Here is a 60,948-nt window from a genome sequence, read left to right on the forward strand (position 1 = left end):
AACCCACAGATGCCAAAGGGCACAGCCAGACTCAGGTCAAAGTTCATGCCACAGGAACAACTCCAAACAAAAGGCTCCAGAGGGTATAAAAACCCACTCTCTACATGTGTTCGCTCTCTTTTCTTCCAGAGCCATCTTTCTGTCTGGCTCTCCTCTTTAATAAACTGCAGCCTTCTTTCTAAAGCAGTCGCCATGTTGTTTACTCCCAGCTTGGACTGAACCACAATGAAGACTTTTCCTTCAACACTACAAATCATGTCACATTTACCAATAGTTTGCTAAGCTATTTCCTTTGGTATTGTCAGATTCGTCATCCCTGTTTGTGTATCTGTTACATTAAGGTTGCTCTCACTACTGTATGATTGTTCCAATCAACCAGAGATGTCTTTAGGGTATAATAAAAAAAGTCAAGATGGCAGCCACAAAAAAAAAAACACAGGCGGAGCTTCAATTGCACTATTGCAGCTGCTGTTTTGACTTTTTTCACCATATCCTATGGACATCCCTGAGGATCTGCTCCCTTTTACAAAGCAGACTTGGGATCTCAGGATCTTTAAGGAGATCCTGTCCCTCTTCTTTTCATCACCATAGGTGCATCACGCCTGCCCCACTAAGACAAGCATTCAAGGAGACCTTAAAACTACACTTCTCTATCTGTCTTTCCAGATAACTTTCTGAGCTGTTTAATTGATAGTTGACTTCTGTCTTTCAACAGTACTTTTTAAATCTACAGTATAAGAGATTTATCTCAGAGTCATATGTACCAATTTGATGTATTTGTGACTTTGTGTGTAATCCAGTTACACACAATCCTCTCAAATAATAATAATAATAATAATAATAATAATAATAATAATAATAATAATAATAATAATAATAATAATAACAACAACAACAACAACAACAACAACAACAACAACAACAACAACAACAAGAAGAAGAAGAAGAAGAAGAAGAAGAAGAAGAAGAAGAAGAAGAAGAAGAAGAAGAAGAAGAAGAAGAAGAAGAAGAAGAAGAAGAAGAAGTTGGAAGGGACCTTGGAGGTCATCTAGTCAAACCCCCTGCTTTTGTGGCCTTACAAAAGCATTGTAAAGTGGTATTAGTACTTCACTTGATCTTGATTCTATCCCTCTGTTAAAGCAGCCTAGCACTGTGTTGGCTTTTTTGGCAGCTGCAGCACACTGCTGTCTCATATTGAAGTGATTGTCTATAGGTAAAGGTAAAGGTTCCCCTGCACACGCGTGCTAGTCGTTTCCGACTCTAGGGGCCGGTGCTCATCTCCGTTTCAAAGCCGAAGAGCCAGCGCTTGTCCGAGGACGTCTCCGTGGTCATGTGGCCGGCATGACTAGACGCCAAAGGCGCACGGAACGCTGTTACCTTCCCACCGGAGTGGTCCCTATTTTTCTACTTGCATTTTTTACGTGCTTTCGAACTGCTAGGTTGGCAGAAGCTGGGACGAGTAACAGGCGCTCACTCTGCTACGCGGCACTCGGGATTCGACCCGCCAAACTGCCGACCTTCTGATCGACAAGCTCAGCATCCTAACCCACTGAGCCACCGCGTCCCTGTGATTGTCTATGGCAGTCCATAAATGCATTAAGTAATAACTGTCTAAATAATAAGAGTCCTAACATTCAATAGGAATTTATTCCCAAATAAATGAGTTACTGTAAATGTATCTGATTTCCACATTAATTATATAATTAAATATGAAAGTATATTTTCTTACGGTAGTTTTAATACTTTAAAGATGGGGAGGGAGGTATAACTTCCATGACCCTAGTCACACGGAGACTGCAAAAACCTTAGGTTGCATCACCAATGAGAGTTGCTACTGGATTTTGTTTTTCATGCGACAGAAGGCAAAATTATTAAAAACATATGGAATAATATTAACCCTCCTTAATCAAATTAAGTGTTTAATTTGTCCCAGCCTTCTTCAGCTTCCATTCAAAAGCCAAGCACAATCCTCATTCTTTAAAAAGTGGTGTGTTTTGCTCTCCAATATGACATTTCTCCCAGCTAATTCATTTTATTTTTTAAATTGTGCTTAGTGTTAGACAGACGTACATTTGAAAACTATGATGGATTTCAAAGTACGATCACATGTTTGTAATATATAGTGAATTCCTTGTTGTTTTCTTAATGCCTTAAGTGCTTGCAGCGATGTGTTAAATATGGACATCACACCAAAGACAGTGTCACGGCCAAATATCAGCTGTCTAAATCAGGGATCTTCAAACTTGGTAACTTTAAGACTTGTAGACTTCAACTCCCAGAATTCCTCAGCCAACCCTGGCTGGCTGAGGAATTCTGGGAGTTGAAGTCCACAAGTCTGAAAGTTGCCAAGTTTGAAGACCCCTGGTCTAAATGAACAAGCACAATCAGGTTTATATTACCGACTATGTCGGTGTTTCTCAACCGTGGCAGCTTTACGATATGTGGACTTCAGCTCCCAGAATTCCCCAGCCAGCCTGTGAGAACTACAACTCCCAGAATCTTGGCTGGGTAATCTTGGGAGTTGAAGTCTTTCTATCTTAAAGCTGCCATGGCTAAGAGACACTGGTCTGTGTGCTTTCACTTTTCATTAAGCCTGCATCATCCATTCTATCCATAAGCTATAGTGATCCAATTGCAGGATAGCTGAAAAAGGCTGGGGGGGATGGGCTAGAAAGGTTTTTTTTCCCCCAGAAATAAAATGTAGCAGCACATAAATCAGTACTGGAGGGGCTACCACAGAGAAGACGGGGTTGACCGATTCTCCCAAGCACCTGAGGGCAGCATGTGAAGCAATGGATGGAAACTAATCAAGGAGCGAAGCAATCTACAAATAAGGAGAAATTTCCTGATAGCGAGAACAATTAACCAGTGGAACAGCTTGCCTTCAGAATTTGTGAGTGCTCCGTCACTGACGGTTTTCCAGAAGGGATTTGACAGCCATTTGTCCAGAATGGAGTATGGTCTCCTCCAAGGTCCCTCCCAAACCTATTATTCTAATTTCTATGGCTATGCCAGGGGTAGGCAACCTCGGCTCTTTTATGACTCACGGACTTCAACTCCCAGAATTCCTGAGTCAGCTATGCAAGGCTGACTCAGGAATTCTGGGAGTTGAAGTCCGTGAGTCATAAAAGAGCCGAGGTTGCCTACTACACGCAACCAGTTTAAAAGAAAGGCATGGAATTCATTGAGATCGTTCACACTCCACGAATTCATCTGCAATGCCCAAGCTCTCTTAATGTCATTGCAGGGTGGGAGGACAGGATCAGAACTAGATTTAGTGGCAACACCCATCATGGAGAGGGCTGGGCCAATGTGTTTTATTGCCTAAGGCAAAATCCCTCAAATGGATCATTACATTTCCATTTGAATCTTGCTTGATATCAGAAAATGAGACAGCATAAAACCAAGGCCTGCAAGCAGGGTGAACAGTTCACAGTTATGTCTCCTAACATCTCACACTCAGCATCAGCATCATCATCATCAATAATAATAATCAATAATAATAATAATAATAATAATAATAATAATAATAATAATAATAATAATAATAATAATAATAATAACAGCAACAACAATAACAATAATTTGGAAGGGACCTTGGAGGTCATCTAGTCCAACCCCCTGCTCAGACAGGAAACCCTATACCATTTCAGACAAATGGCTGTCCAGTCTCTTCTTAAAAACTTCCAGTGTTGGAGCATTCACCACTTCTGGAGGCAGGTTGTTCCACTGGTTAATTGTTCTAACTGTCAGGAAGTTTCTCCTTAGTTCTAAGAGGTTGCTTCTCTCCTTGACTAGTTTCCATCCATTGCTTCTTGTCCTGCTTTCAAGTGCTTTGGAGAGTAGCTTGACTCCCTCTTCTTTGGGGCAGCCCCTGAGATATTGGAACACTGCTATCATGTCACCCCTCACCCTTCTCTTCATTAAACTACACATACCCAATTCCAGCAACCGTTCCCTATATGTTTTAGCCTCCAGTCCCCCAATCATCTTTGTTGCTCTTCTCTGTACTCTTTCTAGAGTCTCGACATCTTTTTTACATCGTGGTGACCAAAACTGGATGCAGTATTCCAGGTGTGGCCTTACCAAGGCATTGTAAAGTGGTATTAGTACTTCACGTGATCTTGATTCTATCCCTCTGTTAATGCAGCCTAGCACTGTGTTGGTTCTTTTGCTCGAAGCAACAGCCTCCCTCTGCCTAATGGCAGGGTCAACCCTGGATGCTGGCTCTCCTCTCTTGTGCCTTACTAGTTCTGAAGAGCACCAGCTGACCCTGGCACTGCCAGTCTCAAAGCATTTCTCTGCGTCCGATGTCTTCTAGAAGTACTTACGGTATGGATCTCAGCAGCCAACAATCTCAACCTGGAAGAGATCAGAGCTGCTAGCAGTGCAAATGTATCTGCCACTTTTTACCAAGTAAATAAATAGGAACATGGGGAGTGGGAAGCAGCAGGGGATGCAAACATGTCAATCACTGTGTGATAAGAATAGAAGTGTCATTAAGTGGAAGATCTTATTTTTACTTTCTGCAACTGAGCAAGGAGAAATATCAAGCAGGTGCAGAAGGAGGAATACTGAATGACAGAGTTGGAAGGGACCTCGGCGGTCTTCTAGTCCAACCCCTTGCTCTAGCAGGAGACCCTATACCAGAGGTCCCCAACATTTTGGGGCACCAGGGACCGTGGAGAAAGGTTTTTCCATGGAATGAAGAGTGCGTGGTTTTGTGTGCTGCCTGCATCCCACAGATGGGACTTTGTTTGTTTGTGTGGACTGGTTGTTGGCATGCCATGGCCCAGTACCAGTCCACGGACCAGGGGTTGGGGACCCCTGCCCTATACCATTCCAGACAAATGGCTTTCCAGTCTCTTCTTAAAAACCTCTAGTGACGTAACACCTACAACTTCCGGAAGCAAGACGTTCCACTGATTAATTATTATCACTGTCAAGAAATTTCTCCTTAGTCCTACATTGGATTTCTCTTTGATAAGTTTCCATCTGGAGAATATGTTGACTCCCTCTTCTCTGTGACAGACCCTCAAATGCAAGAAGACTGCTATTGTATCAACCCTAGTCCTTCTCTTCATTAGACTAGACCACGGGTTCCCAACCAGGGGTATTCACAAGCCCAGGGGGTGCGAGACGATATTCCAGGGGTTGTGAAAACTTGGATTTTCAAAATTATAGTGTATATGCATAACCTGTTGCCGTTATTTCAAACTTTTGTAAGGGGTGCGAGAATATATCAGAAGTGGCTGAGGAATTCTGGGAGTTGAAGTCCACAAGTCATAACTGGGCCAGGTTTGAAGACCCCTGACTTATTCTATACTAGTGAGTTTGGTTTTTCTTACCTCTAATACCTTACTTTTCTCACCACTGAATTGCATTTTGTTGGATAGGGGCTAGTGTTCAATCTGTCAAGAGCAGCAGGAGGAAGATAAACCAGTCTCAACTTCTAATTAGACCACTGAATAGATTATGCCTCACCTATTGAGGGCAAGAGAAGAAGGGGATGACAGAGAATGAGGTGGCTGGATGGAGTCACTGAAGCAGTAGGCGTGAGCTTAAATGGACTCCAGAAGATGGTAGAGGACAGGAAGGCCTGGAGAAACATTGTCCATGGGGTCACGAGGGGCCGGACTCGACTTCACAACTAACAACAACAACAACATGTCACTATGATGTGCTAAAATAAGGCTGGCAGCCCAAGACTATCTTTGAAATTCAGGGGCAAAATGGCTTCTTTGAGAAGGAAAAGGAGGAATGGATAGCAGCAGTAAATGCCCTTTACTAGTTGCATAACGTGGTTCTTCTGAATTAATTCCCATTACAGGAAGTCCTTCTTTACCGAACACAATTCGACCAGCAAATTGGTCATTCAACAAAGTGGTCATTAAGTGACCATTAAGTAAGCCTATGCGTACCGTCTTAATTCCGCTTTCCTTTGCTTTACAGCTCTCCAAAGGTTAGGGTTAGGCTAAAATTATATTTCATCACTGTTGTAACTGCAAAAAGTTGCTAAACGAGGCAGATGCTAAATGAGGACTATCTATGTACAACAATCCTGTGATACAGGTGAGAGAAAATTACTGTCCAAAGTTACGCAGTGATTTTTGTGACCATGTATGGACTTGGCACTAGATCAGGGGTCTTCAAAGTTGGCCCTTTTATGACTTCTGGACTTCAACTCCCACAATTCCTCAGCCAGCGTGCCTGGCTAAGGAATTCTGGGAGTTGAAGTCCACAGGTCATAAAAGGGCCAACTTTGAAGACCCCTGCACTAAATCTTCCAGTTCAAACTTCAGCTATGACAGTGGCCTGGTTTGTTTTTACTGAAACATGGAAGTAACCAGGATACACAAAGCATCCCTTGTAGGGACCACAGATGCCCTGGAAAGCATGAGGTCCAGCCTCCCGACTGATATAGTAGTTCCAAGAACAAAGTTCATTGTGTGTTATTTCAATCATCTTTGCAACGAACCCGTAGCCAAGCTTGGTTTCATTCTTGATATATTGTACGTGGTTTAATCTCCAGGACATGATGTCAGAAAAGCAATTCTTGAAAAGGAAGCCTTTTGTTTACCTCACGAATCACCCCAGGAAATGCAAGGCAACTGCATCATTTGAAAATCAGCTCAGGGGTCTTCCATTTTAAAAAGAAGAAAACAAAAAATCGGGCATAGAGCAAAAGAGTTGTTGCCATCCAGCCAATCTCCTTAAACTCCAGGTCATTCATTTAACACCCACACTCTCCCTCAAGCTTTCCACATGTTGTGTATTGAGTACACAATGGCACATTCACAACTGATCTCAAGAAATCCACTCTTCTCTGCACTCAAGGCTGTGATTGCCTTGTTCCAAGTCAACTCATTCAATATGTACACCCCACTCAGCTGGAGTACACCTGCCCTTAAAAAAAATAAAAATAAACCATCAATTACAGTAAATGGCAACAGCCTGAGAAGAGCTTAGAAGTCATTTAACTTTTGACTTCGTCCAAAGTCATTTCCCAACTTGTTCTTTTGGCCAACTGCACCCTTTTCTAATCTGACACTCTTCCGGTGCATTCAGACAACAGCCATTCACAACTGTAAGGTAAAGGTAAAGGTTCCCCCGCACATGCGTGCTAGTCGTTTCCGACTCTAGGGGCCGGTGCTCATCTCCGTTTCAAAGCCAAAGAGCCAGCGCTTGTCCGAGGACGTCTCCGTGGTCATGTGGCCGGCATGACTAGACGCCAAAGGCGCACGGAACGCTGCTACCTTTCCACCGTAGTGGTCCCTATTTTTCTACTTGCATTTTTAACGTGCTTTCGAACTGCTAGGTTGGCAGAAGCTGGGATGAGTAACAGGCGCTCACTCTGCTATGCGGCACTCGGGATTCGACCCGCCAAACTGCCAACCTTCTGATCAACAAGCTCAGTGTTCTAACCCACTGAGCCACCGCATCCCCTTTTCACAACTGTACTGAGCCACAGTTTAGAAAACTATGACTTGTTGATTAACAACAACAAAGCTGGATTAATTCATTCTACTGGCATAAACCATGATTTAGGCTCTTCAGTGAATGGCTATGCATAAGGCAGTAAGCCAAAAGCAACAGTCACATTGTTATTACTCAACATCCCATTGCTGCCTGGCTGCAGCTATTTTCACATACACACACACACACACACACACACACACACAAACAGAGCCACACCACTGCACTTCCCACCCCTGTATATTACAGTATAATTCCTCCCTATCGCTATTTTCCACATCTGTCAGTTTGACATGTTGGTGGAAAAGGAAAATAACTGCTATTAGCACTGCTGTAAACCTGTTAACGCATATTTTACAGACAAGTGTGAACTCTCTCAAACGTGCAGGATTTTTTTTAAAAAAAAAATCATAGCAACCACTCAGTGCAATACTTTTCAGCTCAGGCATGTCAAATGTGGAGAAGTCAAATGTATCTATATCTCTTAAGAATGATAGAAATGCAAACATGTACGTACACTAGTAGTGGACCTAGCTGAAAGGAAAGGAAAGGAAAGGAAAGGAAAGGAAAGGAAAGGAAAGGAAAGGAAAGGAAAGGAAAGGAAAGGAAAGGAAAGGAAAGGAAAGGAAAGGAAAGGAAAGGAAAGGAAAGGAAAGGAAAGGAAAGGAAAGGAAAGGAAAGGAAAGGAAAGGAAAGGAAAGGAGGAAAGGAAAGAAGGAAAGGAAAGGAAAGAAGGAAAGGAAAGGAAAGGAAAGGAAAGGAAAGGAAAGGAAAGGAAAGGAAAGGAAAGGAAAGGAAAGGAAAGGAAAGGAAAGGAAAGGAAAGGAAAGGAAAGGAAAGGAAAGGAAAGGAATAATGATCAACTGGGGCATGGGGTTGTCCAGTATTTAATAATGAGTCTATACTTTTAGCCTTGCAGAGTGCTTCCCTTATGAAGTACAAATTCTAAAGGATCAGTGACAAGCCAATCAGCTAACCTGTTTCATCCGTTCTGATTAATGAGAATCAGAATTTATCTCCTTGTTCTTTTGTTAGCGATAAATGCCAATCTTCATTTCTGCCAGAAACAGAACACCATCAACTTCTCACCCAGATCTCCATCATAATTGGTTCAGCCTGTGCAACTCATAGTGTTCCTAGTCAAGTCCAGAACTACCATATGTCTAGTGACCATTTAAAGTTATAACATTACTGGAAAAAAAGTGACTTATGACCAGTTTTCACCCTTACAACTGTTGCAGAAGTCCCATGGTCATGTGATCAAAATTCAGGCACTTGGCAACTGCCATGTACTTATGACAGTTGTCCCGGGTTCATGTGATCCTAATTTGTAACCTTCCCAACTGGCTTCCAACAAGCAAAATTGTAGGGAGGGGAGTCAGATTCGCTTAATGTCTGCATGATTCATTGAACAACTGCAGGGATTTGCTTAACAATTGTCACAAGGAAGGTCTTAACGTGGGCTAAAGCTCACTTAACAACTGTCGTGCTGAGCAAAGGAAATTTTGGCATCAGCCGTGGTCGTAAGTCAAGGACCGTCTGCAAGAGGTGGGCTAGCTCTGAATTTAAATGATTTCTTATGGGGAGGTATTAAACAACAAGAGTAAGACATTTCTTCTTTCAGCCACATTGCAATATTCTGCTCAATGAGGATCTTTTATTCATTTAAAGGGCCCTTCGGTCTTTATTTAGCCACAGCTCTTCCAAACGCACAGCAGGGAGCATGCATGCAACCTTTACAATCAATGCAGACCGGAGAACAAATGGGCAGAAATCCAGATTTAAAGGGTAAATGCAATGCAGAATGATGGTGGGTGTGTGTGTAGCAGCTGTCGGGAACTCATTAAAGCACTTTCAACTATTTGTCATAGCTGATATGTGATGCCAGGAAAAGATGAGTTTCGTTTAAGGTATTCTTTACAGGTGCCAGGCGCATACTCCCATCACACTGTGAATCACATATTGCCATTTAAACCCAGTGTCAAGCTTCGAAGAATTCGTACGCTGTTTCATCCAGTACTGCTTCTTAGCTAGCCAACAGGCTCAGGAGGAGGGGAAAGGTGAATGGAATGCAGACTTCAGATATCGAGCTGACGGTCCATGAGAACCAAGGTCTCTCGAAAGTTGTTTACCGAGAACTAGAGACATTCTCCCATAACAAGTGTCTAACACTTAATTGGATAATGTGACCTGCATGATTAGGGGGAAAGGAAACCTCCATGCTTTTAATGTACTGTTTTAGAGGCCAATTAACTAGAGCTGGTTTTCCTTTCATCCATGCCGAAATGATGTACTCAATAAAGTTTTGCATTGGAGATTGGATCGTCTCGGCTGTGCTTACTTCATTGGGTTCGTCATTGGGAACGTTGACACCCAGATTTGTGCACGGTTTTGGCGGATGCTAAAAACTCAAATACTTTGGCCACCTAATGAGAAGGAAGGACTCTCTGGAGAAGAGCCTAATGCTGGGAACAATTGAGGGCAAGAGAAGGAGGGGATGACAGAGAACAAGGTGGCTGGATGGAGTCACTGAAGTAGTAGGCGTGAGCTTAAATGGACTCCAGAAGATGGTAGAGGGCAGGAAGGCCTGGAGGAACATTGTCCATAGGGTCGCGATGGGTCGGACACGACTTCGCAGCTAACAACAAAAACCCATGGATCGGAACGGGAGAATTGGATGCAGTGACCTGACCCTGCCTGCTTCACTCCAGCCGCCCAGCTCCAGCCGAACCACCATGGTGGCAAGGCCAGGGTGAAGCGGGCAAGGCCAGGCATCTGTGCCAATTGTCCTAAACCCTCACAGATGGCATTAGACATCTACTAACTGAATACAAGTCTGGATGGATGGGGTCAATCATGGATTTAATTTAGGAGGAGAAAATGTTGCCAGAAGACAATTCTTCTTATTCTGTCCCCATCCCATAGACATAAAGAAACTGAAAGTGAATAATTATTTAAGGGTGGCCAGGTTTTGCATTTCGATGGAGAAATCGTTACGACATAGCTAATAATTTCTCCTTCCCTCCTAAGAGGGCATTTTTATAATATTACCAATAGAAGAGAATATGTGTAGTTAGGGATTGAACTGTGGGAGCCTTGGTGCTCTCTGAGCTTGGTTGTTTTCTTGCAGACGTTTCGTTCCCCAACTAGGGGACATCATCAGTGCTAGAAGGGAGTTTAGCCCCTAGTTGGGGAATGAAACGTCTGCAAGAAAACAACCAAGCTCAGAGAGCACCAAGGGGGGGGGGGTTACTTGAGATGATACTCTTTGGGGGATTATCCTTTAAGTCTTAGGAGATACTTCATGGGAGTCAGCATGCCTGGCTGAGGAATTCTGGGAGTTGAAGTCCACGAGTCACAAAAGAACCAAGTTTGAAGACCCCTGCTCTAGAGCTTAATCAAACACAAGGAAGCAAATATACTTTGTTTTCCAGCAGACAATTCTCTATTTGATGAATTTCACTCCATCTCACCAAGTATTTTATAAGATTCTTCACGTTTGTGAATTCTCGCCTATCCTAGAAATCTTACCTGAACAATGACTGTCATTGTGCCGAAGTGCTCTGAGTTTTGGAAAAAATGTATATAGAAATCCAGAACAAAGCCTTAATAAAAGCGTACGGCTTCCGAATGGCAGAAATAATTCTCTTTGAACAAGTCAACTTAATCCATGTTTTGTATCGCTAATTTAGGTCAAGCCAAATCTTTGCAAGGGAAGGGTTGATTGCTTTTGATGTCCCCGTATTTCTATATTCCAGGCCACAGCAAGGCCATTGATTCTCCTTAATTGAGTAAAAGGCTTGCTGTCGCCACCCTGCCCTTCTTCATCTTATCAAATCCCTGTTGGCATTCGAGTGGCTATGTAAAAACAGAAATGCAATCATAATACCCAGCAGATCCCAAAGCCTTCCATTAAAGGGTTCCAGTGGTATAGAGTGCTACAGGGAGGGGGGGACATAATTAAATCAGAGAAGAATTAAAACTGCTGTGTGTTTCTGTTCACTCAGGGAATGAAGTAATTATGCCTAATAAAACAATCTGGTTGACAAGAGTAGACGGTCAAGGCTACCTTTTCTGTGCTTCCTATTAAGTCAGTAAGGATACGCTTGCTTCCCGATCCTATGAGCCTTTGTGATTTGGGGGCTTTGGGGCAAATCTAAGAGATAGTAAAGGTCCTTATCCAAGGGAAATTCAAGTTGAAATGTCAATGGAGGAGAGGTCCAAGGGATGGAAAAGGAAAAAGCAAAGAAGCAAGAATGACAGCTATGGCCTTGTAGCAGCTATGACAAATAAACTTTGTCCCCCCCAATAGGCATAAGAGGTTTAGATGAGGAGATTAATGGGAGAGAATTAAGAAGCTCTGTATGTGAAGTCCTTTCTCTTATGGACCGCAGATTCCTGATCTCTGTAAAAGTCATTGCCCAGGTTTAAATATTGGCGTTCTTCTTCAAACATTTTGTTGGACAAATTTTTATGAAAGTTTTACAAAGAACAGAAAAACAAGCAAGCTCAGAAGCACCAAGGACCCCACAGTTCCCCCACTCTTCCTCCTTCTCTCCTCCTGCCCCCCAGCCACAAACCACACTCCCTTCTAGCACTGAGGATGTTACCTAGTTTGGGTAATGAAATGTCTGCAAGAAAACAAGCAAGCTCAGAGAGGGCCAAGTGTTGTGATTCAGGGTCAGCCTGTGGGTTCAGCAGTTGGGTCGGATGACTCAGAGGAGGAGGGGGGTGTTGAAGAGCTTGCTGATGAGAGCCCTCAGCCAGGCCCCTCCCACCTGGTCACGACAGAGACCCAGCTGTGTGAGCCTGACAGCGTGGATGAAGATGACCCACAGCTGGCCCTGTTCAAGGACGCCCGACGCAGGAGGCAGTCAATCAGGAGTAAACAGAGGAAGGCAATGGGGCACCTCGGAAGGAGGCAGAGAGAAGCCACGCCCTGAACTGTATAAAAGGGGAATGCGTGGGAGGGCTGGTTTGCTGAAGGCAACCGCTTGAATAGTTCCTGTTTCATAGCTCCTGTTTCATGGTTCGTGTCTTGTTTTGCTCTGTTTTATGTTAATAAATTTGGCAGGCTTAATTCCAGCCTCTTGCCATTTGTAAAGGGGTTGTCCCTGCCTTTTCTGCAAGGCCGGTAGCAGGCTGGTACAGAACACCAAGGATCCCACAGTTCTCCTCCTCCTCCTCCTCCTTCAGCACCCCCTCAAAGAAGTTACTCAACTCCGCACCCTCCATCATCTCCACCAGCCATTCTTCTGTTGTAGGACTCCTCCAATATCTTTGACTCAACCGAGCCTTGAAGGTTTCTGCCATCTGAATCTCATCTCCCAAATGGCTTTCCAAAACCGCAAACACCATTCTAGGTTAGAAGATGTATTGAGTGACTTTGGGTCTGTCACCGTAATGGAGGCAGTCCTTGGCTTACAACCACATCTGAGCCCAACATTTCCACTGCTAAGCAAGACGGTTGTTAAGTGAGTCTTGCTCCATTTTACGGCCTTTCTTGCCACGGTTGTTCAGGGAATCACAGCTGTTGTTAAGTTCGTAAACATGGTTTGCTAAGTGAAATCTGGCTTCCCCCGTTGACTCTGCTTATCAGAAGGTTGGAAAAGTCGATCACATGACGTCAGGACACTGCAACCGTCATGAATGTGAGTCAGCTGTCAAACATGCAAATTTCGGTCACGTGACCCAGGGGACGCTGCAATAGTTGTAAGGGTGAAAAATAATCATAAGTCACTTTTTTCAGTGCCATTGTAACTTTGTACAGTTATTCAACAGATGGTTGTAAATTGAGGACTTACTTACCCGTGTTTTCCCAAAAATAAGACCGGGTCTTATTATTATGATTATTATTATTTTGCCTCCAAAAGAGGCACCAGGTGTTATTTTGGGGGGTGCCTTTTATACTCACCTTTGGCACCAGCAGCCCCATCCAGCAGGTCCACTTCTTCTGTGCCGAAGGAGCAGCTTCATTCTGCAGCTGCATTCCGGCTTGCATTTTGCAGACAGGCCTTTCTGGAAGGCCTCTGCAGCCACGTATTCAATCCATAGCTCGGTTCTCAGCTGCAGAGGTCTTGCAGAACCCAGCTATGGATTGAATCCGTACCTCAGTTCTCGGCTGCAGTGGCCTTCCGGAAAGGCCTCTGTCTGAGAAATGCAGGCCTGGCTGCAGAAGACGCCACAAAGAGAGGCCTGGCTGCCAGGTAAGTGGGCGCGCGGTGCGCACTTAGCTTGATTTTCAGGTGTGTGCCTCACCCAAAACTAGGGCTTATTTTTGGGGTAGGGCTTATATTAGGCCCATCCCCAAAAAATCAAGCTAGGGCTTATTTTCGGGGTAGGCCTTACTTTCGGGGGGGAAACAGGGTGTACGTCAGACTTCAAATCCCATCATCCCAATCAGTTTGGCCGTGCTGGCTGAGGATGATGGCGGCTGCGGGTTGGTGCGTGTTGAAGATGCCAAAAGAGGGGTAAAAAGTGAGATCTGCATCCTGGCTGGTTCGTTTGTGCTGTTGTGCCTTCTGCACAAGGCATTCTGTTCATTACCTTTCTCATTATCCAAATAGGCAAGCTGATTGTCCCTTTGTTCCTTCTGCACAGGTTGCAGTTCTGAGTCCATCTCTGCACAGCTGGCCCTGGAGGGCTGCCAGTCACTCCACCCACACGTGGTCTTCCTTTTTCCTTTATTGTCATGATTAGAAGACATTTTCATGCCATTAGGAAGACGGCCTCTGCCAATGGCAGAGGAAACGGCTGTCCACTTAAGTATCTAACCTACTAGCAAAATATGAAATGGAACAGCACGTAAAGTTTTTTTTTTAAAGTTAGGATCGATCAGCGAGTACCTAAAAATAAGACAGATGCCTTGTAACAATTTAAAGAAGTCCTACGTGGGCATCGCCACGATGGAAAAATAAATAACACCAATGTCTTGATTTTTACAACATATGTCATCTTCTCCAACTTTGTTCCCCAAATAAATAGAGACTAATGTTGCTGATTCTGGATGTTGTAAAGAACATACAATAATGGGGTTGAAAGGGACCTTGGAGGTCTTCTAGTCCAACCCCCTGCTCATGCAGGAGATCCTATACCATTTCAGACAAATGGCTGTCCAGTCGCTTCTTGAAAACAACTTCTTCACGACATTGTGGGTACTCCAATACTAGAGATTTTTAAGAACAGATTGGACAACCATTTGTCTGGAATGGTATAGGGTTTCCTGCTCAGAAGACCTTCAGGGTCCCTTCCAACTCTGTTATTCTGTTATTCATTCTAGGAATATTCATATAAATGAATATGTCTTGTCCAGTGGTGGGATTCAGACAGTTCACACCACTTCGACAGAACCAGTAGCTAATTTTTTGTTGGCCCAGGCCCAGAATGGACTTCCGGAAGCGGCATCCACACAGAGAACCAGTTGTTGACATATTTGAATCCCACCACTGGTCTGGTCTAACAGACAGAAAGTCTAAATGCATCTTGAAAAAACTCCATGATGGAGCACTCAGAACTTCCAGAGTAAGCCATTCCATTGACTATTTGTTCTCAGTGCCAGGAAAGTTCTCCATAGTTCTAGGTGGGATCATTCCTTAATGATCTTTCATTACTTCTTGTTCTGCTCTCACATGGACTGAAGAATAGGTTGACCCCCCCTCTTCTCTGTGACATCACCTCTAATACTGGAAGGCTGTTATCAGGTCATCCTTAAAGGTAAAGGTAAATGTAAAGGTAAAGGTTCACTTGCACATGCGTGCTAGTCGTTCCCGACTCTAGGGGCCGGTGCTCATCTCCGTTTCAAAGCCGAAGAGCCAGCACTTGTCCGAGGACGTCTCCGTGGTCATGTGGCAGGCATGACTAGACGCCAAAGGCGCACGGAACGCTGTTACCTTCCCACCGTGGTGGTCCCTTTTTTTCGACTTGCATTTTTACGTGCTTTCGAACTGCTAGGTTGGCAGAAGAGGTCATCCTTAGACTTTCTCTTTGTTAGACTAGAACAGCGGTCTTCAAACCTGGCCCTTTTATGATTTGTGGACTTCAACTCCCAGAATTCCTCGGCCAGCATCATTATTCATCATTCAGTTTAGTCTCCAGATCCCTTGTCATGTTTGTTGCTGTTATCTTCTAGGGTTTCAACATCTTTTTTGTATTGTGGTGATCAGAACTGGAGGCAGTATTCCAAGTGTGGTCTCACCAGTGAGGTATAAAGTGGTCCTACACATCCAGGCGATGCTGACAGCAGAGCTAATGTCTTCTAGACCGCAATCTAACTAACTGAGATCTGCTTCAAGTCCCAGCATTCCACAGGATCACAGGAATGGGTCAGAAGGAATGGGTTTTACCCCTTCTCCAAAATCTCCTAACTATCATTCCATCAAACTATTAAGAAGTGCTATCTGAGCATTCACACAATCCTTTTCTCACCTATTCTTTTTCTTTCTAGTTTTATCTCTTCGTTGATTTGTAATTCACACTTGGGGGTGGGTGGGTGAATTCCATTCACAGCTCTGATAAGAATACTTTAAAAAAAAGCATGCCTAGTCAGAGTTCCATCCTTCTTTACAAGAGAGGAACAAAGCTAAAAAAAATGTTTTATTTTAAATGAGCTCTCCAGCCAAAATGTCATATGTCAGACATTTGGAGTGTACAAAAACATGCAGATTCTTGCTCCTTCAATAATACAATTGTTGGAATGGACAAGAAATGGGTGGTAAAATCACTAAAGTGGCAAACCTTCATTGGCTCACTTCAAAAATGGGTTCTGCTAATGAAAATTCCTCCTTTATTTTTTAAGAAAAAAAAATCAACCCATATTTTCTATTCATGAATATGGCCCCAGAACTACCTTCAGTGGTTTAATTAGGAGCGTGGCAAGATCTGTTCCATCTCTAGGCCATCAAGTCTTGCCCTGCTACTGGTGCTCTCAAAACTGACATTCTGAAGGTATCATTCATTGGTTTAAATTATTAAGTTCAATTTTGAAAACTCCAGCACCACCAATATTGATCATAAGGACATCTCCCCAAATATTTCTAGCAGATTTGTTCCAAAAATTAAGTATGAGCTAGAACAGGGGTCTTCAGACTTGGCCCTTTTATGAGTTGTGGACTTCAACTCCCAGAATCCTGGGAGTTGAAGTCCACAACTCATAAAAGGGCCAGGTTTGAAGACCCCCTGAGCTAGAAGCTCAGATAGGTCTTTGAAGCAAACTGTCTACACTACAGAATGGGACAACTCGCCTCGGCCAACTCGCCTTGGCTGACTCGGCCTGGTCATCTCACCACAGGACAAATCGCCACAGCTGACTCTCCATGGGACAATTTGCTTTGGAACAATTCAGCACAGGAAAACTCAAGAGAGGGACAAGTAAAAATTGTAGCTTACCCCAGCCTTGAGGACTTCTAACTTGAGAAGGTTAAAACCTAAAGCGAGACAACGCCCACTGCAATTCCACTTGTCCCTCTCTTGAGTTATCTTGCGTTGAATTGTCCCGCAGTTAGTTGTCCCATGGTAACTCATCTGGAGTGAGTCAACTACAGCAACTCAGCCAGGGCAAGACAGTTGTGGGAGAATCGGCCCGGGTGAATTGCCTATGGAAAATTGTCCTAGATTCAACTGTCTATGGGGGCTAAGTTTGCTAAATAAGATGACTAATTGGAATCTAATTGCAATCCAAGGTGATGTGGCAGCACAAACAATTATCTGAAAATAAACATGGGTGGTGGGTGGTGGTTGCTAAGTAGTTCATGCTTAATTTTAAAAATAGAGTTAAAGCATCTGACTGACCAATGTCAGAAAGAGATTGTTAAATCTAAATCTCATGCAAAATGCAGTATAATGAATCTTTAAAAAAAACCAGTTTACTAACAAATTAAAACCTATGAGGATCTGTAGCCATAGAATTATTATTATTGTTATTGTTATTGTTATAAAACTTTTATTCATACAACATGAAACTCAGTCAACTGAACACTCAAATTGACTGGCACTAATGGTTGACATGGGCTGCTGCCAGCATCCTAGGTATCAACCAGGAATCTCCTTAAAATGTAAGATGTTCCAAGTAGCGCAGTTTTTTATAGCTTTGCTGGAGTTATTGCAGAAAGCTGCAATTTCTTGATGTATTTTGCAAAGTTTTTGGACATAGTTCCCAGTGCCCCAATGACAATGGGTATCACTGTTACACGTTTCATCCATAATCGCGCAGTTTCGATGGTCAGGTCGCAGTATTTCGTAATTTTTCCAGTTCTTTTTCTTCGACTCTGGCATGTCCTGGTACAGTGATATCAATCAGCTGTACACTTCAGTTCTCTACAACTGTGATATCTGGTGTGTTGTGTTCCAAATGGCGATCTGTCTGTATTCGGAAATCCCACAAGATCTTCACCTTCTCATTCTCGACAACTTTTTCCACCCTATGTTCCCACAGCTTTTCGGACACAGGCAAGTTGTATTTTTTACACAATGCCCAGTGGATTAGTTTAGCAACTCGGTCATGTCTAGCTTTGTAATCAGTTTGCACAATTTTGCTGCACTCACATATTAAATGTGAAACACTTTCAGCTTTGTTGTTGCAAAGTCGGCAATTTGGATTGTCAGTAGATTTTTGTATCTTCGCTTTCATGGCATTAGTTTGTAGTGCTTGTTCTTGAGCAGCCAGTATTAAGCCTTCTGATTCTTTCTTGATGGTTCCCATCTTAAGCCATGCCCATGTCAAGTTGTTACCACATTTTCCTTCAATGTTTTTCAGATGTCCATGCAAAGCTTTGGTTTTCCATCTATTTAATCTACCATCCAGCCGTTTTTCCTTATATTTTGCCTTTGTTTCTGTTATTTTGATAATGCTCTCTGTCTTCACAGCCTGCAGCAGTTTTTCTGTACTTTGATTCACATAGTCATTCAAACTTCGTTTGGTGGATTTGCAGAAGAAGATTGTTGTTGTTGTTGTTGTTGCAGTTTGGTGGATTTGCAGAAGATTGTTGTTGTTGTTATGATGATGATGATGATGATGATGATGATGATGATGATGATGATGATGATGATGTTGGAAGGAACCTTGGAGGTCATCTAGTCTAACCCCGAGCTCAGGCAGGAAACCCTATGCCTATACCATTTCAGACAAACGGCTGTCCAGTCCCTTCTTAAAAACCTCCACTGTTGGAGCTTTCACGGCTTCTGGAGGCAGGTAGTTCCACTGGTTAATTGTTCTGTCAGGAAATTTATCCTTAGTTCTAGGTGCTTAATATAATATTAATATAGTAAATGCTACCTGGAAGTTTTTAAACCTCTGCAGAAGCACAGAACTCATAATATGTTTGGGGAATGATGGCTAAAAAAATTTGGCTAAAATTGGTCATAAAAACCCATAATGGAGTGTTTGTTTTAAAAGCAAATTCAAATCCTCAGGATTTGCTGGTAGCTGATAAATTCAGCTCAATTCTACCTAAGGGGGGGGGGGGACACTGTGCTGTAAGATTGGTAGATTATCAGTATGAGCATCACCAATAAAATCAATTTCATAATGAGACCCAAAGGTGATATTTTAAGGCTAGCTGTTGCAAAGTGTTGCCAAAGCGGGCTACCATTTGCAACGCCCATTTAGAAAAGTCAAACATCTCAGTTTTAACATTCCTCTTCAGATAATTTTAAACATCATTTCATTTGATCTGAAGATCTGGGGGGGGGGAAATATGCTGGTTTTACAGCACAACACAGTTGGCAATCGTTCACTTTCACAAAATGTGGGCTGGAACGTGCCTGACGAACGATTAATGATGCTCATTAAAAAAATGAAGTTCTGGTAAAATTCATTAATGCTTGGCTTGAGTCTTGCTAACAGTTACGCAACATTAGGAGCAAGGCAATTATAGATCTTGGCTGCAACTCACTGGGAGATAAAAGAAGGAAATAATACTGTCTTCTTAGTAACTCACCCCCAAGACCTAAGAGGCATCCTTTGATAGCAACTGGAAAGAGCAGGTGGCGCAAAGCACATACAACTTACCTCTCCCAATTTCTTTCTACCTAGTGTCCTCAAAAGATTTTGGGATTGCAATTCTGGCTAGGACTCTTGGAGCACCTCAAGCAAAGAAATGGAACTCCTTATCCAGGAGGAGCTCGCTTTTCGTATTTTCGATCAGAGCTCAGCCGTAAAAAGTTTACTTCAATTTTCAACAATCCAGATTAACTCTCACCAGCCAGCAAGGAATCAGTTCAAGAGACTGAGTAGACACTTGCTCCTAAGTCCCAAAAGAATTTGTGTCACAATTTGCAAGCATTTGGTATGTACACATTCCCAAGGCTTCTTACAAATGGATGTGAGGTTAGTATTGAGGGACATCTTTTGTGTCCCATATGTAGCTTTATGTGTTAAATAGCGGGTTCTTTGGCGCAGGAATGAAGACGCGGAATAGAGTACAGGGTAACTCATTGTTTATTTCGTGCAGAAACTGTACTGGGGGAAAATGGCTGCAACTAGCTGCAATATATAGTCTAGCCTCTAGGTGGCAGCCAATAGGTTTGAATCAACCATTGCCGCCTAGAGATAGCCAACTGCAGCACAGGAGACTTGTAGTCTGGGTTGTTGGAGAGCCGTTAGCTGCTCCAGCAACCCACGTGGTATTCCTCAATAGCCCAGTACATAACATTATGTATGCCTTATTTCCTGATGTAATCAAACGTTTAGGGCAGTGTTTTCCAACTTTTAGCAACTTTAAGATATGTGGACTTCAATTCCCAGGATTCCCCAGTCAGCCATGCTGGCTGGGGAATCCTGGGAGTTGAAGTCCACATATCTTGAAGCTGCCAAGGTTGTGAAACATTTTAAGGCAGGGGTCTTCAAACTTGGCCCTTTTATGACTTGTGGACTTCAACTCCCAGAGTTCCTCAGCCAGGCACGCTGGCTGAGGAACTCTGGGAGCTGAAGTCCACAAGTCATAAAAGGGCCAAGTTTGAAGACCCCTGTTTTAAGGTGCCCCTGTTTTTATTACATTTTGTGTCTTTTTACCCCCTTGAAGATGGGTGCTAGGGCAGACTTCAAATTATAGATTTCACATTATAGTTAACTCACTTGTGCAAAATAAAAACAATTTGTTGAGCACGTAAATTAATTGCCTTAAATTTGTGATGTGGTGGATAAAATGCAATAGGATCGGGGAGACCCAGTTCTCAACAATGAAAATGTCTGGAAAACTGTTCACTTTCCCAGTCCAACTTAATTTTCAGGGTTATTGTAGGAAAAAAGGGAGACAGGAGTGTGTTGTATGCTATTTCAAGCTTCTGGGATGTATAAATCCAATAAAACACACCGAACGGGTAGCGTGCCATAAAATACCCTTTTTTGTTCTTGTTTTGATATAGGTTACTTGCATGATATTTTATGGAGTATAACGATTTCTTGGCATCTGTTTAGTGTTTGGTATGTGCCCAAATTATGGATGATTAATGTAATCACTCAGGCAATATTCAAGAAGTATTCTGTTACTTGCAAATTATATTTATATCCAGAACTTTCTAAGTATTTAAGGTGGTATATATGATTCTCCTGATGGATAGAAACATTTTCTGTATGTTTTGAGCTTGAAATACTGTAGCAAATTTTAATGTTCCAGGCTGAAAATATAATACCTCAAGATCCTGATCTTTGTCCTGGGTTTGGAACAAATTAAGGCATGTTGTACAGTGCTACAATAAATTGCTTTAAGTGCTCCTCTGATTTAGCATTTGCTTTTAAAAGATATTATTCCAAGCCACAAACTGAGCTCTGGGTAAGTTACCAATTCACATTTGTAATAATATTAGTCTGGTGTAATACTTTTTCATAGGAGATGCCAAATGCAAAACTATGTACTATGTAGCTGCATGGCTGATAGTATCGCTTGGCTGTTGAGCTTTCAGCTTGCCAAATGTGAGACTGTGTTGCGTTGTTTGTTGAGTTTTAGTGTCACACACAACAAATATCCATTATACATGGACACTAGGAAGTTCAAAATAGCCAGAAAAATTGTTGTTCATCGATTATATTGAGGTACCAGGCTCTCTTTCACCATAATTAAGTGACTGGATTAGAGAAAGGTCAGATTCTAGGCAAGCCTTGGCCATTGAACTGAATGACTATGGGATGGTTTAACTCCTTCTTAAACCAACCTACCTGATAACGTTGTTGTGGGGAAAAATAGGAGTGCACTTATATTGTTCCTGATGACTGCTTTGTTTGGAATTAATTCCTCCCGAGTATTTTATCCCGTTTCCTGAGCTGCATTAGCTAACCAACCCATATACTAGATGTATATCAATCATAATTTATTTTATTTTGGGGGGGGGGAGAAGAAACCACTGGTAGGCAAAGGCATAATCACTCCTTTTCCCAATGCAGTAGGTTTTGAAGTGTGAGAACTTGGGGACCGAATTCAAGATGTTTATGCCATCAGTGGCCAATCTACATCTAGGCCCTGGAGAACTTTCCCCTCTATGGTTACAAAGCTATGGAACGATCTTGTATCTATAATACACATTTATATCTGTAAAGGTTAATGTCTTTTGCCAAGCTTTTAATAGCGGTAAGACATTTTTGGTATTTTGAAAAAACACCACACACAAATTGAGTAGAATGAAATATTTCAGCCGAAAGGTCAAGTATTTTTAGGACGATTGCCTACTCTGGCTGATGGCTCCTCCCAAGATCTGTCCTTTCCATCGTAACGTTTCCCCTGATCAGTCAGGTCCGACTCTTAAGGGTGTTCATCTCCGTTTCCTAGCCAAGGGAGCCAGCATTGTCTGAAGACTCTTTCCATGGTTCTATGGCCAGCATGGCTATATGCCAAAGGTGCACTGAACGCCGTTACCTTCCTACCTATTTATCTACTTGCATTTGCATGCTTTGGGACTGAAGGAGGGTAGGAGCTAGGGGAAGAATAGGAACTCACACCATCACGGAAGCGGGGTACTTTGGTCTTGAATTGCTGAGGTTACTACCAATATTTAAATCTGGGCTTTCATACCAGAAAAATACATTTCAAAGCCGACTAGTAAGCATGACTTTATTTTTCTGATATTAAAAATAACCAACAGAGAAGGCCTTAGGGGCCGCATTTGAGTCAAGGTGTCAATTTATTTCAGAACCGAAACTCTTAATCTTGAAAAAGATTCAGTAGCCAGAAAATGGTTGATTCTGAGAAACATATTTTTTTTTCTCCAAAAAAATACGAAAAACTGAAATGCAGTTAAAAACCAGCTTTATTGTTACAACCAACTTTGAATTATTTACATACTATAAATCTCTTTGCAAGATACATTCCTTCATTGAAATCAATGATAAAGGCCTTAATATAGAGCTTCAACAATGCTTAGCTAAAAAAAAAAAGTTCACTCCAGTACAAGCCAATGAACAGAAAGCACAATTTTTAGTTCCATTCATAACATACAGATGAGGGATTTTTTTTCTCTCCCTTTCATTGGACAGGCAACCCTTCACAGGACAAGACTCAACAAACAAAAAAGATTTAAAATGCAAGGAGAGAGAGGAGAGAGACAAAGTGGGGGGAGGTCTCCTCCTATACTTTGTTGTTGTTGTCACACATGGATGGTCAGCCTCAAGAAATGAATCCTTGTAAATGCAAAAAAAAAATTAATTACCCCAAGATGTTAAAAATATTTTACCCCGCTGACACAACTGACAATGAAGGATAATTGCAACTTATGCAACTAGGATCCACCGCTGAAAATAGGTTATTTATCAGAAACACAAGAAGCCACTTTGATACTTAATTAAGCGCAGCAGTAAATGTTGCTGCTCCTTGTGACTGATATTTTTAATCGGTATTTTCACAGTTGAGCCACTGGGTTTGCTGGTCTGCGTTAGTATTTGTCTTCAAACTGCGAGAATTGCTTTTACTGTCATTTATAATTTATACAGCACTTTCCATCCACAGTCCTTACAACTCATTTAAGTGCTTATTTATTATCTCAATCAACCTATTAATTAGCACTTGTAGTATGGAGATGGAGAGCCAAATCGAAAAGAACGTGCTCCAGATACTTTGACTGGGTTTCAGAATGCTGTCAAAATGGCAGGCTCCCCCAAAAGGCTTAAGATTTTATTTTTTATTTTTTTAAAAAAATCCCAAATACACAAAATATCAATTAATCATTTAAGCACATCGGATATCAATGTATTCTACCACATGAAGATCTTATATAGCAATATTTCAATAGCAAAACCAAAGTAAGGACTTTCTTTTTTGGAGGCTGGGCAAGGAAACTTTTAACTTTGTTGGAGAAAAATCACCAAAATCAGAATTTGTTTTCTTGCCAACTCATTTAAAACAAGCACGGACTTGGCAATGCATCACTATGGCCGTATTTATTAATTTAGCTAACGGGAATATCAACTTTTCTTAGTATTGTCATATGCAAATAATTCTTAGGGATCTTCTCTCTGCCCACCCGCCCTTCCTAATCTGCATATATAGCAGTAATTGGTAGGCACCATCAGGTGTTTCAAAGCTACTTTACCAATTTGGGAAGAGTGTTTTTTGCAACCTTGGCAACTTTAAGATGTATGGACTTCAACTCCCAGAATTCCCGAGCCAATTGAATGCTAGAAATCGGAAGTCCACACATCTCAAAGTTGCCAAGGTTGAGAAACATTGCTCTATCACCTATAATGATGCAGCAGTCAACAATTATTTGTTCCGATTCCCTGTATGTGGCCAATCTAACTAAACAGAAACTGAACGCCAGGCCAGCTCTGCAGAAAAGCTACAGATTAACTATTCATTTCAAGCCCTCACAACTTTTGTAAGTGTGCGTGTGTCGAAAATTTTAAGAAGCACAAGTCAATTCATTTTAAAAAGTAGGCTCAACGGAATGCAACTTTTCAGGAACATGTACTAGGACTGACAAGGACAAACTTTCACCTTTAGGTGTAGGGTTACTTTAAACCAAAAAGGAAATTAAAGGAAAAAAATGCTCAATTTCATCGGTTTTACAGAAGCAGCAAAAGGCACCCTTGAACGCTTGCAACTTTTAACAACCTTCAAGGATGTCCACAAATGCTCTTGCTTCATGTGTACAAGACTTTTTTTTTTTTTTGAAGAATGTCAATGAATCGGAGGGTGCAAATCCAGATTTTACGAAAAGCTCAGTGTGAAACAGGAGTAAACCATAGTTCTTTTAAGCATGTCTTAATTGAAATTTAAGGATTTGACTGTATCTTTTGCTGCTGCTGCAGGTTTATACTGTATATGTGTATCTTCCTTTTGCTTGAGCTATTTCTATACACAGGTTTTGATGTTGCTGTTGTTTAATTTGCAGGGGCCTCTACTGATAGGAAAGGAATATGTACAAGGGTTTTTCAAAGCAAGAGTTATCTGTGCAGAACAAGCCGAAATCGGAGTGGACCTTCATTATATCTCAGGAGTCAAAGCCGTTTGTCTTCTAATTAGCCAACCTGCTTCCTACTAGAAGAATGGATATTGTCACTTAAAAGCAAGTGTTGTGCTAACTCAGGTTTAGATTGATTGGCTCTTCCAACGAAAATGTATAAATACTAAGGCAGACACTACAAACACAATGAAAAAGACACCTTATGTAAGCTAATATTATCCTCAGGTTCTGCACCCTATTTGTTTTCCAACTGGGAGTTCCCTTGAAGGCAGCCCATTTAACAAAAAGAGTTCAACAGATGTCAAGAACTGGATGGATATTGGTTTGCATCCAAATTCTACAAAAAAAAGGAACATACAACGAAAATACATAAATTCGTAAATGCGAGGTACCATACAATTCACACTAATTTACAAATGGTTATTTACACTATTATATATACACAGTCAGACCCGGTTACCATAAATTGATTAGCTGATCCTACAAAATTCACATTAAGAATCCCAGGCCGAAAGTTCAAAACAATGCCAATTTTCTTTTAAATCCCCCACCATTACAACCAAAGAAGCTTTGATGTCTGACTCCCATCCGGTAGGTTGATGAAGCTGGTCTGATTGCCAGTGTGATGAAAAATTCACGCATTTCTGCTTTACAAAAGCTACTAGGCCACTATGGTCTGTAGGCTTGTGTTTTTACAGTGTTGAATGCTGTTTCTAGTAACTCCTTATTTTCACTACAATGTCACTAGTGATGGCATTAGAATCTTTAGTTTAAAAGTACAGGCAACAGATTAGCTTGTTGCCAAGTCACAACCAGAATTACCTGAGGTTGTTTTCTTAGAGCTCTGGAAAATAAAAGTCAAGTACTTGAAAAATGAGAGCAAGATGGAACGTGTGACAAAGCCATCTCAAAAATCCAATAAAACAGGAATAAAAGAACAGAGAGAAGAAAATGAGAGTTCTGAAATAACAAAATATTATATTAAGCTTACATGCACTGCTCTTTAAGGTAAATGGACATTTTCTCTTAAGATGATTTAAAACCACTAATTATTTTTATACATCTTTTATGTATTCAGAAACACACTGTGCTGGAATATGTTCAATCTAACACAATTCTGGCAAAAATGGAGACGTGATTGAAATCCAGCCACTTTGGAGACTAAGCCAAAACACATCTCTTCTAAAGAGCTCATTATTTTTTTAAAGGAGAAAAAAACTTTTAATTGGTTCACATTAAGCTCAGTAGAAATGAAATAAAAGTTTATCAATATTTGCAGATTCATCCAGTGATCGTGGAGGCACATTCTTCTCTATCCAGCTCAATAGAGGAGCTGAACCAGCATACTTTGGATATCATTTTTTGATGTAACAAAAAATAAGGAAAATGATAACAATCATTATAATGATGAACTAAAATAACCTTTCCAGCGTTAAGCCTTAAGCCTTGCCAGGATAGGGTGGGGGGGGGAGAAACCAAACTAGCTTTAAAAGTAACTTTTACTTTTTCAAACATTCTATAAAGGTTTAATTCAGAGAGTATTTTGAGCAAAGCAGTTCCAGGCTTTTGAAAATCAAAAGCTTTCCATAACTTAATTCCACCTAATTCCTAAGGGCCTCACTGTAAGATGGCATTAAAGAATATGCAAAATGAATACAAAGACACAAAAAAAGGAGTTTTCTTATTTTCTAGAGCTCAAGCAACACCCTTCTTTATCCGATAAATTACAAATTTCCTTTAATAATTGGCTCAACACTGATCATCCAGAGAAGCTGCCCAATTTATGTACAACTGTGGTAAGAGCTGAAATGTATCTTAAAAGTCAAACTACCCTTCTCCATGTGAAAGCTTTAAGCATGAGTAGAATATAATTCCTGTTACCATCCAGATCACCTGAAGCTCAGAACTAACCACGCAGTTATGTTCCTCACATCCATACAGCACCACATGGGGGGAAACTGGCCACAGAGGACAGATTCTATCCGACCTTTTCTAAACTAATTTCATCGCTGAATAGTGGGACATCTGAGGTACCGCTATGCTAATTTGGGGGCATTTGAGGACAATGGTTTTAGAGATATCTCAAAATGTACCTTGTCACGTTTTTATTTCTGTAAACAGATGTTGTCAGTGACTGTGGGCTAAAAATTTTATTCATTATCCTACATTAAATCAAATCAGGTTTATTTATTTTTTTAGCCAATGTTTATTTTGGAATCCTTTAAAATATTTCTGAATAAATATTTTTACTGACTCTGGGCAACAAGATTTCCCCACTTCATCACTATTTAAGGTATGTTTGCCTTTACACATAATGCATATGAACACATAAGATTTCGCATATATGGGCACTTAAGTGACCAAAATGGGACAACAAAATTAAGAGCAACAGAAGCTATTGCTGAACTTAACACCGCAACTTTCAAAGTTTAAAGCAACTTCCCCATTCTTAAGCACACTTACTCTCGCACATACGCTAGCTAAGTAAACATTGTGTTTCACATTTCACATTTTTTTAAAAAAAATTAAACCATTCTCGAGAGGATGGCTTTTGAAAAAAAAAAAGATCTGTGACCAATTCTCGTTTTTTTTCAAATGCCACTACCGTTCACTAAAGAAAGGAGGACGAAGAAGGTGGAATCAAGACAAGGAAGTCAACGAAGAAAATTATGAGCACTCACCAAGCCTAAAGAAATAAAAATTAAGTGATACACTTTTGCTTCCAATTATTACAAGACTGCTCAACAAAAACCCTGTTGGTTTTTACCTACAGTATTTATCAAAGTTTTTAAAAAAAACTTGTTAGGGAGGAAAATACACGACACCTGGATGAGTAGTCATTTAAAGCTTACATTTCAGGGTAAGATCCCTCTTCAAATTTAAAAGCCAAGAGAAAGTGGGTGTCATTTCCTTAATTAATTTTGTGAGCAGGCCTCCAGAAAATTTTTGCTTCCACTATATACAAGAACGGTCATTTCCCCCCACCCCACCCCCGCCCCAGACAGTAGCTTGCTAGAGCTGAGAGAAACAAAGAGAATGAAAATTATTTTGTTCCACCCTGATATAATCTCCAGTCAGCACTAGTGGCTTAACTTGAGTTACAAACTGGGATCTGTTGTTATGTAGATTCCATGTAGTTTACTGTTAAACAAATGAATGCTGTAACCAATTTGAGATGTAAAAAAAAGTTTACAGGATGATCACCTGCACCCTCCTGTCCCTTCAGGAGAGCCGATAAAACAGCAGCAATGGAATGTTAAACTCGTAATAAATAATTCATGTCTCACATTAAAAAAAAATACAAAAAGGATTAAATTTGTGTTTCAGAAACCCATTAGCTTCTAATCCTTCCCCAATATCAGAAAAGACCTTCATTTGAAGTTTACCATTGAAAGATTGTTACTTAGAGGTAATGAAAAGCAAAAAAAGAAGAAGAAGAAGAAATAATAATAATACAAATGTAGAGCTGTTCCTATTATGTGCTCATGACAAAAACAGTAAGGAATCTTCTCAACAGGCGGGTAAGCGAGTTCTCAAGTTCTACTCAGGAAGTTTTAATGCCATTACTTCATTCTTCATTTTGAAGTACTGGTTGAAGCGAACAACCGCGTACCTGTGTGACCAAACAAAAGCCTTTGGTGAAATATGATTTTGGGTAGCTTTTTTTCTATGAATCCTAATTTTTTAACTGTTAGGCTCACTTATCTAGTTTTTCCTGCCATCTAGTGGCTATGCAATGTTCTTGTAAAAATTGTCAAAGACAGGCAGATAGCTTTTCCAACTTATTTTTAAAAAAATATGTTGGGCCAGCTTATATAATATGTATAGTAAATTAAGGTTATATTTCTACAGACCTTTCACTCGGCCAGAGGTCAAATTGGTTAGCGAATCTCACCCATTCAGCATTTATGTTTTGATTTCATGTAGCCAAAACTATTAGTACTATACATTTTTAATTGGTATTTATAACCAGCATGCTTTACCAAACCTTAATAAGGTTAGGATTATGGTACCAGTAAGCATGGCATATATCTGGGGCTATATTTTGGGACTTCAATTCCCATGTCACTTTCAGCTAATGTGGCACATAATCATGCTGGCTGGGGTATTATGGGAATTGAACTAACACATCTAAGGGATACCTGGTTAGGAAAGGTTGATGCACTGGATTTATTGGGGGTGGGGGTAGGAAGAAGCATGAAAATTGGACACTTCCTGCATTCTCACTCTTTAATCTATTTAAATTAATTCAAAATGATTTAAATTAGGCTCCACTTATTGTTGTAATGGGTTTTTAAACATTCTAAAAGTTAAATTTGGTTGAGCTGCAATTCTCTGAGAGGGAATAAAAATAGTTTGCATTCATAATAATCATTAGCACTTGATCACAAGCACTGTTCATCAAACTTTAATCATTATAATCAAAGAAGCAGCTCTTTCTTTATGTGTTTATGCTTCATTATACTTTTATGCAACCAACTATTCTGGGGAAAAAATATTTGTTATCAACAAAAATCTATTTCACAGTCAGTTACAGTTATTTCAAATTTAAAGATCTGTATTTTAAACCCAAAAATGTTTTTAAAAAGTATTACTTGAAAGCTGAAAACAATATTAATACAGAATCTTGTGAATACAGAAGATTTTTTTATATAAGATAGGATGACTCTGTTAATTACTTACCCTAGAAAATCGAAGTCAATAGTGGAGTATTTGGCTTGAATTAGGGCCCACAATCCCCAGAAGAAATGAGAGGCCTGCAGAGGAAGACAAATAAATCCTGGTCAGTGAAACTAGTCAGAATGGTCTTGTTTTCAGAGACTACTTAGAAAAAGCAGTGCAAGAATAATGAATGCTCAAAGTATGACGTTAATATTGCATTCCATTGTATTTGAGTATATGATGATTTGAGTTTATGGCAATTTGGGCCAACAAACCTCTAAGGCCAAGATTTATAACAGTCTTCCCCAACCTCAAGTTCTGAAGGCTCCCATTATACTATACTTTTGTTTCCTTTGAAGAATGATTTAATACTTCTACAAAGAAAAAATACAGTAATATGTAATTTAATGTAAACGTTAAAAAACACATCTATTCTATCCCTCTATATTTTGACATGAGCAGCTTCTAGTGTAATTTTCAATATCAAACCACAATTTAACAGGTATGGTTAACGAGTTTTAAACACAATAATGAAAATAATTCTGTAAACTTAAAACTGAAGCGGTATATTCCATTGGTATGCATAAATATTAAGGTTGCAATATCTAACACCCAAAATATGTTTTGAAAGATATCAAATCTCTCTTATTTACACAGATGATGCATTTACCACTTTATTTTATAATTGCTTAATAACAGTTCCTGTTTTTTCTACATTACCCTACCGTGTGATACCTCATAAAGATCAAAAACAACTTAATTTCTCTAAATTTGTTCACATGACTTGCAAATTAGACCTCATGCATTAATTTATTTATTTTATTTATTTATTTATTTTTGGGACTTATATGCCACCCTATCTCCCGAAGGACTCAGGGCGGCTAACAACAATAAAACACAATAATACAAATGTTAAAAAAGATTAAACTAACAAGCCCCAATGATAAAATGATAAAATATTAAAAATATTCTATTTAAAAATCCCTATCGTCAGTCCAGGTCAGCCTGATGGAAATGTTTTAAGGCTGCGACGAAAGGACCAGAGCTCAAGGGGAAGTTGATTCCACAGGGCCGGCGCTCCCACAGAGAAGGTCCTCCCCCTGGGGGTAGCCAGCCGACATTGTCTTGCCGACGGCACCCTGAGGAGGCCCTCCCTGTGTGAGCGCACCGGGCGATGGGAGGTCATTCCTGGCAGCAGACGGTCCTGCAAATATCCCGGGCCTAAGTCATGTAGGGCTTTATAGGTAAGAACCAGCACCTTAAATCTCACCCGGAGGACAACCAGTAACCAATGTAGCTCACGCAGGAGGGGTGTAATATGGGAGTATCGGGATGCTCCCATTACAACCTGCGCGGCCGCATTCTGCACCAGCTGGAGCCTCCGGGTGGTCTTCAAGGGCAGCCCCATGTAGAGAGCATTGCAGTAATCTATACGGGAGGTAACGAGTGCATGAGTGACCGTACGTAGAGCATCTCGGTCCAGATAGGGGCGCAACTGGCACACCAGGCGAACCTGGGCAAATGCCCCCCTGGCCACAACTCCTATATGATCTTCAAAACTGAGTCGTGTATCCAGGAGGACGCCTAAGTTGCGTGCCCTATCAATGGGAGGTAACACCTCTCCTCCCATAACCAAAAACGGAACCTCTTGGACTAAACGAGATGCCGGTACGTAGAGCCACTCAGTCTTGGCTGGGTTGAGCTGGAGCCTGTTCTTCCCCATCCAGATTCGTACCGCTTCCAGGCAGCGGGACATCACGTTGAGGGCATCATTACAACAGAAAAGGTGCTTGAATGGTTCTCTAACACTTCTGCAACTGCTGCTTCTGAAAAGTGGGGGCTTGCTTCAAGCAAGACTGTAGAAACACACACACACACACTTCTCTTTTTGAAAAGGAACAGATTCTCCCCAAACCTGCCTTAAACCAAATACAGAATCTCCTTTTAGTGCAGAGGTGGAGAACTACGCTGCCTTTATAGACTTCAAATGCCAGAATTCCTAAGCCAACCATGCCGGTTCAGGTATTCTAGGAGTTGAAGTCCACAAGTCATAAAAGGTCCTTAGTTCCCCACCCCTGTTCTAGCATATAGAAAAGAGGATATGTCTGTATGGAGAAGGACAACCTTTGGAGGGAAAATGTTTGGAATTCACGCCCCAACTTCCTTGGGGATGGCAGAACCTCCATGAATCTCTGGGAACTGCTGAATGTTCTGACATCCTGGAAGCAGGTAAGACAATGGCCTAACTCAGAATATTCCTAAACAGCAACATGTCCACTTTAATCCTAAGAGACCACATGAAGTCGTGCCAAGGAAAACAAGTCAGTTCTACCAACTTGAGAGTACTGGGAGATGAGTTGTTTTACAAATAGTTTAACAAATAATACTAGTAATAATATTAATAATAATTAATTAATTAATTAATAATCTGAAGTGGTAACATGGCACATATTAAAGCCCTTTACACATACTATACTAAATAATCCTATTCAATTCTACAATCTGACAGCTCTTATAAAATTTGTAGTTCAAAATAAAATTGAAAAACAATCGAAATCAAATCACACACACACACACACACACACACGTACGTATTGAGCTTATGTAGCCAATAAGCTGTTTTTATGGGAAATATTTTTAGCCAAGCAATTTATTAAAGTCACATGTAAGTATTAGATCTCACATGAGTAGAGTAGTGGTTAAAATTCTGTGAACCCTCTTGAAGTTTTAATAGTTCTCCATAAATATGACCTAAAACAGAGGTCCCCAATCTTTTGGGCACCGGGGACTGGTTATGTGGAGATTTTTTTCATGGACTGGAAGAGGCATGGTTTTGTGTGCTGCCTGCATCCTGCAGACGGGATTTTGCTCGTTTATGTAGCCCTGTTGCTGGCATGCCACGACTTGGTACCGGTCCACGGACCGGGGGTTGGGGACTCCTGACCACATTATTTGTTCTCCAAACAAGTCCTAAAACTAGAGACAACCCAATTAAACAGAAGACTCAAAAACGTATTTGTTCATTTCTTTATTGAAGAAAATCATCTGAAGTTACATATCTGTGAGGGGGCAAACATATGTAAACCTCTAGGATTATCAGTTTATTTGAATGGGAAATTATAGCCAAGTGTTTCAATTAATGGGGGGGGGAGTAATCAGAGCAAGTGTGGGAGGTCCTACCTTATCAGGGGAGCTAGAGGCAGTCCCTTACCTCTTCGGGGCTGGGAAGGGCCAGGCCTGGAATGGCTTAGTGTGGATACGTGGCTAACGATCAGTAACATTCGCTTAACAAAACTACAGTTACTGCGGTGGCTAAGTTGTGTGTTCACGTGACATCTTATTTTATGACAGCACTGTTAGTGAGACCAAAATTCCACCCCAATTATGGTTGTTAGGATTACCTATACAAATTATGTTACAGGACCTGAAGGAGGCAGCTCACGCAAGGAACTCAACCAACATCTGTGTTCAAGCTGTTCTGTAAGGAGGAAGGGATTAAATCCCCGTACGATGTGGTCCACGTCTGATCAACAGACACTGGAAATGTTTAATTGAAGTTATTGTGACCCAAAGTGCTGTGCCACTTACTGAAAACAAAGCTTTTGCCTCACACAAACATGTAGCTTTGATCGCTTTCAATAAATAAGTGAAGACATTTGATGTTTTTGACTCGATTTAATTGGATTCTTTTCTGCCTAGCTTTAAGGCCTGTGTGGGGAAGAGATTATATTTTAGGTCAACTTGATGCAGAAGTATTGAAAATTTAAGAGTTCACAAACTTCTAATCATCTCGGTATGCTAGCACTTGATAAATCATCTTTCTTAGGAGTATCTGCATCCTTTGGCAGCCCACACAGCTGCTCTGCGGAAAGGGTGGGCACAATCGGCCACTTTGCTAATGACCAACCGCTCGGATGAGGCCAGCTTTCATAGCAGCTCTGTGAGTCGCGAAAGGGATGGATTACCTCTTGGAGATAATTTGTGACTTCCAACACACTAAGGAGAGCACCTCTTTAAAACCCTTTGCAAAGCCCTCATGTAAATGTACAACAAGATGTATTTGTAACAATAAAACAGCTTTCAAGTAGCAGAAAATATTCCAAGTACTTCCCAGTATATGGAAATGACCTTATTTCTATAGCACTTTACTGTACAGCTCTTTTCCAGCGAGTTTGCGATGTTGAGAACTACAGCATTTTGTGGCACACTTTATTTAATGCTATATTTCAGTGTGGAAGATACGGGCAGCCTTTGACTCACAACAGTACGTTTAGCGACTGTTTTGAAGTTACAGTAACCCTGACAAAAGTGACATATGACTGGTTGCCACACTTACAACCGTTGTAGCATCTCCATGATCACATCATCAAAACTCAAGACGCTCGGGAAGTGGTTCTTATTTATGAGGGTTGCCGTGTCCCAGGGTCACGTGATCCCCTTTTGCGACCTTCTGAACAAGCAAAGTCAATGGGGGAAGCCAGATTCACTTAACTGGGTTACTAACTTAACGACCGCAGTCATCTACTTAACAACTGTGGCAAGAAAGGTCATAAAATGGGGCAACATTCATTGAACAAATGTCTCGCTTCGCAACAGAAATTTGGGGCTCAATTGTGGTTGTAAAGTCGAGGACTATCTCTGACACGGCCTGTTTTATGAATAACTACATTCCAAGTAATTTGGTTCTGCTCTCATAATAATGGCAGAAAATAGAGGCTACTTAGGAAGGTCATCAGAAAAAAAGTCAACATGGTTAACACTTGTGCATACCATCCCCAGGATCAACTTGGTGACACCTGATAAAAGCCCTAGAAACTTTTTTGTCTCTGCAAATGAACAGTGTACAGATGGTAGTAAGCAATTAAAACAGACCCATTCCTATTTTCTAAGGATACCTTGGTTTTGACTGGAAATAGGTGCTTTGGAACATATGGCAGGGTAACACAATTGTCGGTGACTATCATTAAAGTAAGGGACGCGGTGGCTCAGTGGGTTAGGACGCTGAGCTTGTCAATCAGATGGTCGGCAGTTTGGCGGGTCGAATCCCGAGTGCCGCGTAGCAGAGTGAGCGCCTGTTACTCGTCCCAGCTTCTGCCAACCTAGCAGTTCGAAAGCACGTAAAAAATGCGAGTAGAAAAATAGGGACCACTACGGTGGGAAGGTAACAGCGCTCCGTGCGCCTTTGGCGTCTAGTCATGCCGGTCACATGACCATGGAGACGTCCTCGGACAAGCGCTGGCTCTTTGGCTTTGAAACGGAGATGAGCACCGGCCCCTAGAGTCGGAAACAACTAGCATGCATGTGCAGGGGAACCTTTACCTTTATCATTAAATTAGCGGTCTCTGTATCCATACCCTGAAGCCTCACAGCAGCTGCACTGTCCCGGAGTCAGACACAGCTGCTTTAATGACCACAAAGCAGATCCTGCCTTCAAGCTGCCATGTACTCCTAAATTACCTCTTCCCAAACTGCACAACCCTATTTATTTTATATCTGCATACGATGCTGTCAAATGCTTGTCAGTTTACCTTTAACTGCCACTTCTTTGGAGTCATCTGTGAATTCACACGTTATGCCCAGTGCAAGGGTCTGTTTGACTCTTTCTAGAATTGTTGGGAGGAGCTGACTGCACCATGTACCTAAATAGGACTCTTCCTGAATTCATTATCTAAGACTAACACAGGAGATCTGAAGGAGTGGTGAAATACGCCAAGACAAGTGGGGCAGGAAGATGTGTTGTCTGAATTCAAAAGGTAAGGACTGAGGAAAATGTGGTTATGGGTTAATAATAAGTTGCCATCCCCTGTTACTTTGGTGCTTCACTAAGATGAGTCGCTAATAAACTGCTTACTTGGAAGAGAATTGTTGTTGTTGTTAGCTGCGAAGTCGTGTCCGACTCATCGCGACCCTATGGACAACGTTCCTCCAGGCCTTCCTGTCCTCTACCATCTTCTGGAGTCCATTTAAGCTCATACCTACTGCTTCAGTGACTCCATCCAGCCACCTCCTTCTCTGTCGTCCCCTTCTTCTCTTGCCCTCCGCCTTTCCCAGCATTAGGCTCTTCTCCAGTGAGTCCTTCCTTCTCATTAGGTGGCCAAAGTATTTGAGTTTTAGCTTCAGGATCTGGCCTTCTAAAGAGCAGTCAGGGTTGATCTCCTCTAGGACTGACCAGTTTGATCACCTTGCAGTCCAAGGGACTCGCAGGAGTCTTCTCCAGCACCAGAGTTCAAAGGCCTCAATTCTTTGGCGCTCAGCCTTTTTTATGGTCCAGCTTCCACTGCCATACATTGCAACTGGGAAGACCATAGCCTTGACTATACGCACTTGTGTTGACAGGGTGATGTCTCTGCTTTTTAGTGTGCCGTCTAGATTTGCCATTGCTTTCCTCCCCAGGAGCAAGCGTCTTTTAATTTCTTGGCTGCAGTCCCCATCTGCAGTGATCTTGGAGCCCAGGAAAATGGAAGAGAATACGGTTGTATAAATCAACCAAAGAGGGTATTTTTCATCTCAGTCAGGAAAGAAAGACAGAGCCTATGTGTCTGCCTAATATAATTCAACTAGGAAAGAAGCTCAAGGTTGCGGATGCACACTTGTGGAGCAAGTATGGATCAGAAGGGAGCATTTCTGTTGGGTACGTTCATAGTAAAGTTTGATTGTTACCTCTACTTATTTAGCAAGATGTTTGGAGAAAGATCACACTCTTTGGACAGACTTTGAAAAGTCTGAAAAATCAGGATTAAATGCTGGTACTGGTAAAAAAAAAGTATCATGTGATCACAATAAAAACAAAACTAAAACAGGCATATAAGAAATGAAACGATGCTTCCAACGCATTGCAAGTAGTCCTTGACTTACAGCCATTTGTTTATCCTAGTGCTTCCGCTGAGCCCTGACAGCCCCGTAGCTCCAGCCATCTGTCGCTCCCACTACTACTTTTCTAGGATGGTCGCGTACCACCTGCCAGGTGCCAATGTACCACAGGTGGTACCCATACCACTGGTTGAAAAGCCGTGATAAAAGGGGCAAGTTTGAAGACCCCTGCCTTAGGGTCTTCAGCAAGACTGAAAGCACTAGAATGTGGACAATGGGAACAGTATCATCTTAAACTTAGCATTTTATCATCAGAGGAGACAGTAAGAAAATTTGCTATCTCATTTGTTGTAGGAACATTCTAATTTAATGGATATAGACCAGGTGATCAGCAAGGTTCTGCTTAGAATTTAATGGAGCAGATACCATGGATTGATGGCAATAGTAAGAATTTAAGCTTAGTAGTTGCAGCCTTCACTAAGGATAAGACGGTAATCTTGGACCAAAAGAATGTTGGTTGTATCTCAAATATGGGATCTGCCTGAATAAAAAGTCTTTAAGAATATTCCCATGACTAACAGAGAGATACATGGAAAAGGGATCCAGTGGTTGATCACAGACATGATCGGGCAGCAGTCATGCCTTTGACCAAGAATATGGAAGGAAAATAGTACACACCTGCTTCTTTCTATCTTAGGCTATTTCAAAGAGTATACTGTAGATCCACATTGGGATCATGAAAGAGGATCTGGTAGGCAGGGAGGCAATTGAACTAAGAGAAATGGAACCTTTGGAAGCTGAATACTCATGAGATGGCTATTTACAATCTTAATGATCTCTATATAACTTAAGGGAAAGGTCTCAATTTTGACTATCCTGATGAGTAAGACAGTAGCGCAAAAGAGATCACAGTTGTCTCAGACCTATTTTCTCAAATCAACAGTCTAGGGGGGGGGGGGGAAAGGCTAAATGAGGATTGAATAGTATTAATTGGACAGTCTTATGGTAGAACTGGTGGTAATGGAGTCGGAGGTCATTATGAAGGGGCTAGTGATGACTAGCACTGATGGTGTTACCTAGTTTGGGCAATGAAACATCTGCAAGAAAACAACCAAGCTCAGAGAGCACCAAGGACCCCTGATACAGCAGAAGGATGACCACCTCAAATATGAATGTGCTGAGAAAGTGGTGGTCGCAAAGACACTGAAGTGTGAGTAGGAAGTGTGGAAGGTCCCTGCCAAATAATTTCATGAAAGCCAGAAGATTTTGAAGAAGGCTTAGCGTAGATACATAAACAATGTGTCCAAATCACAGAGACCACGCTGAAAAACCTGCTTGTTCAATAAGTAAAATAGCTGAAGGGCATCAGGCAAGATGGGCCTCCTCTACACACACACACACACACACACAAAATAAATCATAGTGTTCTTGCCAGGAATGCCATGATTTAAAACCATTTCTCTAGGACAAAATCCCCAACTGAAATTTTATTTTTGCTCCTAGTTAAGAATAAAAAAAAGACCAGCATTTTCATAGAAATAGCAAAGATGACAAAAGCATAGCACTTGTGAAATTGATATGGTCAAAAAAAAAAGAGAGAGAGAGAGAAATCACGAGAATCTTTTTTAGGCATATGTTCTGGAAAATTTGAGAATGTTTTATTTTGGCTTTGAACTGTCATTCTGGAAGTAATTGAGCAGTTTTTTGAAAATTATTTCCACAAAAACTCCACCAAAAGAACCCCTTGCACAATGAGTATGATCTGGAGGAAAAAAAACACCAAACATTCCACAATCCTACAGAACATTTTTTTTTTCCTCGTAGGTTTTGCATGTACCAACTCAAATCTAGGAGCACTGAATTTTCACTGCCACAAAAGATGAACAAGAGGATCTAAAACCTTGTCGAGATCACTTGCACCCCGGTCCTGGTGTTAGCAAAATAAAATCTAAACTTACCAGAGCAAACTGGTTCACTTGGACATAAAGCAGCTCAACTTCTTTTTCAGTGACATCTGTTCCAAATCCTTTACATTCCTTGTAAGCTTCCAAGTAAGATCTCAACCACTGTTCTTGCAGCTTTCTGCTTGGATAGAGGTTGTAGTCAACCTCACTCACTCCTACAAAACAGTAACTCGTTAAAAAGGAAAAAAAACTGAATTTCAAAATGTTTAAAACAAATTCTGCATTCCCGTGTTCTACTTTGCTCTTTTATCTACCTCGGAATCTGAAACAGAAATGATGCACTCGTTTGATCCATGTCTTGGCACCTAACATTCTTTAGTGTCCATCACACTTCCCAGCCTATTTTATTTAAGATTATTTGTATTTAAAAAGATAGGGGGGGAAAAGCAAAGGAGTAGCCTTAAGAGTACTCTTTTTTTTTAAAAAAAATAATTCCTTAGGCACCCATGAACATCCAAGAAACATTTTTATAAAATGAAAATGGGAGATGACTAGCCAAAGCTTTTTTTTTTGCCTCTTGGTGCATTGGGGGGGGGTTTTCTGACTGTGTGCAAAGAAGGTGGGGGGGACAGAAGAGCAGTTGGGAGGCAAGTGCTAGACACAAGAAATGAATAGAAAGGTAAGTATATCCACAGCTACTCTTTAAAGCAGGGGTCTTCAAACTTGGCCCTTTTATGACTTGTGGACTTCAACTCCCAGAATTCCTCAGCAAGCTGGCTGAGGAATTCTGGGAGTTGAAGTCCACAAGTCATAAAAGGGCCAAGTTTGAAGACCCCTGCTTTAAAGATTCCACAGGCAGGGCTTAAATCCAAGCGCAATCTCATTTCCCGTTTCACTCTACAGTTTTTAAATATTAAATTATAATGTCCCACAAAAGACATTTAAGTCATTTTAGTATGGCCTTCTCCAATAAACTAGTCTGGAATGACAAAGTCTTAACTGAGGAAATTTCTTTTCTTTTACAAGAACTGCCCCCTTTATTTCTCACCCAACATTCTTATTTGGAGGTCAGAGGGGGATAGCAAACTTCAGGGCCTTTCTGAACGGTTCACGGGTTCATAGGGAATAGAGAAGTCCGCCAGCTTTTTATTTTACCTTTCATTTTCTCCCTGCCTTCAACTTGTGCTCTTGATACTGCTGCTCCTAAGCCCCAGCCATCTTTTCAAAGTCTCTATGGTCATCAGGCTCAGAGGCTCAAAATATTCACCCCCTAAAGATGAGGTTTCCACAAAAGGAGCTAGTGACTTCTCTTCAACACACGGCCATAATTATCACAGCAGCCGTTTTATAGGAGCAATAGTACATCGCATGTTCTTTACATAATGTTTTCTTAGTTAAGAGATGGAAACTAGGTTAGCAGCCTTAGTGGAGCCTGCTGTCATATGCATCATTCCCTACTACACGCTATCAGTTAAGTTTTGACACAAATTGGCCAGTATAGCACTACCAAAATTAAGCTTTACTCCAGGACTGCTTGCATATCCTTTGTAAGCTCTGTACTCTAAACTAGTGGGTACTTTAGCGGGGAAAAAATAAAAAGGAAGCAGGATATGGATTTAGTGCCAGGATGGCTCTTAAAAAACATAATGTAGTGAATAGTATGGATATAACTAGGGACGCGGTGGCTCAGTGGGTTAGGACGCTGAGCTTGTCGATCAGAAGGTCGGTAGTTTGGCGGGTCAAATCTCGAGTGCCGTGGAACAGAGTGAGTGCCTGTTACTCGTCCCAGCTTCTGCCAACTTAGCAGTTCGAAAGCACGAAAAAATGCAAGTAGAAAAATAGGGACCACTACGGTGGGAAGGTAACAGCGTTCCGTGCGCCTTTGGCGTCTAGTCATGCCGGCCACATGACCACGGAGACGTCCTCGGACAAGCGCTGGCTCTTCGGCTTTGAAACGGAGATGAGCACCGGCCCCTAGAGTCGGAAACGACTAGCACACATGTGCGGGGGAACCTTTACCTTTACCTTTAGTATGGATATAAACTTGATTTAGGCACATTTTTCACACCTCATTCATTTTATTAGTTTCTCCAATTTGTGTAATACTGCATGGCAGGTAAATATACAGTACATATGCCGACAGCATACTGTCAGAATTCAAAATTGCCCAACAATACACAAGTTACATAGCAACAGGTGTATTAGTAATTAGTTAAAAAAGGCTGACCAAGTAACTTTAATAGCAATCCTTGTCCTACTGTACTGCATTTGTCATAACAATGTAATCCTTATCGCTCTTTACTTAGCAAAATACTCAAAGCAATTCTGATTTTATATTCAGCTTTTATTATCGAGCCAGTATGATTCAGCTTCAATGAGCATAGTCCAATTTTGCTACGCTGTTGGTAAAACCAGACAGACTTTGATTAAATCATGATCTAGCTACTGTTTTATTCTGTTTAAATTACTGGAAAATACTTGAATTTTGCTCAATGACCATAATAAAGAATTAAAATGCAGTTCTCTCAAGACTTTTTAAAAAAGGAATTATTAAGGTCAATTCAAGGTGCCAATGCAAAATTATCTAAAAACACAAGGAGATTCCCCAGATACAGAAAACATTTTGGGATACATTGTACATTGGTACAAAAAGTAACCTAAAATATCCTTGTGACATTTTTAAAGAAAACACCAAGAGATGACATTTTACAAAAGCCGATTGGGACACTCTTTAACTATAGATGGGAACCAAACCCAAATATTTCAAGATGTCTCTCCAGCAATGCTAAGAAAAAGAATTTGCATTTCTCCCAGAAATACTAAGGAGCAAGCAAATCAGATATAAATGGAAAATTCCATTTGTTCTGTAAGTCATCTTGGAAATGGGAAAAAAGTATTAAAATGAATTTTTAAAACAGTTTTGCAACCCAGGTACTTCTTTTTTGCAGATTACATTCCTTCCTCTAAGTAAATGGAGCACAAAATGCAGATAACTTCCAATTTACATAATTTCATATGCATTATGGCACAATTTTCATACCTGAAATTGGGATATTAAACCCTGAAGAATACTTTGTTAGAATGTATTCATACAGACTTTCATATAATCATAATTATGTTTTAATGCTTCAGCAGGAATATCTGCTACATTATCTCCCTGTTGAGGAGCAAAAGGGGAAAGGTATTCCTCCTTCTCATTTTTCCCCACAATTCTATGGGAGAGGGCTTCTGCCACCAAGGATGGCCCACATCCTCTCTTTTCCCAGGAATTCAAAATCTATACTAAAATCTAAATGGAGAACCCCACACTGCCACTATAGGCACAATGACGAAAGGGAAATGATGATTAGAGGTCTGAAGGCTAAAACATATAAGGGACGGTTGCTGGAATTGGGTATGTGTAGTTTAACGAAGAGAAGGGTGAGGGGTGACATGATAGCAATGTTCCAGTATCTCAGGGGCTGCCACAAAGAAGAGGGAGTCAAGCTATTCTCCAAAGCACCTGAAACCAGGACAAGAAGCAACGGATGGAAACTAGTCAAGGAGAGAAGCAACCTAGAACTAAGGAGAAACTTCCTGACAGTTAGAACAATTAACCAGTGGAACAGCCTGTCTCCAGAAGCTGTGAATGCTCCCACACTAGAACCTTTTAAGAAGAGACTGGACAGCCATTTGTCTGTTTCCTACCCATGCAGGGGGTTGGACTAGATGACCTCCAAGGTCCCTTCCAGCTTTTTTATTATTATTATTATTATTATTATTATTATTATTATTATTATTATTATTATTATTATTATAAAACTTTTATTTATTAAACATGAAACTCAGTCAACTGAACACTCAAATTGACTGGCACTAATGGGTGACACGGGTTGCTGCCAGCATCCTAGGTATCAACCAGGTATCTCCTTAAAATGTAAGATGTTCCGAGTAGTGCAGTTTTTTGTAGCTTTGCTGGAGTTATTGCAGGAAGCTGCAATTTCTTGATGTATTTTTGCAAAGTTTTTGGACATAGTTCCCAGTGCCCCGATGACAATGGGTATCACTGTTACACGTTTTATCCATAATCGCGCAGTTTCAATGGCCAGGTCGCAGTATTTTGTAATTTTTTCCAGTTCTTTTTCTTCGACTCTGGCATCTCCTGCTACAGCGATATCAATCAACTGTACGCTTCCATTCTCTATATTATTATTATTATTATTATTATTATTATTATTATTATTATTATTATTATTATTATTATTATTACTACTACTACTACTACTATTATTATTATTATTAAATCCAGGGATATTTCAGGCTGACAAGAGAGAGGATTTATTTTAGGTCATTGAATCTTCTTCCCAGGAAAGTAGCTGTGTGTGCAAACACATAGAAGCTGTCGGAACATGTCTCAAAGCACCCGCGCAGGCCTTGCAAAAGATGCTTTAAGAAATCTGAGAAGTGGCTCTACTTGTACAGCCGCATATTATGAGGCACTCGTCCAATCCTGATGCAGCTCTAACGTCCAAGCCATTAGCAGCCAGGTTACGACCATACCTGCAAACTCATTGAAGTGGTTCCCAATATCATAAGCGAGGTAATTATATCCGGAGTACTCGTAGTCAATGAACTGAACGTCACCTACACGAGACACAAAAATAAAAATTTTTAAGAGTAAGAGCAGAACGTTGTGAATCTGCACTGTGCCACTTAATACCTGCCAGTGTGTTCCACTCTGCTGTGCTCTGTAGCATGCATTTTAGGAAATACCAAGATTGCTTTTTTTTGTTTTGTTTGTTTTAACAAACGTAATAAACTTCTTTACCAAAGATACCTGTTCTTAATTACTTAGGGAGAGAACCTCTGCTTTTGTACCACAGGGGGGCATCAGTTATCTTAAATTCCATTAGTTAGAGGGACCTGGTCTCCGAATATAACATTCAAATCATTTTTAAACTATTCCTCATCCAAAGTTAGCAGGGCTGAATACAAAATAAGTTAGTACAGTTACAAACAGGAGGTTCTTTAACAGAACACTTATCATTTTGCAAAAGGGGGTATACGTGCTGTTATTTTGCTTCCTTTATATAAAACATGTTCATTTTGCTTACATTTACAGCACATCTTCCCCAGGTGTTTACCTACTGTCAGAACAACTGCAAGAAACCATACAAGTTGTAATCAAATATGAATTCATATTGTCCTTAAGTCTATCCTCACATATATCTCAGATTAAAATGTATGAAAAGGAAGCAGGACTATATGTTTCCAAGCAATAGAGAACGGACGTTGAGCCCCTGAACAATTAAACTGCTTTTCTTCACCTTAAGTGTGTCTAATAAACATACGTGGCGATACAGTCATAGAGAGTAGTTTATATTATGCAGTGCAAGAAGAGGCATTAAATGTTCTCACTGCTAGAATATATTGCCAGCAATCCTCATCAGTCATTCCAAAGAAGCTCTGGGAAATAACTGTTCCATAAGGCGGCTGATATTTCTGTCTATATTCCAAATATTCTACCTACAGTTACTTATTTCAGGATTCTTTGTGAAATGCAGTTATAGTTCACTGAGAAAAATTCACATCAGATCCATAATAAATTTGTATCTTTAAGATGCCACAAGATGTTTTGGGGGCTTGGGTCATGGTGGAACAAATTAATATATAGTTAAAACATATACAGAGGCTTCTCGTAATAGTATCTTACAAGCCAGGGAGTAAATTTATACCATACAGGCAGTGGTGGGATTCAGCCGGTTCGCACCACTTCAGCAGAACTGGGAGCTAATTTTTTGTTGCCCAGGCCCAGAATGGACTTCCGGACATGGCATCCACACAGAGAACCAGTTGGTCACATATCTGAATCCCACCACTGCATACAGGCAGTTCAGAAAAAATATTTTAAGTGGCCTCTAAACGGATCCTGTTTCCCAAGTCACTCATCTTATAAAGATGATTCAGTAAAAAAACAAATGCACGCTCAGGTTTAAGTCTTCTTTTGCCATCCAAATACGGCTGACCTTTAACAGCACTCTACTTTTATCTGAATCTTTGCAATTAAAAAAAAAACACCAATAAAGATAGCAGGTGAAAGACCTGCCTGCACAATACTAAGCAAATCAAACATTATTTGTATTCAAGATATACGTTAATTATGTCTGCAATGCTGTTATCACCATACGTTAACCCCCTTTGCTAACTTTCCGGTTATAATTAACAATATTACAAAACGAAACGAAACGAAACGAAAAAAGACAGAAAGAAAGAAAATGAAGCTAAGATACAGATGTGGCTGTTACCAGGCTCCGTGCTCTCCTAGGGGGAGGCGCATGCGAACAAGTGATGCGATAATACCTCCAGTCAGTGCCTGTAAGTAGCACGGTGCACGCCGCCACTTGGCAGCAACAATGGCATACCTAATCTGTAGCAGATGAAGAAAATTTGGCAAACTCATATTTGACAAGACACAAAACTTTAGAGAGAAAAGTTCTGCATTTCACCGCTCTTTCTTTGACAGACCGACATGACAGTGGAACTCAGCCTTAAATTTAAGTATTTTGCAAGAAATTCAATCCCCGCCGTCAAGGTGCACGGCTCCGTTTCGTTTTGGAGTTCAAGGAAATAAGGGCTGATGCAAGCAAAGTGTTATCATTTGGATGCAATATTCCTCTTTTTTTTTATTCCTATAGTGAATCATCATTATGGGCAAAGGCGTTTCCCAAATATTCATGGGGATGGTATGTAGTACAGTCCCCCAAAATTCCTCCAAGAGTAATTAGAGCCCTACTCCAAATAGGTTTTTTAAAAAAAAATCCTGATTAAAATTCTATTTATGGTGTGTGAGACATTCAAAGCAATATGAGCATCCAGCATGTAGCAAAGGTTTATGCAAAAACAGTTCGGGCTAATTGCCTTTGTCAATTTCCTCTTAAAGAGTAGGGATGCAAACAACTATACAAATAACATGCATTTGTAGTCAATGCAAATAAAATTGACAGTATTTCTTCAGGAAAATTAAAAAATGAATGTCAACATTACTCTATTCCCACTTCTTCAAAATTTTGAGTACTTGTTACTAATTGCGAAGCACTAATGCAGCTTTGCCTGTTATTTTTTAGAGATAATTATAGATGTATTATGTAAGGTAACACTATTTAAAAAACAAGGTTGCTGCTAGCTTGAATTCGTAAAGTACCAACAACCAGATTTAAAAGATTATGCTTGGTTTACTACATCTTTAGAGATCATTTAAAAAGTTTTAATTTTCAACTGAGTAAGCTACAATAACTAAATTTAAGAGCTTCACTTATATAAGTTTTTATATAAAAATGTAATCAGGAAAGAGGAATTTAGACTGTTAACATCAGATGTACTAGAACTGGAATTTTATTTGAACACTTTGTTATTATTAACAAGATAATGCAGTATCTTTACCAATAGCACTTTTTCTGTTTTATATAATGAAAAACTACAGGAGAATTTTTTGACATTAAAATAATCTTCCAGTAAGAAGCTTCAGAAAAATTATAATACAACTCAAACATAAGACACTGATTGCATATTCCTCTTTAATTCTATAGTTAATTTTTTTCTTCACATCTGCCATCTACACCCTGTTTAACAGCCTATTAACTGGATTCAACTATAACATTTTGCAGGAATTATTTACTTATTTATCCAAAAGGAAGATTTACTTCCCCCTTGTTCCCCTAAAAAAATTAAACTTCCAAAAGGAAAAGTCATCTTCAAATTTGCTGAGATTATAATAGCAGCCAATTAATTCTTTCTTCTTAATAATTGGGGCAGGGATTTCATACATCTTATAATCACTTCAGAAGTTGTGCTATACTTTTAAAAGGGTTTAGAAATTTTTATGGACAAAGACTAGATGAACAGCTGATTACATTTTGAAATGATCTAGTCACATTTTAAGTTCAGGTCCTTTGAGTACTAAAAACGAATAACAAGACTAAATTAGAAATTAAATGTTTCCTACAGTTGCTCTAATAAATGAGTCACAACAAATGTGTTTTGATTCCTTTTTCCTTGTTGCTGCACTACAGGACAAAGGAACCAAATTAAGGTTTGTTTAGCATTATATCTGAACTGTTTGGTTCTGTCTCAATATGAGTTGGGACAACTAGTAATTAAGTTTAAAATGTGACTCGAGATCCAGACTTGTTTGCACAAAACTATAGATTAAACAAATCAGGGTTGTTGTTTTGTCAAATTCATACTCATCTGGAGACATTTCTTTAAAAAATTTCTAAACAATTTTCTCGGGAAAAGATTTGTTACTGACAAATTAAGTCAATAATAGTAATAAGGAGAGAGCAGTGCATCAAAACTTGATTTTTTTCAAGTCGCTTGCAAAACATTTCAGCACGAGTGATATATTAACAGCACTGTACAAAAATTTACCTTCTACTGCACAAAAAAACCCTTAAGTTTAAGTTAAAGTTAAAGCTGAGTTTCCACTGCAAAATTAAATGGTTCCTCTATAACACTGTTACGTACCAGTTTCATAAACACTGTTGCCAAGTACAAGACAATACACAGTTTTTGGTTGGGTTTTTTGGTCATTTTACTTATTCCACGGTTAAAGCAATACTCCATATTTCAAGCAATGCAGAAGTCTTAAGCACCATCAGGGGTTGCTCACAAGACCACTTAAAATCAGAACTAACAAATAATAAGTTATGCCTATTACTTGTTAGCTTCAACTGCCATCACATAATCAGCTTGTACTCTGCCCTAACTGTGTATGTGTTGTGCTGCAACATTTAAACACGTGGGTTTTAATGGTACACTCTACCTACTATATAACGCTTAGTACTTTTCCCCGCCCCCCCCTTTAAGAAGTTGCAAGCAATTTTACATATTGAGAATTCTCCCTCTCCCCCTCCCTGTTCCCAAATACTAAACACTCACACACGGGTTTTTGTAGAAATGCTCTTAAATGATGTACTGCTCTCACTGATTTATTCTCCATTCTGTTCACAAAACAAAATGACAGCAGATTTGTTTCAAAAGTAGGCATGCGACGCCTAGAAACTTTGATATCGTGTTCTGAACTATTTGTCAAGATGCTTGTTTCAAAAAAAGTTCCATCAGCTCCACAGAAGAGACACTTTCCTCAGATTTGATGAGATAACTCTGTTACGTGAATTAAGTTTACATGCATTAGGACTCAAAAAGTCAAATTTAAGGAGAGTAATCTAGACAGGTGGCCAATAAGTCACATTCACATATCAACAGGTAAGTGTCTTGGCTGCAAGAGAACAGCTATGAGGTACTTAAATTTCTGGCTGGGATTAAAATCTCACAGATGGGTCAAAAGAAAAAGCAATAATTTCACAGGTGTCTCTTTAGATTAAAGAGTTTGGATTGAACTGGGGAAAAATAAAATAAAATGAACATTACTGTCATTGTTATGGCTTGCTTTAAAAGTATAATTTCCAGATAGGAGAAAGTATAATTACTTGAATTATTTATAATTGCTGGAGAAAACTGAAGTCATATGATCGTCTAGGAATTTCATATACTACTTCAAGTTTTTAAGGAGCTGCTTGCTTCAATATCAGTAAGAAAGAGAAAATATTTTTTTAAAAGAAGTTCCATGCACTTTAGTTATATCAATTTAAGGGGGACATTCTGTTTATTTTTATCCCCTGAGAAAGCAAGCATCAGTTTTAAGGCACAATGATCTATGATTTGTGTCATCCCATCTATTTCCTACATTCTTGAATTTTGTTGATGTATTTAATTCAGAAAAGGTCTTGGTCCAAGTTAATGCTGGTTAAACAGAAGTTGTATTTTGAACTTGGAAGGGAAATCAAATTCCCTCCATAAGTAATTTCCTTCTCTATTCCAGTATGAACTACATTTGTATTGATTTTAATGCAAACAAAGATCTCTTAAATAGTCTTGAGAAGTCCAAACCATCCTTTCAGTCTTAGGTTTATATTAAGACCATAATCTGAACTGGTGTATATGTGATTCAAAAATACAATGAATATGAAGGGAGGGAAACAGGCATGCATTGCTAGCTTGTCCACATTATTATTAAATATTAAATATTATTAAATAACCAAGTTATGTCACTGAAAACAGTAAGCATTACAATGTTTTAACACCATTGGATCATGTTATAAATTATAGGCAATTCTGACAACATAATTCTTTTCAGAAGTTGAGTGCCTCTGAAATTGATGGCAAGTTAAGTCAAAAAGCCAATTTTCAAAACACTTCCAACAGAAAATATATTTACAAACAGATGCTCAACGTTAAAGATACCTATGTACCTCATCGGCAGGTATAAACAGAGACTTGGAAAGTATCTTTTCAGATACTTCACCATGCAGAATTCCTTCAGGGCATCAATATATCTGATAATTCAGAATACAAAGATAATACACAATAACCCAGAGACATTTGCTCCCAAAGCTATCAGAAATAATAAGTCTGGATCAAAGATAGCTAAGACAACAATTTAGTCTTAAACTGCTGCTGCATACACACTACTTAGAATAAAAATAGCTCCATGGAAAATAATATTCTTTACTATATTATACATCTTCGTATATTAAAATATCAGTTACGGCTACTAAAGCAATGTATAAGCAACATTTAGAAATACTCTAAAATAGATTTGGAACTATCCACCCCCACAACCTCTTGCTCTATATCAGGCAGTATAAAACAATTTTTAAAAAGTTACTTACAGCTGTGTTCCATACCTACCTTGTTTTCCATTGTAGATTATATTTTTACACAAGAGATCATTATGACAAAGTACCACTGGCGAACCCAGTTTAGACAGTCTGTCCTTCATCCATGCCATTTCATCCTGTAGAATTTGACGACTTGGCACGTCATGTAGAAACCTTTTAGAATTTGAGAAGAGTTAAGAAAAGTTTCAGTCATACTTCTCAGAACTTTACGAAGATTTCTCTTATTTCGGTGATACAAGTTGAAACTTTCTGAACTCCACTTAGTCTAAAACTATACTTTCACTTTACGTTTTTAAACTAGAGAGGAATGCTACTATATATATATTCATGTATGAGCTCAGAAATAATCGCCACAGCTATAGTTTAAAATACCTACCTCATGTGCAACTCCTCATCTGCAAATTCTGTAGGTGCAAGAGAGAAGTACTTTCCCATCTTTATCCATAAGTTCGACTTGGGTATCCATCCATTGTGAGCATGAATAGCATGTATTTTAGCAAGCTGTCTTGCTATCAGTCTGAAATAAAATGAAATTTACATTAAAAAAAAATCATTGTAATTACAAACACAGTGTCTTTTAGCGGTCTCAGAACAATGAGAAATCAGTTAGCTGTATATTATTAGGACAGCAGTGGCACAGAAGAAGGAAATCAGCAAATTATTTTGTTTTAAATGAGAAACTTCACAGTACCATGTTATTTATTTTTTTAAAAAAGAGTCTTGTACATATGACAGAAAGCGGTATGAAAGAGGATGTTGAACCAGAGAGGACTTTAGTTCAAAAGGATTAACTTCATAGCAGAAAGATATATTGATGGCTGGAACATCACCTGTTCCATTTTGTGAAAGTTTCCATAATGTTCCAAAGGGTTCAGGTTATGACTGGTACCGAAAATTATTCTTCTACTAACTGCATTGCTTCTACACCAAATAGATGATTCTGTATTCTCAGCACCTGGCAGCCACCTAATAAAACCTGAACTATAGGCCTGTAAGTTTTTTGCAGAATGCAGTTAGCTACAAAGGGGGACAAGAACACCATTTTTCTTCTTGTAAGAAACAGGAATATTAGCAAAAGAGCAAGGAGGATCCATTATATAATACCCCAACAGTTCTACAAGCCACAAAACCCAAACTGACTCTTTGCAGTAAAACCTATATGACATTTATTTTTCTAAAGTCAGCTCATTCAATCACCTTAGCTTAGAAGAAATTGTATACAGTTTACATCATGTTAACCAAGTATATTTTAAGAGAAGTACATCTTGATGTATGTTCCTAGGACAGGGGTCTTCAAACTTGGCCCTTTTATGACTTGTGGACTTCAACTCCCAGAATTCCTCAGCAATTCTGGGAGTTGAAGTCCACAAGCCATAAAAGGGCCAAGTTTGAAGACCCCTGTCCTAGGATAACTTAAAGCAAGCTGGAGCAAATGACTAAGGAAAAATATACTAAGAAGCCTTGAGTATTATAGAGAATTCAGACATGGTCTGAACAAAGAAAGCAAAAATATTTGACAATAAAATTATATAAAAGGAGATACACTATCACTCAATCACAAAATAGTACTGCAGAACAAAAGTGACACTGGAATAATTGTGTAAGATGTTTCATCTATTAAAATCTACATCATTAATTAAAATTTTAAGCTATTAACTAACTGGATTTTAGAACAATAATTTCTTTTCTCTGGAAATTGAGATTTATTTAATCAAAAAATACTGCAAACACAATGTTGTAGCTAACAACTTCTTTGAATAAATTGTGCATAAAAGAATTACAAAACGCTTACCGAAATATCTCTGGGTTGCAAACGTGTTCTGGGTCCAGAGCTTCTCCTTGCATGAACTCATAGCACAGGCCATTGCTGAAGGTGCAGTAAAGTTGGGGTGCACAACCATGGGCCTGCAGTACACGGAAGCTCTTCACTTCCTCTTCTCGATCAACTAAAAGTTCCGTCTTATTCCCGTAAATTCTAACAAGGACAACATCATCCATTTTTTCATCCACGTAACAGCCAATAAGTTTATTTGTGATTCCATCTGTAAATATCTGCAAAGAAAAAGCAATATGTTTGGTTTAGTGAAATAGCTGTTAATAATAATAATAATAATAATAATAATAATAATAATAATAATAATAATAACAACAACAACAACAACAACAACAACGATTAGGGGACTGGAGGCTAAAACATAAGGATCAGTTGCTGGAATTGGGGATGTCTAGTTTAATGAAGAGAAGGTCGAGGGGGGACATGATAGCAGTGTTCCAATATCTCAGGGGCTGCCACAAAGAAGAGGGAGTCAAGATGTTCTCCAAAGCACCTGAAAGCAGGACAAGAAGCAATGGATGGAAACTAGTCAAGGAGAGAAGCAACCTAGAACTAAGGAGAAATTTCCTGACAGTTAGAACAATTAACCAGTGGAACAACCTGCCTCCAGAAGCTGTGAATGCTCCAACACTGGAGGTTTTTAAGAAGAGACTGGACAGCAATTTTTCCAAAATGGTATAGGGTTTCCTGCCTGAGCAGGGGGTTGGACTAGATGACCTCCAAGGTCCCTTCCAACTTTATTATTATTATTAACAATAATAATAAAGTTGGGACCTTGGAGGTCATCTAGTCCAACCCCCTGCTCAGGCAGGAAAACCTATACCATATCTTAACTACTGTTATACTACGTTTGGGTGATGGCCTTGAAAGTAGTTTGCTTGGCAGAACCTGGTTGTAAACTGGATCGGGCCTGGCTAATACAGGTAATTCTTGACTTACAACCATTCATTTAGTGACCATTCAAAGTTATACCACCACTGGAAAAAGTGACTTATGACTGGTTTTCACACCCATGATTGTTGCAGCATCCTCAAGGTCATGTGATCAAAATTTGGGCACTTGGTAACTGGCATTTATTTATGACAGCTAAACTGTCCCAGGATCAGGTGATTGCCATTTATAATCTTCCCAGTTGGCTTCCGACAAGCAAAGTCAATGGGGGAAGCCAGATTCTCTTAACTACCACGATTCATATAACCACCGTGGCAAAATTAGTAAAATGGGGTACAACTCACTTGACAACCGTCTTGCTTGCCAACAGAAATTTTGGACTCTATTGTGGTCATAAGGCAAGGACTAACTGGGAGACTTTAGGTCATATGTTAACCAAGGTTGCATGTCAATCAGGAAAATAAAAGCAAAACATTTCCATGCTCTTCTCAAGATGGATATGGATGGATATGGATGCGTCTGCTTAACTTGTCTAAAGCTTAACTTTTCTCAATCAATAAATACAACCCACTTTGCAGGATACAGAATAGCTGAGTAAAATCACTTCCCAATTTAGAGAGATCTCAGCTAAATTTAAACATCTTTGTGAATGATGGCACTTTAGAGTCCAGTTTATCATAAAATTTATTAGCCTAATAGAATAACCCTAATCCAAAAGCAACAAAATGTAATTAGAGAAAGATTCACTAAGTGTAAAAGTATGCTGTCAAGTAAAGAGAATTATTTTATTAAGAGCAAATCCGAGTACCGGTAAATAGAAAGAACAAAAGAAAAAAAGAAAAGAATGCTAATAACAAAGTCATTAGGCAAGGATGAGAATGTAGTGAAATTCAATACCTGAATCAAACATAAATCCAATATCTATGCCAGTTTAAGTTTTAATTTATTGGCTTTCAGCCAGCCCATTAACAAATTTAGATATCTATTCAAAAGAGCCTTATTTAGTTTAGATCAGGGGTAAGCAACCTTGGCTCTTTTATGACACGTGGACTTTAACTCCCAGAATTCCTAAGCCAGCTATCTGGGAGTTGAAGTCCTCGTTATAAAAGAGCCAAGGTTGCCTACCCCTGGTTTAGATGAAAAGAAATAACATCAGGAACTATAAGGAAGCCACATCCAAAAACTCAGGACGAGATCTCTTCTCCAGTGGGTTCACGTATATGAGACGCAGCACAGATAAAATAGAATCTAGCGGTCATCTACAACAAAATGTCAATGAAGGTTTAGTGACCATTTAGAAGTTACAATGACACTGGAAAAAAGTAACTTATGAGTTTTTCACTTATGACTGCTGCAGCATCCCCATGGTCACATGACCAAAATCCAGACGCTTGGCAACTGGCATGTATTTATGATGGCTGCAATGTCCTGGAGCCATGCGATCAGCTTTGCGACCTTCTCACAACTAAAGTCAATAGTGAAGCCAGTTTCACTTAACACAACCACGTTACTGACTTAATTGTGGGTGATTCACTGAACAACTGTGGCAACAGAGGTCATAAAAATGGGGTAAAATACACTTGACTGTCTTGCTTAGCGATGGAAACTTGGGGCTCAGTTGTGGTCCTAAGTGGAAGAGTACCTGTACTCTACCTGCTTAATATAAAACATTTTTGTAATAGTGTCACTTTTCCAGAATGTATTTCTGTATTCCACCTCCCGCCCGCAGTTAGGTATTTTAGACAGCAGAGGCTGCTGTGGTGCTTTTCAGACTATCCCAGTACTATGATGTCAGCAAATCCAAGTGCGAGAAGTTCAAGAAATGGTTGCCAGGAGAGAATATTAATAAAAGAGGAAATGATGGGTTGATGGTATAACCTGCCTCATGAAACATCAATCTTGACACACCCCTATCTTTATGCTACAGACAGCAAGCATTTCCATAGGGACTTAGCTATTGCTCCGTCATACACACAGAGAAAATATAATTTCTTTTCACCCCTATTTAAATAATATAATCCCAGGCTTTATCGTTTTTAGTCATTTGCAGAAATGTCCTAGGTGTGAATGAGTTGCTTACAACTACTGTAATAACCGTATTTAGTAATTACTAGTGCATCCCAATAAGCTATATAAGAAAACTTATTCTCTCCCGCCTCCAATGAGTTCAAATTCTCCATTAAATTTCTATACAACCGTCTGGCATTAGCTCAAGTCAGTCGAGTGGGTTTCTTTGTGGCTCTAGTATATTGAGTTCTAACTACATTTTAATCTTACTATTGCGCTGCCAGGACTGCAATGAAGTGGGGAACTACACAGGCAGAAATATTTCCGCTTGTCAGGAAGAAAGCCTAACACAATTGTGATGCCTATCTATCGAATTATTTATAAATATAGCTTTAAGCAATTAAATGTGCAATTATGTTTCACTTGGATGCTTATGTTCCACATTTTGTATAGCATACCACGGATTTATGTCAATTAACAGTGAACAACGCTTACAAATGAACTATAAAGTCTGTCTCCAAAAATAATCTTTTACCCAAGGATGCAAAATTACAGATAAAGATGCTTGCATCAAATGAACTAGAAACTACCAAAATTAACACATTTTAGATATACAGACGCATTTAAATTATTAGTATTTCTAGTACTTGCTGCCTGTCCAATAAAAATAGGAAGGTCAAGTTACAAGTAACCCCTCTTGTATCCAGAGCACCTGGACACAAACCTTCTGCCCTAGAGCTCCTTCTTTGGATTAGCTTACCTCTGAAACGAAGATGGCCTTACCCCTCTTGAGGTACTAGAACACAATCCAGACCTGGCTCTTCTTCAGGACTTATGCAAGCTGTTCCTGAGGCTGGAGAGAGGGTGCTTAGTGAACCCGTTTACCACACCGAGTTGTTTTTAAGTCTAATTACTGTAACTGGAAAATTACAGTATTAGCTGCTCAGCACCGTCGGACTGAAAAAAGGGTTTATCAAATATCTATACAGATAATTGACTTATGATCACAACTGAGCCCAAAATTTCCATTGCTAAGCAAGACAGTTAAATGAACTTTGAACCATTTTATGACCTTTATTGCCACAGTTGTTAAGTGAATCACTGCAGTTACTAGTAACGTGGTTATGTGAATTCGGGCTTCCTCAACTGACTTTGCTTATTAGAGGGTCACCATGGGATAACGCAACTGTCATAAATATGAGTTACTTTCCAAGTGTCCGAATTTTGATCACCTGACCGTGGGGATGCTGCAACAGTTGTAAATGTTAAAAATTAGTCACCTTTTTTCAGTGCTGTAACTTTGAATGGTCACTAAACAAACTGTTGTAAGTCAAGGACTACCTGTATTGCCCATCTCACTTTCAGGACTCTGGGTACAAATCTTTACAAATAAAACGGATAACTGAATAATTCGATTTTTGAATTATGTTCTCAGTTTGTGGTGTGTGCATATGGATAAACTCCCTATGCTTCAGTGGCAAGAACTGCAGTGACATCATGAGAAGATCAGGGCCAACTCTGTGGAATGCAAGTTTAAAAGCAAGAACGGTAGTTTCTCAAGGTGCTTATGCTTCCATTCCCATCTTTATATTGCAGTTTCTCTGACTCAACACCTTCCTGCTGAAATTTCCTATAATGGTGATGTGATTTAGGATCACTTTGAGATTTTTAAAGGCTGCTTTGCTTTGGAGAGTTTTTTAAAAAAATAATAATAAAACTAGTCTCTCATCTTGTATTCTTTCATCCTTAACCAAAGAATTTACTATAGCACTGAAATTGAAGGGTCATTTTGTCAAACCATTCTCCTTCCCTTAAGGCTCCTTAATAATCTCTCTTCCATGCCATCAAGAAACTTAAAAGCTCTTATGATCCTTACAAGCCAATTTTTTCTATGTGTGTAAACTATTATTTATAGGGGTCAGGTCCCGTCCTCACCTCAGCTCCTGCCAACCTAGCAGTTCGAAAGCATGCAAAAGCAAGTAGATAAATAGGTACCACTTCGAGGGAAGGTAACAGTGCTCCGCAACGTCATGCAGGCCACATGACCACAGAAAAATGACTTCAGACAGTGCTAGCTCAATGGCCTTGAAACGGAGATGAGCACCAACCACCACCCAGTCGGCAACCAGACAAGTGGAGTAAAATCTGAAGGGACTCCTTTACCTTTTTTACACTATCATTAGTCCTCAATACAAAGCCACATTCACTGATTGATCACCTTTGTGTATCAAATCTAAAAACCTGAAAGCCAACTAGGGCAGGGCTTTTCAACCAGTGGTATGGGTACCACCTGTGGAACATTGGCACCTGGCAGGTAGTACATGACTATCCAAGAAAAGTGGTAGCAGGGGGAGGGGAATGAGCTGAACTGGTGGCAGCACCGCACAAGCCTGAGTGAGAGATAGTTGGAGCTGCAGGGCTGTCAGGGCTCAGCGGAAGCGCCAGGATCAGCGCTTCTTTCCAGCTGATCGGTGCTTCTTCAGGGCTGAGTGGAAGCACCAGGATCAGCGCCAGGCTCCAGCTGGAGCTCGGCACTGATCCTGGTGCTTCCGCTGAGCCCAGAAGAAGCGCCGATCAGCTGGAATGTTGCAGCATCTCCAGGGTCTTGTCATTTACATTCAGATGCTTGGCAACTGATTCATATTTATGACCGTCACAGAGTCCCAGGGTCATGTGAAGTGACCAAAACCTGCTGCAACCATCCAGCGGGGGGGGGGGGGGAATAAAAACCAAACGCCCCACCACCACCACCACCACCACCAATCCTCAACAGAAATGCTCACGACAATGAAAACCTCGCACAGGAGGAAGAGCGCCGCCGGGCGGGCAGGCAGGTGTCTTGCTCGGCTGTGGCTTGGGGGGGGCACTTTTTTCAGTGCCATTGTAACTTCGAACAGTCACTAAGCGAACTGTTGTAAGTTTGCCAGGCGACTGGTGGTACTCAGATGTTGCCATATCCTAAAAGTGGTACAATGGGTGAAAAGGTTGAAAAGCCCTGAACTAGGGGATCTTACACCAGTCACTCTCAATTCAACACATCTCACAGGGTTGTTGTTGTGGATAAAATGGGAGGAGGAGGAAGTATTAAGTATGCTGTCAGTTATTTATAAAAATAAAGGCGGGATACAAATAAATATTTCACATTTGTCTGATGTAGTAATGAGTAATTGATTGTCTAATACAACAGTAGATCCAGTAGATCCTCCAGACTGAGGGGTTTTAATTAATTTAATTTAATTGGGTTTTAGTTTAACTTCAGGGACTTTAATTTAATCATAGTTTTAACTGATTTTAATTTTGTATGCTATGTATTTTAATTTTCCCTGTAAACCGCCCTGAGTCCTACGGGAATAGGGCGGTATATAAATTTAAATAATAAATAAATAAATAAATAAATTGCAAAGTGACTATAATATAATGTAAAATACAAGTCAGTATAGTCAGCAATAGGTATGCTATTAATAGCATAACATATTTTCCATCGTTTTTGTTGCCCTAAGCATACACCTACTCGTAATGAGTAACTGGTGTGTCAAAAATTGTCAGCCTTTATTCACAAACAAGGTATTTTTTACTAATCCACTTAAATTCTTTGTGAAGATATAGCTTTATAGCTTAAAATACTTTAAGATACCAATATTGTTAAAAGAGATATGTTAGTATAATGTAGAAGTGTATTTTACAGATTTTGAAACACTTCATTATGGTAGCTATAAGTTCCTGACAAGGACTAGTAAACATTTAAGAAAGTTTAAATGTACACAATTAATATATATTTGTAATTTAACACAACTATAAACATATCAATTTGTATTAAAATATATAGCATAAATATTTGACCTAAATGAGGAAAAAAGGTTCTAAACATGTTTAAACAGTAATTCAACTATCCATGTTGAGTTGTAGGAAAACTTACAAGGGATACAGGTCTCCACCACTGCTTTAAATACATTATTGCTTCTTTTTCACTTGTTTATTGTGAATCTCAATTTTATGATGACTTTCAATTTCCTTTTTGGCAGAACACACCTACAGTTACAATATGCAACCTATTTTTCTATGTTTATTATTTAAATGTATATGCTGCCTGACTCTCAGAAACAGTATGGTCAAAAATCTAGTTAAAACCAATAAAATAGGTAGCGCCCAAGTTCATAATAACACTCAGCTTCCTAAACTGATGTAATGTAGTAAATTATTCTTTTCCAAAGCAACCACATTATCGCCTAGCCCACGTATAAAAAAAATTATCTCTAGTCTTATCTTTTTCTAAATGTGGTCATTGAGGCATAGGAGCAATTCCCACTGAAACAGCAATATGAATGAACAAATGCAATTAGTGTTGGAACAGATATCTGCTTGTAAAATGAAGTACAAATGTATCTATTTCAAACATACCCAAACTTATACATGTTCAATTTTTAGCTGTAAGTGAAAGCCATTGTTTGGGATTATAATGTTCCAGGGTTTAGAATCAGCAGAAGAAATGTTTTGGATATGCTTTATAGAGTTTTACTTTCCTTGAGAGCACTCTAACTAAAATATTTTTAGCACTTAACAAGTACAAGAAATCAGTGCTCCCTATAATATGCAACATGGGTAAAAACCTCAGTATATTTGATGGTTAATTGACCACTTAAAGTCTACTATGTTAAAAATATTTTGTATTCGCAAAAAAGTTCTGCAAATCTTGATATTAAAAATTCCATAAAAGAAAAATTACTTTGAAACAATGTAGTGAAAAAAACAAGTGATTAAAAAGTTACCATAAAGCTCATCATAGTACCTTAAAAAATACAAGTTTTTGCATAATTTTTGTTGTCTATGAACTACATTTGTAATAAACCTTTTCACGGCCCTGAAAATATTTAGTGTAAACTGATTAATTGTATTCTTTTCAGAATTTTATTATGCATTATTTTTAACTTTCAAATATAATTGTTATTTAAAATGGATTATATCCCATTTAAAGTTTCATTATTATTACTTTAATGCGAATATGGAATTTTACTGAGAACAAGCCACATTTCAAGAAGTCTTTTATATATGCAGCACAAAAGAAATTGGATAAGTGAGGTTCTCTGAAAAGAAACTGAAGACGGGAATATAAGGCTACATTTACAGTCTGTTATTTTCCAGCTATGAAAGGCTAGGAATTCATCTTTAGTCAGGCACATCTGCAAGAGAAGAAATTTTATTGGAACAAAGGTAAATGGCCTAAGCTTGCCCAGGTGCTTTCCTCCTGGGTGAATACAGCTATCTCTGGAAAGGCTAACATTTTATTTTAAAGTAAAATAATTAACACCTGCACTTAGCATTCTAATACACATTATACCCATACTAATATACATGGTATACATTACACCATGACAACTTTAATATATAGGAGGATTTATTTTGTGGAGATAGTGGTGCTCTTTTGAGGCTTGTCTGCTTGCAGATGTTTCATTACCCAACTATGTAACATCATCAAATCGCCAAGCCCAGAGAGCACCAAAACATATTTAAAGGGTACAATCAGGAAATCCTCCATTCTTCCTCATTCACATTGAGTTCCCCCCCCCAGATGTGCACGCGTATGACAATGGCAGAACAATAGCTTTAACGCTTAAAGATTAACGGCATGAACCTAGAAGCATCTTAAAGATTAACAGAGCTATGATGCAAGCTCAGCTTCGGTAGGTAACGGTAGAAAACCTTTCAAACTCGATCGGAAACAGGCGGCTAACCAGGACAATGGGTGCAAAAATAAAAGACTTGTGCTTTTAACACACCACACTTTTCAGTCACTTTCTCTGGAAAGAGATAAAATATAGGCTGCTGTCATGACACTCCCAAGAAGCCGGGATGGCTAAGCTGCTTTCTCACCACTACAGAACTGGATGCTTTAGAGGGGTTGGGGGGGGGTGTGTGGAGAGATGAGAACCCCACATTCATTCCGCCTAAACTTAGCTTGTGTGTGTGTGTGTATCCGTGTCCCAAGCCACTAGCCAGGGCACATCATTCTTTTCGAAATGGGTGGAAAAGCCGTGCCCAACTTCCAACCATCCCAGTTTGGGCGATTTGGGGGGGGGGAGGGGGGGAGGGGAGAGAGAAGAAAAAGAGGAAAATGATTTTCCTTTTTTCCCCCTTTGCGGGAAAGCAGCAGCAGCAGCAGCAGCTGAGAAACGGAAAGGCAGGCGAGCCAAGCCGCTCCGTTCCCCACCCGCCCACCCACCCACCTACCTCCAGACACGCTCCCTTGACACGCGTCGCAGGCGAGCCAGAAAGGCGACGCGGCGGTGCCTCCTCCTCCTTTCCCCCCCCCACACCGCCAGCCCAGCTCGGGTCGGCAAGGGGGCTTCCCGGGGAAAGGGGGCGCCTCCTTCCCTCCTCCATCTTCCCAAGGCGTTCTTGCCCTCCTCCCCGCCGCCTGCCAGAGGCGCCAGACGCCCGACTCCCCCCGCAGCCCACACTGGGCCGCGGCCGTCCGCGAGGGGCTTCCGACTGGGGAGCGGCGGGGCCTGGCTGGCTGCTCAGCCTCGGAGCGACGAGAAAGACGACCGAGGAGGACGGGGGTGGGTGGGTGAGGAGACTCGGCTTGGTTCAGCCCAGGCCCGCCCGCCCTCCCCTCCTTCCCAGCCCCTCGCAGGCCGCCGCCACCGCCGCCGCCGCGCCCCCTTCGCAGCCGGCGGGCCGCCGCCCTTGGGCTCTTTACCTTCAGCGTCACCTCCTCAGGCTTCCAGTCGGGCCTAAGCCGGCGGAGCAGTTCCAGGGCTCCGCGGCGGTAGCCCGGCTTGCCGCCGCCTGAAGGGTCCCTCTCGCTGACGAAGATGTCCAGCTTGGGTACCTCAGGCGAGCCCGACGGGACGTGGATGTAGTTGGCCATGGAGACGAGGAGGAAAGGGGAGGAAAAAAAAGAGAGAGCGAGAAGAGAAGCGAGCGTGTGAGGCGACTGAGGAGAAAAAGCAGCGGCGGCGGCGACAACTGCGGCGTCACGCGAGCGGCGCAGCCGGCAAATGAAAGGCGCGAGACCGGCGGGGAAGGGAAAAGGAGGGGGCTCGCTTGTCTCTCCTGCCCCGCCCCCTTTGCGCTACCAGCAGAGGCTCCGCCCCTTTATTGGAAAGCCACCACGCAGGCGTCGCCGCCGCCACCGCCACCACCACCACCACCACAACGTTCCGGCGCAAAGCAGCCTGGGAAAACGAGGAGCGGAGCTCCAGCCGGCGCTTCCCGAGCGGCGCGTTCCTTGCTTTATTTGCGGCAGAGGGGCTGCTTTTCG

General features: G+C 40.3%; 1 protein-coding gene across 1 annotated transcript; it reads right to left on the bottom strand.

The window, feature by feature from the left end:
- Positions 1-27,864: 27,864 nt before the first annotated feature.
- Positions 27,865-60,690, bottom strand: ETNK1 (ethanolamine kinase 1). The gene is made up of 8 exons (XM_081330770.1): positions 60,385-60,690; positions 50,748-51,007; positions 49,332-49,472; positions 48,966-49,108; positions 42,777-42,860; positions 38,292-38,452; positions 29,545-29,618; positions 27,865-28,474 (listed from the first exon to the last, which is right to left on the bottom strand). The coding sequence occupies exons 1-8, from the start codon at positions 60,553-60,555 to the stop codon at positions 28,402-28,404; spliced, it is 1,107 nt and encodes a 368-aa protein (XP_081186896.1). The 5' UTR covers positions 60,556-60,690; the 3' UTR covers positions 27,865-28,401.
- Positions 60,691-60,948: the final 258 nt, after the last annotated feature.

This window comes from Vipera berus, assembly GCF_964194415.1.
Source record: "Vipera berus genome assembly, chromosome: 6".
Classification (NCBI taxonomy): domain Eukaryota; kingdom Metazoa; phylum Chordata; class Lepidosauria; order Squamata; family Viperidae; genus Vipera; species Vipera berus.

Coding starts and splice junctions, on each gene's coding strand:
- ETNK1 (XM_081330770.1), bottom strand. CDS start 60,555: ATGGCCAACTACATCCACGTCCCGTCGGGCTCGCCTGAGGTACCCAAG. Junction 49,109..49,331: donor GATGAGGAGTTGCACATGAG/GTAGGTATTTTA, acceptor AAATTCTAAAAG/GTTTCTACATGACGTGCCAA. Junction 28,475..29,544: donor ATTGACTTCGATTTTCTAGG/GTAAGTAATTAA, acceptor TTGGTCACACAG/GTACGCGGTTGTTCGCTTCA.